At 39.8% G+C, this 72,089-nt stretch overlaps 2 protein-coding genes across 3 annotated transcripts; one reads left to right on the forward strand and one right to left on the reverse strand.

Annotated features, from left to right (window-relative positions):
• Positions 1–15,865: 15,865 nt before the first annotated feature.
• On the reverse strand, positions 15,866–45,978 carry SEL1L3 (SEL1L family member 3). The gene is made up of 23 exons (XM_062493433.1): positions 45,693–45,978; positions 44,024–44,150; positions 41,143–41,264; positions 39,653–39,768; positions 38,828–38,883; positions 37,707–37,839; positions 37,001–37,133; positions 36,187–36,333; positions 35,556–35,761; positions 33,847–34,026; positions 32,604–32,723; positions 31,672–31,812; positions 30,529–30,591; positions 28,900–29,076; positions 27,229–27,356; positions 26,520–26,603; positions 24,297–24,387; positions 24,101–24,185; positions 22,226–22,335; positions 20,806–20,933; positions 17,439–17,541; positions 17,281–17,344; positions 15,866–16,035 (listed from the first exon to the last, which is right to left on the reverse strand). Exons 1-23 carry the CDS (start codon positions 45,961–45,963, stop codon positions 15,866–15,868), a joined length of 2,955 nt encoding a protein of 984 aa, XP_062349417.1. The 5' UTR covers positions 45,964–45,978.
• Positions 45,979–51,062: 5,084 nt separating this feature from the next.
• SMIM20 (small integral membrane protein 20) lies at positions 51,063–56,679 on the forward strand. Of its 2 annotated transcripts, XM_062493434.1 has the most exons (3): positions 51,063–51,184; positions 54,878–54,934; positions 56,236–56,679. In XM_062493434.1, the coding sequence occupies exons 1-3, from the start codon at positions 51,076–51,078 to the stop codon at positions 56,271–56,273; spliced, it is 204 nt and encodes a 67-aa protein (XP_062349418.1). In that variant the 5' UTR covers positions 51,063–51,075; the 3' UTR covers positions 56,274–56,679. The 2 variants fall into 2 exon arrangements, with proteins under 2 accessions (XP_062349418.1, XP_062349419.1); XM_062493435.1 differs by lacking the exon at positions 54,878–54,934.
• Positions 56,680–72,089: the final 15,410 nt, after the last annotated feature.

Below are 72,089 nucleotides of genomic sequence, written 5' to 3' on the forward strand. Positions count from 1 at the left end.
TGTTAAAGAGTATTGAAAATATTAATAGTCTTCCTAATTATGAGCTCAACAGTAGCTGAGGAACCAGCCCCAAAAGCACCTCTCATACCCAATTACAGCATGTTTTGTTGAAATGAAGTTAGCAGAAGTATTTCTTATAACACCAATATTTATGAAATAAAGCAGTTTCTTCTGAAAATGCTGTAAGCACCCTAGGCCCATGATTTAGAACTTAGAGTTTCTTACATCCATGCATAAATACTATAATTCGTCATCTTCCATAATTGTTGGGAATCAAAGAACACTTAGGACACAGGCACACATTGTGCCACCCACCTTTCCATTTCCAAACTGCCTGGGACAAAGTTCAGCAATGCCTATCACTATTTAACCAATAGCAGCTAAGTCATGGAGCTCTGCACTCATCAGAATCTTTCAAAATGTGCAAACAATTCCTCAGCTCATTGCCTGTTTTCTGTCCTCTTCCCCTCTGCTTGCAACTTAACCATGTTGTCCACAGCTCCTTTTTGGTGCTCCTGTGCTTTTTTAGTCTCTGCTGAAGTGCCACATTTGCTTCCCCCAGTTTCAAACTCTTTGTAACACTGCATTGAAGCACACCAGGTGCAGCATTCTGGTTAGTCTGAAATGCAGCTTGAATGCTCCATCACCTTTTCCTTCACCATGCCATGTGGTGGTGGGCACCCAGCCAGGCCCTTTGGACAGCCACTCACCATGCCATTGAGAAAGGCTGATCCACAAAAAATTATCTGGGGGTGTAGGCTGGTGTGCTACCACTGGCAGCAGCTGAACCAACACAATCAACACCACAGGATCTCATCAGGTCTTTTAAAAATAAATAGTGAGCAGTGTGAAGCAAAAATCTGCTGTTTCAAGAACTCATGGGGAAGGATACCACACACATAGCAGGGAATGCCAGGCCATGTTCCTGTTGCATCATCTCAGTGGGCTATGCTTCTATGCAAGCACTTTATCTGCATTCGGATGTTTTTTCACTAATGGCCACTCCTGGTATTGCCACATGCCAGAGGCATGACACTGGATGTGTAAACCCACTCATGCTATTTTTACAGAATATTCTTTAGCTTGTATTCCCTTTATGACAATTCTACTACAAAGAAAACACCTGATCCATATGAGAGAACTGAGTGTTCACTCTGCATATTGGATAGTAATGACACTGATTTAATGGAGTTGTCCCTAAGCAGGTTTCCCCTAATGACTGAGATCTGAGTGTTTCAACAAGACAAGAGAAGCAGAGCAAAGGCTAGAATTAAACTGTCACAAGCATTGTGTGTTACTCAGTGCCTGATGAAATTCCCTAATTGCCATTTACACTTTTTGTGTATCAATCTTTTTACATGGCTCAACATCTAAGGACACATCACCATGACATAAACAATCAGGGTAATTACAGGAACAGATATTTTGCAACCAACACCACAGCTGATAGACTGGGGTTTTTTTTACACAATGCAAAATGCATAAATTATAGGACATGTAAAAAATTTATGGATCGCATGGTGCCCTTGGTGAGGCAATACATGGCCATAATTGACATTAGGAAAATTGGTGCTCAAGTGAGTGGGGAGAGCATTAAGCCCTATTTTAACTGAGTAATGCAATGGCCTAAGGCCCTGGATCTCAAATGGTTGCCAGCTTGAAGGCTGGCTCTGGTGTTGCTGCATAGTACAAACAAATTATGTAGTCTCTTGTTTCTTGCTTCCTGCTGTTATATCATCTGAAAAGATATTCTTAAAGATACTTATCAGTGCAATTTCCTTGTCTTCCTCAAAGACTATGCTAGAAGAGTTTTGAACACTCCCCAGCAGATTGGGATGCTTAGGTGCAGAGCATCCTTTGGGCTGTGCTTGAGGACAGGTGTGACACAAGGAGTGTTTCTGAAGAAAATGACAGCACAATGGCTCAAATTACAGGCTTGTATGCTAGAAATGGGAAGAAGCTGAGCCTGAGTATATCCTGGGGAAATCTACTTAGCCTGGTACTTAGCCTTTGGCCAGGCTGGACATGTCTTCACTGCCCTCAGAGCTGACACCTCTATCCATGGACAGGGGAAAGAAGAAATCCCAAGCAGCTCATTGTGTCTCAGGTGGGACCCCATCTCTGCCTTCAGTCCTTTCTGCTTGTGGCAGCTCTTCTTCCTTCCCTTCAAACATAACAATGATGCTAAACCAAGGAATCCCCAGGCTGATGTTCACCCAGCTTGGGAAAAGGAGGGGCAGGGAATGACATTTTGCTTTGTCCCCTCCTTCCATCACATTGCACGCTTGGGTTGCTGGGGATTGAAGAATCACAGACAGAGCAGGAATGGGGCTGGAGGAACAGAGCTCCAGAACAGGCCAGGATTTCCGGGGGTGGGATGAGGTGGAGTTGATACTGGGGCTGGATGGACCTGATGGTTAAATGACTGCATGTACATGGCAGCAGGCAGAGAGCACTTTGCATTCATCAGCAGCAATTTCAACACTACCTTGAAACACAGGGAAAGGAATAAGTTTTACTTCCCTTGGAGTAAAACAAAATGCCTGGTGAGCCAAGCAAGGATGCATGGAGCTGGAAGTCCTCTAAGAACCTCATGGTTATGGATGTGATGGAGCAGCTCCAGTCTACGCCTCCTAGTCAGATGACCACCAGCCATGCATTCACAATATCAAGTCCTAAATGAGATGGGCTCAAAGCATTCGATGAGATGCTGTGAGAAAGCAGCTCAGTGTTCAGGGGCACCTCAAACCAGGGCTTTATCTTGGGCACTGCCAGGGGAGGGATGGAGGAGACTTCTCTCCCTCTGCAGGAGAGCAGCCAGGCCACTGCACCTCAGGTGTGCACCCACCTGGAGCGTTGTGTGCAAGCACTTCAGGTGGGTACACTCAGGACAGATGTCTGCAGAAGGAAGAATGACCCATGAGAGAAAGTAAGCAGATACCAGTGGCTATAAAGCTGAGATATTACCGCTAGGAAAACAATACTGTTGAAACCAGTAACAGAGAAAGAGCCTGAGAGTGTAATTTGTGGATCATTCAAGGTCATTGTTAGTCCCTTGAGAGAATGACAGGTCTGGTTCTTGGTGATTTTGGAGATTCTGATTTAGTGGTTTTCTACTGTTGCAACGAACTGTCCTGTAATGGATATGAATGTTGCCTGAGAGCACTACAAAGAATCTTCCTCTATTGTAAAACTAACTTCTTACCAAATCATATTCAGCTGCCCCTCTTGGATGTGAGTCAGAGGTATAATACCTGAGAGACAACTTTTAAAACTCTTAAGATGTCTTGACCATGAGTAACAGATGATTTGAATAAATTACATTGAGTCACAGCTTAGTGTAAAGCTTTTGGGCTTTCTTACACCACGTGCAGCAGTGCCTGGCCAGGGAAAGCTTGTCACACCATACTGGCAGGAATGTTTGAAGCTACATTTACTCAGCCTTTGTCACTTTTAATTAAAACCCATTTCAGGACACCCTATTGGGTAACTTTTGAGCAAGAGTAATTAATGAGATTTTTGGTCAATGAAAATGTTTCCACAGAGACACTATAGATATCATCAATGGAAGGTGTTTTGGGGGTCAAAATCTCAAGATGGTAAGAGCTGGAAGGACCACTCAGCCAGAGCATCCACAAAGGCAAAACATAACCTCTGGGTGAATTAAGGTATTTGTAGGGCAGTGAAAACACGAGAGATGTGACAAGATACAGTAACCAGGTCTGCTTTTTTGGGGTTGTCCCCATACTCACATCATCACTGTGATGGAGCTGTAGGGTTTTGAGGCCACCCTGGCTCTTGGGATTTGGACATCAGGGCTTGGGGCTGGCTCAGACACAGGACAGAATGTAGAGAGAGAACAGCAGGGTCTCCTCCCTCTTTTGTTCAGTCATAGATCTAAGCCAAAATGTCAAATACATGAGTTTTACAAAATGCTCTGTTCCTCACTAGATGGTGAACACTTACTACTTTCACATCAAATTTTGCATTTAGAAGTCTTAGGAACTTCTTCAAATTGACAAGGGAGACTGAATGGCAGAATTCCTGTAGTGTACATAGAGTATGTTCAACAAAGCAGACTCTGGTTAATGGAAAATATCTCAGAGCTGGGAATGGATTTCACATCTGATGAGTAGAAAGGGCCATTCCAGCACCATCTGTTGACATATCCTGGCAATTCTCCTAGTTGCAAATCCCAGAGGAATTTAAAATTTCCTCGGCCAGGTGCCTTGCTCACCTCGGAAGGAGGCATTGACCTTAGCCTCTGTAAGGCACAATTTTCAAAGCCTGCCTATGCCTGAATGTGCATGCTGTATGATGGGAAGTTGTCAGTCTTAGGCCTGCAAATTATTAGTAGGATAATTGCTTCTGGGTAAGATACCACAAGCAGTCAAAATTTTTGTTGTTTATTTTTAAATAATCACATGTATTTCCATACATGGAAATAATTAAATAGATGTGAAAGATAATGAAGTAGCCCCCAAAATGTTACTTTATATTTATTGGATACAAACAAATGTCATTCAAGGTGGGTTGGGAAACTTTTTTCCTGCTAAAAGTTTCAAGCAGCTTTTCAGCTTAAAAAGGATGAGAAAAATTTCTCTAGAAAAAGAAAGTATCTGAAATATCGAAATCAAGCTTCCTGTGGCACAGCTGGGGAGGCTTAAAAGCAAAATAAAGGGATTGAAAACAGCTGAAAATGGACTGACAAAAACTTGTTAGGGGCAGTCAGCTTCAGGCTTGCTGATATGTGTTAGGAACAGTCCTGTATTTGTGTGTCTGGGGCTTTGCTAATGGTGGGCGTTGCTCCTAGAGACACATAGTCTAAAGATGTGGCTGTTTAATGACGAGATAAGTGTTCAATTATTTTATAATTTGGCACCTGTTACTTGGTCTGAATCTACAGTATTATAACAGGAAGGAGAAAGGTTTCTATTCAGAGTATTTTCTTGAGCAGAATGAAATGTGTGGAAATTTTTGGGCATGTCAGAAATGTTCTGAAGGGTGTACCCATTGAGGATATTTTTGTTGATTTTTATTGCAGAAGTAGTTTTCTATCCTTTCTCTTCCCCAGTCATGAACTAACTCATGTGGAGGTTTAGAGTCAAAACTTGCTCTGTTGGCTGTGTGGCAGGTGTGATGGGAAAATACTTGATTATTTATTATGTCTGTAGGAGAGAAAGAGGTCTAGTCCTTTTGCAAAAATATCCCATTTTTATTAGACACTGTCATGCTGGTTTTGTATATTTCATCTAAAGACAAATGATCAAAGGAACAATCTATTCTTCACTTTTTTTATTGGTGGCACACAAATCCTGAGGCTACTGTTACGTGTGCTTCCAGCAAACAGAGGTCTTCAAGGAGGATACTGAGAGAATGTTCTGAATCTAATGTAGGTAAAATAAATTTGTCTTGTGATCTAGATCATGCACCTCATGAATTTATGCCACCTGTGCTAATAAATGTATATTGGGGTGGACACACTTCACACACTTCAGTGGTTGAGATACATGCTGAGGCTAGTGGCACAGAAACTGTGGCAAAAATATGGAAAATTTACAGGGTACATGTCCAGCCATGTCCTGGACCAGCTGTGGATGTTCAAAGTCTGAGATGCTTTCTGTAGGATTGCCACTCAACATCAGCAATATAACATGGCTCATGAGATCAAGCTGGGTTCAAGAATTATACAATCTGGACTTCACCCATTATTGTTGGCTGAAAGGGGACCATTACCTCCTCACTAAAGAGCAGAGGTCAACTTTTTAATAGCATCTGGGATAGTCTGTGCAAGGATGAATCATTCTTGAGCTACTTTGTCTTCTGCTACACACAAACTTCCAGGAGAATATTCTAAACTCTTCTGTGCTGTTATAAACAAATCACTGTAATTTTCAGAGAAATGCAATCAAGACCAAGAGAACTGCTCTTCTATTTCTGCATGGAACAGTGATGGAGACTTTAAAAGGCTTCAGAATACTCTCAGGTCTCTGGTGACTGTGTGGTTTGGGTTTTTTTGTGTGTCCTTTTTGTTTTTTCATTGCTTCCATTTATTCACAGTCAAAGAAAAATGGCTTTCTTTTACAGCTACCCTAAATTTAAAGCGCAAAACTCTGGTTTTGTTTGTTGTGTTGGTTTTGGGTTGAGTTAATTTTCTTTATGGTAGCTAGTATAGGGTCATGTTTTGGATTTTTGCGGAGAACAGTATTGACAATATGAAAATGTTTGCATTATTGCCAAGCAGTGCCCACAAAGCCTTTTCTGCCCCTCAGCCCATCCTGCCAGGAGGAGGCTGGTGGTGCACAATGAGATGAGAGGTGACACACCTGGGACAGCTGGCCAGGTGTGACAGCAAGGGAGATTCCATCATACCGAGCACATACAGCTGGGAGAAGAAGGATAGGGAGACATTTGGAGTGATAATGTTTGTCTTTCTGAGTCACTGTTTTGTGGGATGGAGCTGGTGTCCTGGGGGTGTCTGAGCACCCCCCAGCCCATGGGACACATGAAAGAATGCCTTGGTTTGCTATGCTTATATGCTTGGCTTTTGCTTTACCTGTTAAACTGTCTTTATGTCAATACAAATATCCTAAATATCCTCTTTCATTCTTCCGATTTTCTCCTCCCATCCTGGAAGTCTGTGTGAATGAGTGGCTGTGTGGGGCTTGGTCACCTACTGGTCTTAAACTATGTCATGTGTCAAAGAGATCAAGGGTGAGATAAATATCTAAGATATTTTAGATCAATTATTCTTTAGTGAAGTAGCATTAATATTGTGTGTCTTCAAAAACTGCATCTTGAACTTCTTTGTCCTAGGCATGTATTTGTTAACACAAATAGTGTAACCATTTTAATGTTTCAAAGAAAACGCTTCAGTTGGATTATGTGAAAGAATCAATTGCAGGTATCTTGTCTATTTGCAGAAGGGGCCTTTATTGAACCTCTTCAAATAGTTCTGGAATGATATGAGGCAGGTACGCAAAACATAGAGTAGATAGCTAAACTTCTGCTTTCATTTGCAAGTGGTGATGGAGTAGGTAGATGCCTGGGGAATTCAAATGTTATGGTTTTTATAGGCAAACTTATGGCCACAAAAGTTATTTTATCTGAAGGAAGTTTTTTTTTTTAAAAATGCATGTTCTCCTAACAAGCATTTAATGTGTCACAAAAGAATCTAAATATTCCTGGCATAATGGTATTGGGGCACAAGGTAAAGAGGCAGGGGAGGAGGCAGGGATTTGCAAGCTAGTCTGGTACTTTCTTTCTTTCTTGTTCTCTTTCCTTCTGTTTCTTTCTTGATAACTGAATTATCACATGGGATGACACATTTTTTTCGGATGTGTGCATAGGTTCTTTATTAATTGAAATGTTGAACAAGGTGATTTTTATCTGTCATATCAGCAACAGAGGGTAGCCAACTCTGTCATGCACTATCTGTCTGTGGGGCTGATAGTATCCAAGTGCCAAGGATATCCTGTGCATTGGCACCAGGTATTTGAGATACGAAGTTTTTTATCTCCTTTTAACATTGTAAAGACATAGAGGGTATGTTTGCAGAGCACACTAATGTAGTGCCACACAGGATAGAAGAATTTGCCCTAGGAGAGCCCAAAAAGCAGGTTGGGCAGCAACACTGCTGCCTGACAGCCTCTGGTCCCTGCCACCAAAGGCTCAAACCTGCACTCGCCATGGTTGTCTCTGCATGGCTGCCACTCTTCTGGTGGGTACTGGCCTCTGTAAGGACATGCTTTGAATCAGTGTAGATAACCAACTTGAATTAAGAGGATTAGAAATTATTATCTGAAGAATGTGGCAATTACTCTAGGCTTTGGAATATTTGGATTCATGTCTCTAACCTATGGCAGATCTTCAGGTCAGAAATTTAACTCTTAAATATTGCTTTATTAGTGCTTCTGAAGGCTGCTGGTGATATTACAAAAAAATTATTGATTGGCGTTAGACAGGGCTGAAAAGTAAAGACTTAAAAAGATCTAGAGGAAAGAATTCTGATCACAGAATGGGTAAAGTTGGAGGAGACCAGAGTTGGTTGGTCAGTCATCTGGTCCAACCTCCTTGCTCAGGCAGGATCACCCTAGAGCACATGGCACAGGATTGCATTCAGACAGTTCTTGAATATCTCCAGTGACAGAGACTCCAAGATCTCTCTGGACAAACTGTTCCAATGCCCCATTACTCACACAGTAAAGGTTTTCCTCATGTTCAAGTGTAACTTCCTGGGCATCAGTTTCTGTCCATTGCCTCTTGGTCTGTTTGCTTGGCAGCGCTTAGCAGAGCCTGGCTCCATCCTCTGACACCTCCCTTCAGATACTGACAGACATTGATGAGCTCCCCTCTCAGTTGTCTCTTCTCCAGGCTGAACAGACCCAGCTCTCTCAGCCTGTCCTTGTAATAGAGATGTTCCTGTCCCTCCATCATCTTTGTCACCCTGCTCTGGACCTGCTCCAGGAGCTCCATGTCTCTCTTGTACTGAGGAGCCCAGAACTGGACACAGCACTCCAGATGAGCTTCACCAGGGCTGAGTAGAGGGGCACGATCAGCAGCCTTGATCTGCTGGCAATGCTCTCCCTAATGCACCCCAGGTACCATTGGCCCTCTTGGCCACAAGGGCACTGCTGGCTCGGGGACACTTGGTGTCCACCAGGAGCCCCAGGTCCTTCCCTGCAGAGCTGCTTCCCAGCACGTCAGTGCCCAGCCTGTGCTGGTGTGTGGGGTTACTCTTCCCCAAGTGCAGGACCCTGTGTTTGTTGAATTTTAGACGGCTCTTCTCTGCCCATCTCTCCAACCTGTTGAGGTGAGAGACAACATCAAAAGCCTTGCTGAAGTTCAGGTGGAAAACATCTACTGCTTTCCCCTCATCTGTCCAGGTAGTTGTTTCATCATAGGAGGCAAGCAGGTTGGCCAAGCGTGATTTATCTTTAGTGAGTCCATGCTGACTATTCCTGATCACCTTTGTGTTATCCATGTGGATAGAGATGGCCTCCAGAATGAGGTGCTCCATCACTTCTCCAGGGATTGAGCTGAGGCTGACTGACTGGTAGTTATCTGGGTCCTCCTCCTTGACATTTTTGAAGACTGGGGTGGCATGTGTTTTCTTGCAGCCCTCAGATACCTTTCCTGATCTCCATGACCATGGAAGGCCTTGCTATGGTGTCTGCCAGCTCTCCCAGCACTTGTGGATGCATTCTTCACTTCCCGTGGACTTGTGGATGTCAAGCTTACCTGGGTGTTCTCTAATCTAATTCTTCTTGATCACAGGAAAGTCATCATACCCTTACCTTGGTCTCCTGGGTCAGAGATTCCTGAGGGCTGGTCTTGTCAGTGAAGGCCAATGCGAAGAAGGTGTTTGGTAACTCTGCCTTCTCTGCATCCTCTGTTACCAGAGTCCCCCACCATTTAGTGACAGGCCCATATTATCCCTTGTTTTCCTTTCATTATTGATGTATTTGAAGAAGACTTTCTTGTCCTTGACATCTTAGGTCAGGTTTAATATCAGATGGTTCTTGACCTTCCTGGTTTCAGTCCTATGCACTCTGAAAATACCCCTACATTCATTCAGAGTGGTCCACCCTGCTTCCACCCTGAGTGAATTTCCTGCTTACACTTGAATAAGGACAGGAGTTCTTTAAACATCCACACAGGTCTCTTCACACCTCTGCCTGACCTCTTGCTCATTGGGAGGCACTGTTCTTGAGTCTGGAGGAAGTGATCTTTGGCTATCAACCAGCCCTCTTGAACCCCTTTTCCCTACAGTGCCTGTTCCCATGGATTCTTCCAAGAACGTCCCTGAAGAGGCTAAAGTTGGCTCTCCTGAAGTCCATAGTTGCAATCTTGCTTCCTGCCCTGTTTCCTCCTTGCCTGATACTGAACTCCAAATCTCATGGTCACTGCAGACAAGGCTGCCCCCAGCCTTCCTATCTCCAGCCTTGGAGGCCTTCCCTGTTTGTTAGCATGAGGTTGAGAAGCAAATTCTTTATTCCTTGTGGGAACTCCACTACCTGTGTCAGGAATTTGTCACCAGTGCTTTCCAGGAACCTCCTGAATGGATTGTTTGCGATTCACTCTTTCTTTTCCAGCTGATGTCAGTGTAGTTAAACTCGCTCACAGGAACTAGTACCTGTGATTTTTGAGGCTGCTAACAGCTGCCAGCAGAAGGCCTCACCCACTGATCAAGCTGCCTGATCCTCTTCAACTTCTATTTGTTTAATGAACTAGCCTGGAGCTTTCTGCATAAGAGTAGGGGTATCTGGGTTTCCCCTACTGCTATTGTAACCAATTGAACAACAAAGGTTAATTTGTTTTATGGGAGTAGCATGCTGTGTTTAACTAAAAAATTAAATTGGAAAGGCAGTCCATGTGCAACTGGAGCTGCAGAGCAGCAGAAGAGCAGAGCAGCACTGGTGAGAAGTAAGAGCCTCTAAACCTTGTCACCTGGGTAGAACAGAACACAGAGCTGATATGGGACAAGGAAGCAGAGACAGCATTATTATCACTGCTAACTCTGCAGAGCAGAAGGGGAAAACTACGATTTGGTCTTCATGAAACAAGATAAATCATGAGTGGAGACTTTAATTTCTCATTCCAGTTAGTCAGTACTGGTGTTTTTTCTGCTCTAAAAACAGGCTGAGCACACTTCTCTCAAGAAAGCAAGCCTTCAAAACAGCTCTGAACACACTGGGGATGCTGGAAGGCTCACACTGATAAACAGGCTGGTGAAATTGGAAGGACTAATCTCATTCATTGCTTGGGGGTGGAATGGAACCTCAGGGCCTGTAAAAGAGGCAAACAGTCTTGGTTCATCTGCACAACTAAACTGGACAAGGTTTGGAGAATATGCTTGGGCACTGGCTTGTGATTATCTCAGCTATTTGGGGGTGTGCTGCTTGACCTAACTCAAGATCATTTGAGAAGAATCCTCTTAGACAATGGCTGGGCACCATTTGGGGAATTTATGGACCAAGATTGGTGCCAAGAAGCAGCAGATGAGGTAAATGGGTTCACAGGAAAAGTTTAACTCATCACAATCAGACAATCAAGCCTGACCTTGGTTAGTTTATTAATACAAATCTATTCAGGGACATTTGCTTATAACTTACACAATTGCTTGCTGCATAAATCGATTTCTCAGGCCATGCTGTAATGAATAGATAGATAATGCCAAGCAGGTAACTCAGTTCCTGCCTTGGCAGACTATCAAGAAAGGGTGCTAGGCTTGCTAATGGACTTGTTCTTTTTCCTGCTCACCTGGCATAACCGATAAGAGCAAACAGCAATGCTGAACATTAGCAGCTATCTGTTCATAAGTGATAAAGGAGAGGTCAGTGTGGACAAACAAAAGAAACAACAGAAAGCAGAAAATGCAAACTGGGGAAGGAAGCAAGGTCAAGGAATATGTTAGCAGAAAGATCACCGAACACAGTTATAAACAAAGCTGTTGCAGCTAGTTTTCTTCTAAGGGGTTATTAAGATGCCCAAAGGTGGATGGGTATCTGATAGCACTTGTCAAATAACTCAAGTCCCTTAAGTCAACAGGCACTCAGCACTGTTGGTGCAATTTCAGCTTGGAACATCAGTGACTCAGAATATCTGATCTGCTGCAGGTGATCTGGCTTCTGCTTGGTTTTATTTTTTGTGTTTTCTTTCTTGCTTACTGAACTGTTACCTAAGTATATACTGCAATAATGCAAGTATCTTTTCCTTTCTGTTTTAGTTACTCATTTTTCCTGATCTGATCTGGTCTGATTTTGATGCTCACTGATCTGTATGTGGCTGCTTTATGCAGACAACTTCTACTTGGGTATAGACTCCCTGTTACTTTGCTTGTTGCAAATATAATTAAGTCTCCTGGCATAGGAATTAGTTATTTAGATAAATAATGATGCTATGATGTATTTCCAACATTTCCTGTATTCCAGATACTGCAGGTTGGTTTTTTTTTTACAATTTTCTATTGATTATTCAGTAATTGTTTCTGTCACCTACATCTCAGAAGACAGCATAAGAGATTGCTTCATGCTCAGATTCCTTTTGACATTCTTTAGTTTTCTTAACCTCAGGCTTTTTCTTAAAAAATATCCAGCCTTTTATTTTTGTTCTCTTCCTACATCCCCATCTTTTAATAGAGTTCACACATATATGGGAGGAGAGGTTGTATGGATGGAACTCCTTTGCCAAAGCTTATTCAACATGTCTCATGTCTTTGTGCTGCCTTTCATCCAGGATAAGGGTCAACAGCCTGTGTAAAATGTCATATCCCATTAGTCAATGGGATACATACGGACAAGAATCTGCTATAAATCAATACTCTTCACAGATAATCCATGTTTCACATATGGTTTTTAAAGATCTATGCTCTTCTAGTAGCTCAGATGGGAATATCAAAATACCAGCAAGGGGTATGTTTATAATATGCAATCAGTATACCAGGATTAATTCACAAGTGCCCCCTCTACCCTTAAGCAACATTGACACTGCAAGGTACTAATACAGAACCTTAAGTCCATTCTCATGCCTTTTTATTTGGCATGCAAAGCTCTTCACTGTATGGTCTGGGAAGCAACACCATATGGGTGCCCTCCACATTTGGCACTGTCCTGCTACTACCCTACTGTATGATTCAGAGCTGAACAAACTTATCAGCGTAGTTGCAAATCTTTCATAACTGGTTTGAATTGTTTTCTTCATAAAGCTGTAGTTAGTAACTACTCAGAACTGCTCAACATTGACTTTTTTTTAAGCTTGTCTTCACCTATCTGATACATTGCATGTAGCAACCTCTCTCCCTTGCCACTTTCTGTAACACACAAATCAATTTACTTGGTGTAAACTGCATTCGTTTTAGAGAATTTGGCACCTATTCTGTAAATAACCCTTCTGAAATTCTTTCTTATCCATAATTTATTTGCTAGAGATGATTCTGAGCAGAACCAAGGGAGAAAGAAAAATGGTCATCACTTATACAGCCTTATGCATGACCTTTGTTGTTAAGACACAGGCTGGACTTCTATCAAATGTGTATAAACAAACAATACAGAACAGTTTAGCTCTACAACTGTGATTTATTATTTCCTTATTCCCACCCTGAACATTCAACATGGGCTGCAGTAACTATAAACTTCAGTGATCACGTTTCAATTTATGAAAAGTAATTATTGATGCAGCAACTCCTTTTCCCTTCTCTCCCTGCTTTCCTTGTGAATGCAGAACTGTGTAGCTGCTTTGCGTAAATAATCATTCTCTTTCTCACTGGGATTTGGTTGATTCTCTTGGTTGCCAAAAGCCCCCGCGATCTTATAAGAAGTGAAGGATAATAATGTAACGAGTATTATTTTAGCCTTCAAGACTGCCAGTTTATTGTGAAGAGCTGCTTATCTCAACATATTTCGGTAGAACTTCTGATGTAATAGGTAACAATAAACAAAGATGGAATTATTAACTGCTGGCGTCATTAAATATATTGCAGATTCAGCAATTGCCTTCTGAAATATAGATGCTGAATTGTGTTTCTGGCAGAACTCTTCAAATTAGTTAATTACAAGTGTTCAGAACATAGGCTTTAGTGAGGAACAGAGTGAGCTGGAGTGCTAACACTTAACTCTGACCTGTATGTACACAACCCAAACCACTGCTGCTCGGAGAACTCCTGGATTGCAACACATGGGCTGCAATCACACCACCACCAACAAACTCCCATGGGATTAGTATTTCACCGGGGGCTTCAGTTTTGCTACATGTGACATTAGCAGCGAAATTCACCTTTAATGTATGGCTAACTATAAGCCAGATTTGTCTTATGCACGCCCAAATAGTTTTTTGTGAACATCTAACTGTGCATGTCATTTGGTACCTTACCTAACACTGTGCCTATGTTGTGGCATTTGTCTGTTTGTCTTCAAGGGCTACACTTGACTTTCTGCAATGCTTCTGGGTTTATCATCTAAACCTGCTCCAGTTTTAATACAGATGCACAGTCTTTTACTAGGCGACAAAAAAAAAGTTGAGAGGGCTGTTGAAATAGCTATCTCTTTTTGTTAAGGAATTTGATATAATCAAATGTAGCTGCACAAGTTTTTGCAACTCAAAGCAGACTGGAAAAATAATGGGGGCCATTTGCAATGGATATCAAATACTTGTAATCTAACCCTAGTGAGTGCAAGTTTAGTATGTAAAAGTCAAGCTTCTTTCTAGCACATTAAAACACCTACTTATACATAGAAAAAACAAAAGATATATCTACAACTGTACTAAGAACAAAAAGTGTTCTTTGCAAAGTTCTTGATCAAATAAATGAAAAACTCAGTAACGTGGCATGCAATTTACTTTCTCAGCAGGAGAGGGAGGAGCTTCAACATCTTCATTTTTATCCCACGACTTGTCAAGGGAACTGCTGCCTCAAAGCCTCAACTCTTTTCTCAACACTTTTGAATTTTCAGTTTTCTGCAAGTGAAAAGTGCCTCAATGATATGTGTGTATAGACATTTATATATAAATACGTCTCTTGAAGATCAGAGCTTTTTTTCCTTTTAAATCATTGCTTTCTTACTGAAACCTCCTATGTCTTGCTTGAAAAACAAAACAAAATATTCCAGGTTTGCTCTGTGAGAAGACTGTATTCCTCAAAGAAAATGACAACTGATGGTCTCATTTGAAGCTAAGAGAACAGACATATAAATAATGATCTTGAGAGATTACAACAGCAAGATAGTATTTCATCCAAGAGATGCCCTAAAATAAATTTCTCCACATACAGGCTGAATTAAAAAAATATTTTTATTTACAAGAGTAAATAATGTAGTGCAAGGCGAGTGGATTTAACCCTCAGTAATGCATAGTTTGATGCAATTTATAGTCTGTGATCTATATAATTTTGCAGAGGTGACTGCATACCTGCTGTAAAGGTTAGACCTTTCCTACAGCCACTTTCTATTAAATCAGATAGAAGGTATTTGCACTCCATACATGTTATCCATATGTCCCATCCAACATTTATCAAATAAACTGTCACTTAAATAGGTGTCTTTTAGAGTCACTATAGAACATGAAATAAATCTTTGCCAGTGTTACCTACAGAGGAATACAAAAATAATTTTTTGTTCACTATGTGTCACCTGATCACACTTAAATATTCTTTTAGTTATTCACTGGGAACCTCCTTTCTCTAATCAGTGGCTCTTGGCAGGAAGAGAGAGATTTTCTTGTGTCCACGAGGGAACGCGGATGCTTGTAAAACTTAATAACTAATACATTTTGACCATAATGCAAATATTCCTGATGTGTTTTCTTTCAAAACAAAACACTTTTCACAATGAAAAATCAGCATGGAATATAAAATGCCAAAAACTTCATTGTTACCATTGCATGTACTGTCCTGACTGATTTCCATGGTACTTGGAAAGTATTGGTGACTGGGTTTCACTTTTATGTTATTTCCATGATTCAAACTTGGAGAACTTTGCTAATTTCACCAATAAACAAGCTCAAATGCAGTAAAAGCAACTTAATAAGAGAGTAGACGTGTTAAGTAAAACTTCATTAAGACCTGTGGGATGTTTGCTCATTTTTCAATTCGGCAAAGATTTCACAGGTTTCCTTCCAGGTCCTTCCATGTCATACAGTATGATCATATATTGGGTATAGTGAGATAATCTGCATCATCTGTTTGGAGTTAAATAAATTACAAGGATGATTTTCCTCTTTAATGGAGAAGTCAGATCAGTAAATTTCCCTACAACTTCAGCTGTTGGACTGCATTCTTAATGCCATGTACAGCGTTGGTTGCTAGTTCTTAGATTTGTAGTTATCCATATCCTGTCTTCCCAATGGACGTCAACCTTAAGAAAACTACACTTCAGCTGGTAACAAGAGGATTCTGAGGGTTTGACTCCTGCTGTGATAAATCACTTGAAAGAATAGGTTCATCTTGCTGTACTGGTCTGGTTGCATCCTCGTTGTCATTCCCTAAGGAAGAAGGGACGTCATGCGACAATGGTCCAGATCTTCTTCCAGGATAATTATGAGCTTCAGAAGAATGTAAAAAAAAATAATTAAGAAAACCCCACTGTGTCTAGGAAGTCTATGAATCAATATTTAAATATTATGTGGATGTAAAATTACATATAAAGATAATATGCAAAGGTTTGGAAATACTGAAAGAAGAATATCTATAACTATATACTTGATAAATTTGTCACATGATTCCCAAGTTACATGAATTAATAGCTAGTAAGAAAAGAAAGCAGGATTTCAGAATTATTTCCATATTCAGCATATTATTCAGATTTACATGTCGTAATTAAAATAATTTTTTCGGATTTAATGGTGCTGGGTATTTTTAAATACTATTTCCTACAGATGTAGGTTGTCAATATGAAAGTAATTTTTTCAGTATTTTATTACGGAAATATATCAGAAAACATTATTTTATGACATATACTTAAGCTGCCTACCGGAGTTAAAACACAACATAAGAAAATGCATGTTGCAGAAGAAATTATTTTTATAACTGGCAATATTCACAATTTCCTAATCAAGTCTTGTGATCTGAATTGAAACATTTGACTGCAGTGGGAAATGCTTTTTAAATGACGACTCATTCTTTTTCATGTGATGGTATGGTTTTCTCCCCTTTATTCAGCAATGTCGTTTTGTCTCTGGTATCTCTTTCAAGTGCAGTAGAAAACGTGATGGCAGTTTTAACAGACTGAAGTCTGGCATTTCTGTTTGTTAATATTCTTTGTCCCAGCAAAAGAGACAACATAAAGCAACTATGCAACTTCTGCAACTCCTCACTGAATACATTTGCTGATTCTGTTACTGGTGTTAAGAGTCTGAACTGACTCTGACTAAGTTACTCCAATGTACCAGCTCTTGGAACCTCACTTTTTCTCCTACTTTGCATCTGAAGAGATCCAGTCCTATGAAACAGGAAACACACTTTGCATATTGCAGAGAATACACTGGGAATCAAAGTCATATAATTATTGTAACAATACTGGATGTTGAGAGATAGGGAATAATCACATGCAGTTTATGTTTCAATTAAGAATTTTCTTTAGCAAGAGAAGTTCTTCAGAAACCAACAGGTTTCAAGTTACACTTTGCTTCATCTACTCCTTTTTAATGATAAAAAAATGACATGTGTTAAAAAAGCTTCTGCTCAGAGGTACTTCTATCAAATCTAGAATTCTGTTATCATGTCTAAAAGTTTTACTGACATAAAAAGATCACTCCTCTTTCTTCAGTTTTACTATGCCACATACTTACCAGATAAAGACTGCACTGCAAATGCAACAAGAATCGATAAAAGAAAGGTTCCCATGAAGTAGATCTGTGACAATAATTTTAAAAATATAGTTAGAGCAGTGCAAAGCCAAGGTAGAGCTCCAAATGAACTGTGCATATAATAAAGGAGCAATACATACCAGAGTAGAGTGTAAAACATTGTTCCAGAGAACTCTCATGTAAAAATAAAGCAATGCTAATGAACATGGACTAATTGATTCTTGGTTACTATTATTCCAGCACCTACAAAAAGAAGATTAAAACAACTAATTAGTCCTCCTCCACAATTCTGTGGCAACAATCATCTGGGAATCCCAGATGGGTATGCAGAACCAGTAATCCAGAAAAACAAATATCATCATCACTATCTCACAGATGGTGAAGTAAAAATTCAGAAAAATACCAGCTTAAACTTATTAAGCACAGAATACCTTACCCTAGAAGTGCATTTTTTATTTTCTTAGTCAACAATGGGTCTAAGCATCCAGACTACACTTGCAAAGTAGTCACAGTTCAAGTTCTAACTAATCTGAGTCAACAGCAGAAGGACTTGGTTTAAAATCGGATGTACAAAATGTATTTGCCTACACAAGCACTGGTGCCAAAACTCCTTTAGACACAATGCTGTATAACAGAATGAAGTCAGAGTTTGAAGAGTGTTTTAGCTGACTAGCATAAGGTGCCTACCTCCTGTGGCATGAGCTGAGCATCTTCCTCAGTTCCATCAAATAGGACTTCTACTAGGGGAGTTTGGACAGCTAAATCATAGGCATCTATTTTAAGCTTCAATTGATTCTTTTCTACAAAGCTAAGGAGGAGTGGTAACATATATATATATATACACACACACACGTTTTCTACACAAATTTTGTTATAAATATACATATAATTAAGTTATGAAGTAATAGATGTGTATATGTGTATACACATGCACATATATATAAATATATAAAAGTATGTGCCCTTTAGGACAAAACTGTATGACAATGGGAAAACGCTGCAGCACTGCCAACTCTGGAATTACTCTCACAGCAAAGTAGGCAGATTCAGCCCAAATGAAGGCAGAATTCTGACTCATGCTTATAATCCCAGATGGTCCAGAACCCCAGTGTATCTGACTAGTAGTTTCATGTGCAGTGGAAGTAATTTAGGGTACAAGTTCAGTCTAACTGCAATGAAGAATAATTTCAGCAGATTGTTGGTGAACAGACAAATGAGGTTTTAATGTTGGTATCATCTCCACTCTTCTGGGTTCACTCAGCAGCAAAACAGATGATAAACCACTCACTCGTCATTCACAGCCTCATGTATTAATCATTAGCTCCTCCTTCTTCAAACATTTGAAAGGCAATTCCACAAATTCACCAAATATTGTGTAAGTTTCACATTCACACTGTTTTCCAACACCTGTTGCTTTACCTGAGCAAAGGAAGCCCAAGTTCTGTACTAGAACCAGAGCACACTAGGAAGTTCATTCATAAATAGTGCTGGCACAGGCCATTCAGGCAGGAAACCAGCAACATTCTCAGTGTGCTGGTTTTACCCTGGGGAGAGGGCACACTAGGAAGTTTTTCTCCATGAGAAATTCCTCTGTGGATTGATGGGACCAATTGGAGGCTGGTTTAGTTGTTGATAGCCTGAGAAACCAATTGGAAAAGTCGGTTCGTTTTGTGAATTACATTTAAAGCAAGTAAACCTTAGAAAAGCTCTCTTGCATTTCTGGCCTTTCACAAGGTAATGCTGACCTGGCCCAGGCCCGCTTCCAATGCAGCCCAGACGGGAGCGGCTCCAGCGGTTGCTGGGCCCCGTCTTTTACCAAGGGTCCCAGTGGCCAAGAGGAGGAGAGGCCCATTGCTGAGATCCTGGCCCTTTTCCCGGTGTGGCCGTGGCTCGGGGGGCCCTGCCCTGCCCCGGCTCGGAGCAGCCCTGGGGTGGCCGAGCCCGCCCGGCCGCCCTCACGGGCTGGGGGGAGGCAGCCGGGCCCGGTTCGGGAGAGCCCCCAGGGCTTTGTGTGCTGGGCAGGGCAGAGGGAGAACCCCCGGGCTGCGGCTGGAGCTGGGGGCGGGCAGCGCCGGGGGAAAGCCATGGACACACGGCCTTGGCACCCATTTCTCCTCTGCGTGCACTTTGCAGTTCTCGTCCTGCCCCTCCAGCGTGGCCTGGGCACCCTGAGATCCTGACACAGCTCCGGCATGGCCTGGCACAGCCCCTGCAACTTCTGGGGGAGATTTTAACTTTTTTCCCCCCAATGCTTAGATAAGACTGACAGACTTTCCATCCTTCCTTGGGTGAGAGGGAGAAGAACAGAAAGGATACACCAAAGTCAGTGAAGTAAGAGCTAAGTTTCTAAATGGAAGGAGAATGAGGAGATGCCATGAAGGTTGGCTGAAATATCTTTTTGTAAGTTATAGGGGTGGACTGTACTTCACGAAAAAATTCCTTTAAACCATGAAAAAAAGAAAGACATGGAGGGTGGAGCAAAGTGTAAAGTGTTTGAAAAATCCTTTGCCCCGAGGAAAAGAGGGAGATCTCTGTTCCTGGGAATGAAGAATGAACAGAGAGAAGTGAGCTGAAGAGAACTTTTGCCTTTGAGTAGCTCATCCTTAAAAGTAATACCCCATGACTTTTTAACATGGCCCACAACTCAGTTCTGAAAAGACTGTGAAGTGGGAGGAAATTCATGATAGCAGATCCAGGTGGCTGTTAATCATGAAAAAGTAGAGTCAAGAGAACTGGTGATTTCCTCTCTTAGCAAAACATCCTTATAGCTAAACAAGAAAAAAACTCCTCTCCCTAAAGTGAATTGAAAAAGATTATTTAAGTAAGGAATTGACTGAAGTGTTCCTGTATGTTGTTAAGCTGTAACAAAGGGGGGAAAAAAAAGACTGATCTAAAAATCTGTTCTGAATTTATTATTATTATTTGTATTTGTATTGTTAATCAAGTTTTTTGTTCTTTTCTTTATTCCCTTTTTAAGTTTTAGGCCTGCTTTACTTTTAGTCCTAATTCTACTTCACAACAAAAGGTAAATATATTACAATTGGCAAACCTTAAACTATTGCACTCAGGTAGCTAATATTCTTTACCACAGTATCTATGCCAGCCTAGACGTATTTGCAGAATCAATAGGAAGGATTGCTATTATCCCAGTTACATTTTAAAGTTCTATATTAAATTATGCTACATTTATAATTGAAATACTGGTTTGGACTGTACACAAATCATCAGTGCCTAACTTAGCAACTTAAATATATTGAACTGGAAAAGACCTCCTGGATTGTTGAATCCTGTCCTTGCTATTTCAGGTAACCACATATAACCAGGTCCCTTTAATAGGCATAAACTGAAATATATTTAGGGCATTTAAGAATTTCAAGTATGTTGACCTTAATCTGCCTTAAATCATACAGGTGAACAAAGTTAATCATTATAGGAGTTGCTGTCCTCCAGAGTAAATGTTACTCATGTGGAAAACCAGAAGATGCTGACTAAGGGTAAAAGACTCACCTGTAATATAGTTCCTGAAGAAGTGATGTATTACTAGAATGCAATGCTTGATCAATTTCCAAGTGATCCAGAATGTAGGAAGGTATGGAATTGCCCTCTTCTATGACAAGGGCCAAATTGAAGAAACCCTAACAGTAAAAAAATGCACACTTTTTAAACATTAAATATCTAACATTTTCATATCTATATTTAAGCACCAAGTATCTAAATAATTATAACTGTCTTCCCTACATTTGTTTAACATAATGTGATATTTGGTAAACAATTACTCAAAGAGAAAGAGCCCTTTCTCATAACCATATACTCAGGAAAATACTGAAAATACAAAAGAAGCATTCAGATGTTGTGACACTGTTTACTTAGCTCGTATCTTTTCCCACATGGTTTCTTTCTTATATTTACTTGCTCTTTAAGCACCATATCAAACTGTCATATTTTATCTCCTAGGGAAATACAGAGTGAAAGCAAAAATGGATTTCTATTCTGTTACTGTTTAATTCCCCTTCACATAGCTCTACAGGTAACAGAATCTGAATAGTGAAATAGAGAGCAGAAGTTTCCTCCAGACAATTTAAGTCTTTAATCTTACAGTTTTGCTTGTTTGGACAATTCTTAGGCAACCCATTGTCTCTTCAGAGTCATGAAGATGAACACACAAGATATTTTACAGGATTCCCCATCAGTTTGACTTTCATACTTCAACTATTTATGCATCTCTCCTTTGCCAGTTTATCAGTAATATTTTGTCCCAAAAACCTCAAAACAGAACCCACCCATGCTACTACCTCTGATAAGTTCATTCATACATGACACTGTCTGGGGATATTGCCATGAAGACAGGGAGAACAGAATATTGCATCCAGGACACTTCAGGAGGTTCAGGAAGGAAACTCAGTGGTGAAACACTGCATGTCTTTGGTAATGTGACATGGTGTATTTTTTAATTATAAAGGATTTTAAGATGAAACTTTTGTTAGTGAACAAAATTCACTCTGGGATTCATCTGGTATAATATACCAAGGGAAATGAGCCAGTCTTCTTTTTTAATCATAAAATGGCAGAGGATAGGACTTGACTATAACCCAGCAGTCCATTAGCTCTTCCTCGTGCAATAGCAAAAATACTGAAGTCACAACTAAGTCAGTTAGTAAGGTAATAAGTCAATTGCCAAGGTAAGGTAGCCCTAAATTAGGCTATTTACCTTTAGCTTACAAAGCACCTAATTCTAGGACCATTAATCTATGTTAAGTTTATCTTCTATTATGAAACAGCAACTACTGACTCACAAGGTATTTTGAAATAATTGTAACTTATTCTAGCAGGTTTCTTTGGTGCAGGTGAGGCTGAGCAGAAGAACCAGTCACAGCTAAATCCTCAGATTGTTTTACACTCTGATGTTTTGCCATGACTGCAGACCCACCTGTGAATCACCCTCCAAGGCAGCCTGGGCGTACATCCGCATGGAGAGCTCAAGGTCTTTAGACTGGTTCTGGTAACCATAGTAGTAGAAATCACCCATCTTCAAATAAGCTGTGGAAGAAATCAGCAGAAGATAATTCAGACTTTGTAGCAGTAGAATCAACCAACTATTCTCCAATGTGATGGAAAAGTTAACAGTAATTCTATTTAAAGGATGATATTAAAAACAAATGTATTCTTTCTCTCTGGTTGACTCTGTAGCTACTTCCTATCAGCCTCCCACTGAAAATAATTATCCTGGATGAAATCTCTCATTGTTTCTCTTCAATGAATTTAGTGAATGACATTGCTTTTACAAAAACTGAGGCTTGAGAGTCTTTATATTGCATTCCTTCTTCACTTGCTGAATCTGTCTTTGGACAACCCAAAGCCTTATTTAGTCAGATTAGCCCTACTAAATCGATGAGGATTAAAACCATGCCATCTATGTGTTTGCTCTGTACCTGACACTGTGGTGGCTGAATCTTTCCTAAAAGTTACAGAATGTTGCTGCTGATAATTTTATTAGTTTCAAATCCAACTCAACCAAGGACAACAGCAGGGATACAATTTTCCTAGTCTAGAAGGGAGCAATGCCCACCACATATTTTACAAACATCTTTCTGTGACATTGCACCGTAATGAAATTCATCAAAAGAGAGGGGAATCACCCAGACAGGAGCAAGCATGATTTTGCACTGATCTTGTACTAATTCTTGCACTAATTACACCAATCTGTGCTACTGAATTTAAAAACTCCTATGACTGTGTCTACACTTATCTGACCTAAGCTTTCCTCAAATGGTTTCAAACTCTTCTACACTTAGGCTTGTGCATCTACAACAGCTACCAAGAAATCCCACATGTTTTAACAGCAAAATGGGATGGAATGACAGTTCCATTCTATGAGTCTGACCTTCAGAAATTTTTCTGATGTAAGCTTGTACTGGGAGATCTACCAAAGATCAACCAAACCACACCTTGCTGTGGTGTCTACAAACTTCTCAGGAAAGCTAACAGTGTTTGTCAGCTCCTCTGGCTTCAGGCTATATCCACGTGGTATTCAAGTTTCCACACATTTAAATTTCCCACACTGTGTATTTAAATGAATAACATGAATTATTTTTACACTCCACTTTTCCACATGCTTGTTACAAACCGCGTAAATGCTCTTGTGAGGCAATCAGATCAGTTTTCAAATATCCAGTAACGTTTTCAGAGGCACCAAAATGACTTAGCTATTGAAGCCATAGATGTAGTAAAATTTATGGCCTGAGGAATGTACCTTATTTGCAAATACATCTTGGCGAATCCTTTAGTTCTCCAAGGTAAGCCCTATCAATGTTGATAAACTCTGTACCCTAAGAGAAAAACTAATAATAAATTAGATAAGGAGTCCCTTAGCCTTTATTACTTTCTCATGACTCAATTATGATATGGAAGTATATTTGCTTTTGGATTTTCCCTATGATAAACCAAACAGCATGAGCTCCTAAAGCCAACTGCTTTTTTTTCTTAAACTTTGAGTCAACTGCTTAGACTCCTAAATATCTAGCCCTTCCTCAGGGCTTAGCTTTTTTATTTTATTAAAATTTTATCCATTTAATTCAATAAAAAGGAAATATTCAGAAAACTTGTGCTGAAATACAACACTTTAATTATCTTTTCTTTCTTGATATTCCTATTAAAACACAAAAAAGCAAATGTATGATTTAGGAATCATGTAGGAATTAATGCTCCCTCAACCTGCTTACTCACATAGAAGTTGCAACAACACAGTTTTTAAAATTTAAAAAAAAAGTAAAATTAAAAATTAGAAAGAGTTCCTTACACATACCAAATGATGGAGCATTGACTTGAGAAACAGAGAAATTGTAGTATCTCCATACACAATCAGTTGCTAGGTATTTTCTTGCTAGGTCCTATAAAGGAAATAATTGATTCATTCATATCCCAGCTAAGAGACTAATGACACACATTATCCTTAACAAGGTCTCCTTTCAGAATAATGAGCTGTGAATTCATTTACTCACTGGTCTTTCTTCACAGATGTGTGCTAAATTTGACTGTGACACTTCAATCCCAGTTTCAGCTGCTAAAATGTAATGCAGCAGAGCTTCATGCCTAATGTTAGATAAAATAAATTAATGAAAAACCTTTAAAAAACCCCATGCATTTTAATTACAGTGAAAAAACAACCAACCCAAAACCACTAAATAAATGCATAAAATTGCCTACGAGCAACATTTTGGTACAAAGTTGAAGAGCAAAAGGCTGGGAAACTCATGCAACAGCGCCATATATAGGCAATGCTTGGTGTAACCAGCCACGCTGGATTTCAAGAATTTCCAGTCCTTCCCAAACTTTTACATTGAAGCTATTGGCTCCAGTGTGCTTTTACTCTTGAGTACCAGACTGACAGGAAAGAAGAACTGATACTAAGCCAAATTCTCTATTTAAATGTTTCAGATAAAACATTCTTAAAAGACTTTACTTAAAAAAAATAAATCTAGAATTAACTTGGCTGTGTATATTATCTATCTAACATTCATCTGGCTATTTTTTTGGTATGCTTTACCTTTCGTTTATGTGACTTGTTTTTTCTTTTGAAAAAGGATTTGCCTCTCCTTATATTTGAATGTATTAATAGAAAAGCAGCCTTTGTCCCTCTAAGGACTTTATGCATCTTACTGACTGTAAAGCAAGTAGTAAAATTTAATATTGCATTTGCATTATAGCAATTTAGTATTCTGATACTAGTATGAGAGTACTTCTTATATTCTCTACTCCATATTATGAAGACTACGTATTTAAAATTAAAAGGAAACCATATGGGTAGTTTTAAAATCCCAATAAAAGACCATAAAAACCCCACTTCTTTCCTTCTGAAGTTTCCTGAAGTGTTGCCTATTATTTTCTCCACAACACAAAGGTAAAACCATGTTTCAAATGGCTTGTTTAACTGAAAACAGATATGGTCAAATACACATTTGAATTCAAGAGTAGCTGCTTAAGCAAAGCAACTTTAAATCAGATTGTGAAAGCAGTTGTCCTTACAGAACTACCAGGTGTAACCTCCTGTTATCCAGCTACTTCTGCATGATTACAAATTATTCCCTGTACTTGCCCTGTAAAAACATCTAGTACAAGAGAGACCTGAGACTACAGAAGAAATTCAGGGGAAAGCTGGGAAATCGGTTGATACTTCAGTCTCAAAGGGCAACTAAGAAAAGAAATTACATTTATGGCCTTTAAATCAGTCTTTGAAGATCAAAATACCATGACAGACAGATGCATAAAACATGTGTCTGCAAACAGTGGCAGAAAAACACATTACTCGGATAGACTGGCAGTGGAACAATTTACACCTATGAAATTTACACCCTGGCATCTCAAGTAGGACTCCAAATTTTCCCTCCCAGCTGTTGAGCCCAGACTTTCTGGAATCTTAATGCTCTACCTGTCATCTATCTGTGGACTCCAAAGTGAGCTGGGCAGAGTTACAGGCTTGCACAAAGAACAGGCAACAAAAATATCAGCAGAGTTTTTCAGTGTTCAAAAGTGGGCTCAAGTCTAAGAAATGTCTGTGATTGACTGAGTAAAAATACAGTTCTAGGAATGGGTTACTCCAGAACATCCACTGACAGTTTCTTGCAGATCTCCTTAGCCTGAAGAACAAAGAGCCTTTGTTTTAATCATATATGGCAGTCTGATGTTTGCACACACAATATCTGATGCTCATGCCTCAGAGGCTGCTAAGATGGAGCATTAACCTGGACACTATTTTGAAACCTCCTGAGTGGCTCACTGGATATTACAGCCCCCTATTATACTTACACAAAAGACAAATTAACAATATACACAAACCCCAACAAATCTAATCCAGCAGCTGGACTTTTCATGACACAGAAACATACAGAAGAGAAAAGGTAAAATACGAGATTTGTAACAGAATAGTAAAAGTGAAAGGTGTTCCTCTGGTTAATCCAGAGCACATAACACAAATATTATGGGATGAGAACTACAGTTGATACAACTATTTCACACTACAAACTCCTTGTTTTACACTTGATTCTGTTGAAATTGTTGAGTTATACTTATTTCCTCCTTCCGTTTATGTCAATGGATGTTTTGCAATTTATTTTTGTAGTGCTATTACGTTTTTTTTTCTTTAAGGTGATGGCCCATTATTAATTATTTTATCTTGCTATAAAGTAAGTAAAAAATAGAAAATAAAGAGAACAGAAGAAACATACCATGAAAGTTCTAGATAAGCATTGAGAGCTTTTCTGATTACATGACCTAAGTAGCCATTCTTCTCTGCAATGTGTTTTGCCCAGCTGTGGAATAGAACAAACAAAAAAATGAATGGTCATGCTCCAGTAATGCTATCCCAAATCAAGTAGGCTCAAGGAATACAAAAGGACAGGGGATCACCATCTGACTTCTTCTGTAAGACAAACTATGGGATTTAACAGTAGTCAACTGCATCAATCCTGTAACAATTGTCTGAGAACATGAAATCTGTTCATCTCTACCAATGTATTAGAGACATCCTATGTTTTTGTCTCAGCAATTTTTTTTAAGAAAACAAACATAAGTTAATAGGTGCTATTTTTTGATACAAAATGCCAATTCTACCACATCACGAGACCTATATTCCTTGAAAATAAAAAATAGTGAGGCTTTGTTAGGTACAAACTTTCAGAGTAGTTTGATACAATCTTTCCAAGTTGGTCTGGAAAAAAAATGTAGTAGAAGTACTCAATATATCTTAAAATCTACTGGTCATCTAAATAATACACATACTCATGCAGATCAAATATTACTGCAGAAGAACTTTTTGCCACTGAGGTAAGCACTGTGAAGTACAAGGTATTTAGGCAATGGACTTAAAAATCACCAATAATCAAAATAATCACATTGGAAATATAATCTCCTTTAATAAATGGTCTCCTTATTTACATTACAGCTTTTTCTGGATGTCTGGGGAATTCTTCCATATTTCCTGTCATATAATACAGAGAGCATCGCAAAGTCCCTTCTATATGTCCTCCTTGGGCAGCTTTATAGAAATAGCGTGCAGCAACTGTCTGTGAAGAAACAAGACACAATTAGCAACTCTGCATTATTAATATTTATTGAGATTTCTTCCTCAGGACTCATTTCATCAAAGGAATAAAAAGAGGTAGCTGGCTCATGAGGGCTAAGATAGTTTAACTACTTTCAATGTACTTAGATGAAATGAATTCTTTCTTCTAAATTTTTAATAGCTTAGGCTAGAAAAATTTTGAAAAACATATATTTGGGTCATATATGGAACATTAAACAGTAAAGTGTCTAAATGTTTAACTAACACTTGCTAACACAAAAGTCTTGCATGCACTGACAAAAGTAAAAGGAGTTATTCACTAGTAGGAAGATTATTAAGGCATCATGGAGAACAGAATTTTTGCACTTGTGATGCCAAATGAAGGCTGTGGAGCAGCAGCCATTCTCTGTATGTTCAGCAGATCACAACCACAGTGCTCAAATCTTTGAAACTGGTTTATAAAAGATAACATAGATGGAGTAAGCAGGGCCAGAGCTACAGAAGTAGGAAGGCTGTGTGACTCCACATTTTACCCTCAGGAACAGTAATCTGTAAAGTAAACCGAACCAGCAATACAACCCCAAAATAATATATTTCAGGAAAATTTTAACCATCAATATATGCTTTCTGTTAGTGAGCATGGACTACACAGTCCTTCTTGCCATTGGCTTTGATGAATAAAGAAACCGGGGCACTTTTATGTGTACTCTTCTAATCAGTCCACTCTGAAATGTGTATTTTGGTCCCTAGGGAAGGAAAATGTGTTTGCCAGATGCATATGTTGGTGAGCACTGCTGCTGTTGGCAGCAGAAATGCTCACTGTCTGGAGTATATCCAGATCTCAGAACTCAAAGGCCACACTAGGAACAGTTTTTAGGTCTAAGTCTGACAACATTTATTACAGTCTACCTCTCTATACTTTTGTTGCTGTTCATATACTACCAAGTTAATTAAAAGAAAGATAAATAAAGCAGACCATTCCTATAAGGGGAAACTTTATTTTGTACATATGTTAATGAGTTCTGTCACAGAACAACAAAATAAAATACTGCCATCTACTAGGACTGTATCAAATAGTTACATTTTGAAGTCTGGACTGGAGGCCTCTCCCTGCAGTTCTGAGGCTCACAGAAGCTATGTGAATGTAGCATAGCTGTTCATGAGTTCAGGGACAAGGTCGTGCTGCTTTCAGTTATTGTGGAATCCCTTCCCTATAAACTTTCCAATCCAGAACTGAGAACCCAAAAGGTCATATAATGTGAGAGCACACACTATCCTTCCTGGCTGCTGTCACTGGAGGGAGTAAAACCTGCACCTGTTTTGTTTCTAAATTAAAAGAACACAAACACATGCATATAATTTTGACTGAGATATTTGAGCAACATCTCTCTCCCTAAGCAATCTGACTGAATCACCCAGTAAAAGCCTTCTTTATGATAAAAGGTATCAAATTCCAACTTAGGATGAACAGAACAATCTCAAGAATGAGGCCCTAATAAACTGGGCCTTAATATATTAAATAGTACCATTAAATATTTACTCACTTGATTTCTACCAGGTACTCCAGGGTAAATCCCATCTAAATACAGGACACCAAGGTTGTATGATGCATCTGGATTTCCCAATTCTTCAGCAATTAACCAATGTTTGGCTGCTTTTCTGTAGTCTCTTTTAAAATTGTGGTAATACCATCCTAATCCATTCACTGCCTGGGGCAAGCCCTTAGAGAAGGAGAACAGTCTCAGGTCACACATTTGATTCTGCTTTTTGTCACTTCTGGGACAAGACTTACGAAGTTTCCCCCCTCCACTACTTTTCCCTGTGGCCTTGTGCATAGAGTAAGGAGTAAGACTCCAGTGTCATCTTATTCTACAGAGTCTCAGCTGTGTGCTGATTTTCACTTGTTGATAAGAACAAATTGTGATTGTTTTCCCCATCTCCTGTTCAAAGCCAAACAAGACACTTATTCTTTTGAACTCCCAGAAACCCCAGTTGTTCTAAACTAGAACATTTATTTAAGAATAAATAGAAAGCAATGAACACAGAAGTTTGTAATGCTGCTTTCAAAATGCATTTCACCGACATCATACAGATCTGCTTAGGATACTGCTACTTGCTATTACCAAGCTGCATCTTTGCATCTTGGCTCAAGAGAAGAAAATACTGAGACAGCTTTTATTTTTGTTGCAAGGAGTCACCACTTCCCTGCATAAACTGGTGGATCATATGGGGCTGTAAGTATGACAGCAGTGTTACTAACTTGCACATAAAAATGCAAAAGCCATTAAACTTTTCAATAATTATGATGCTGGTTTTGTATATGCATTGGAGCATAAGAACCCAAGTGTCTGAGCTCAAGGAGAGTAAGGAAATTGATGTCTCTAGGAGTCTTCCAGGAAGCTGTTCCTCAAATCCTGAACCAAGGGAATTTTGATCACATCATAAAAGCCTCTCCATTTATTTAAGCCTTTCCCAAACAGGCAGTAGAACAGAAAGTCTCTCCATGTTTCAAAGGAATCACAGAACTGGCACAAATCTTTTTTGATGGTGGTCAGCAATGAAGTCTTACTGTCAAAATCAGTAATTTAACTAATTCTGGTTCTAAGAGCTAGGAATGCATTCAAAGTCTAGGTACTCTTTCATTTTTATTTTAAGGACCAGATCATGGCCTGGGTAACCTGGCTGTCCTAGGTCATTAAACAGAGTGAGGCTCCTCTGCTCTATGGTGCCTGTCAATGTTTCTCCCTATTATGGAAAACAAACAAGAGACTTTGGGACATCCAGGTCTTCTCCCTTAATGCTTAGGAATACTAGGCAAAAATATACTCCTGGATCAAATATTCACCCTGTGAATATACTTGTTATTACATATACTATATATATTATATATACACATGTATTATATTCAACCTGTGAATATACTTAATTAACATCAAGCTCCAAAAGATGTAGGTAGAGAGAATTTCTTTTCTTTCTCAGAAATTTTGGCTGATTTTGAGTGGTCTGGTCTCCCCACTTGGAAAAATAAGGCTTTCACCATTCATGGTGATGACACTGGAAGAAGCAAGCAGTACTGACACAGAATTATGGTAACAGGCATTTTACATAAATCAGAGTTCATTGCTATTAACACCTGGTACAGAACTACAATAAAATATTTATTCTATTTTTACCTTGGCTGCTGCTTTCTTCATCAATTCCAATGCAAGTTTTATATTCTTTTTCACACCTTGACCCTAGGAAATGGATATGTGAAACAATCAGTGTTTACAAATGCAGGCTGATAAAAATTCACTTATGCACATCCAAAATGCCTTTTAATACTGATATTAATACTGATACTTACTAAGTGTCATTCAGCTTTAAACAGTTACAACAAAACAAGCAGCTTTATGTTCATCCTTCCTTCACAGCTTTACAAAATCTCAGTGATTCAGTCTAGAAACAACTATTTCACCAGTATATTAAAGTGATTTTTGTGGGTAAATAATATCACAAATCTTTAGCTTTGAGCAACTGAGGAAGCATGAATAGCATTCAGAGAGGTACAGGTTGTGCACAGTTTGGCAGTAAGAGCTCTCAGCTCTCCTGAAAATGGATGTTGGAGTGACTCTAGAGGAAACACACAGATGTCATCCTTATGATGCCCACATAAAATAATTCCAGACACAGGTAGAACAGATTACGTGTGCTCAAAATTAACACAAGCAAAACCTAAGCAAGCATTTCCTATAGAAAAACCCTCTACTGTCAAAGGAATGAGATGAAGACCTAACAGTTCCTCACCAATATTTCTAAGCTTTAGTGCTTGAATGTCTTACAGGTGACATACAGCTGATAACACCTTATTTGACTCAGGTTGAGGTCATGCTACAGTTTAGCATTTTCTGTCTACTGCTTCTAGCAGGGAAAAACTACATGCAGCGATAATTTAATTCCAACTAAAAAAACCATCCTAATAAAGGGCATTCTAAGAAAGGATCAAACTTCTACCTACATCTCTACACCACAGCCTATGCCTACTAGCTGGTTGAATTCTTGAGGTGAGAAGACATTAGGAAAAACTAGGATCCACAATTTAGGTAGTATTTTGATCCTGAATATGGCTAGGAATAAAGTAACTAGACTGTTTTTAACTTGCTCTTTTTAAAATTTTTATGCCTTTTTGGTAAAAATCAACATTAGCTTCATACCTATTGACTGATTTTCAGATCAGTCACTTGTATACACTCTTACTGTGTGTCACTGCACATAACTTAGAAACATCATGTTATAAGAACAATTATTTTGAAGTGAAAACATGAAATACGACTTACCTTAAACAACACAATGGCGTAATCATATATTAACACAGGATCTTCTGTTTCTATAGCACCCTTTGCATACCATTCTATTGCAGCTTCAGGATTTTTTGCCACTCCTTGTTGGCCCCAAAACAGCATCTGAGCCAAACGTTGCTAAAAGAAAACAACTTAAGCAATAATGCTATAAATGCTAGTATTGAAACTGGAATTGCAGGAGCAGACTTTTGCAGGCTTAGATGCATTTCAAATGTGAGAAGAAACTAGTATACACCCTCCACAGTTTGAAAACAACAACAACAGGAATATTCAGAGAGATTTTCAGTGGTGGAATGTACTGATACTAACTCTACAGCAGGCTTATTTTTACAGCTGTCAATATCATAGAAGTCTGGATTGATTTAAGTGCAGAGGTAAGTGATAGACAGATTTGATACATGTAAACAGCTTGGTATTACAATATATTACAGAATCAATAGGTTGGAAGAGACCTTCAAGATCACTGAGTCCAACCTATGCCCTAACATCTCAACTAGATCACGGCACTGAGTGCCACATCCAATCTTTTTCTAAACACACATCCAGGGATGGTGACTCCACCACCTCCCCATGCAGACCACCTCCCCAGTGCTGCCACTGGTCTCAGATCGACAGCAGTAATTGCACTGTATCAAATACAAAGCCAGGGAAAAGGATCAGAGAAGGAGGTTGCCAAGACTTGAAGACTCTTTCCTTCTGCCTTTCATCACTGTTATGGCTTTTGCATGGTTACTGGATATTATTGAACAGGAGCATAAGAAATAGTCCAGGCTCAGAAAAAAGAAGCAATTCTGGGTGGAATGAGAAAATGTCTGTCTGTTTTCCTCTGCAACTTTCCTACATGGCCTACAGATGTACATTCCTGAGTGTGTCAAAAACCAAGAATGGAGAAATTTATTACATTATACCTGTGCAGCTGCATTTCCTCTTGTTGCTTCATGTTTTAACCACATAAAGACATCACCATTTTCTTTTGTTTGAGCTTTTAGCAGTTCATCATCCATCAGTCTTATAGTTTCAACAAATGCCTGAAGAGCAGGTGAACAGAAAAAAAAATTAACTTCCACATGAATTTCACAATGAATTTAATGAATTTCCACATCTGCTACCAAAATGAAAATGCTGTCCATTTCCTGCTTATCTCTAGAAATTCACAATTGTTTCTGGATTTTAAAATTCTCATCACTCCTCTGCTGGCCAGTGCATTAAGAACTATTCTTATACCCACTGTAAAAAACATTTACTGCCTTATTCTAAAACTGCAATTCTATTCTACACTGGAAATATATGCCATGACACCAACAACTGAAAAAAACCCAAAACAAACTTTTGGTTTTAAATGCACTCAAAATGACAAAGAATTGTTTTTAAGTCTTTTAAGGCTTTACAATTTCTATGAAAATTGCTTTCCAAAGATTAAAACAAACTCTGTCAGAAAGCTTGATGAAGACCTGACCCACAGCATTCTTATCTAGGTAAATCTGCCAGCTTTTAGCACTTCAGTAATTAAAATCTCTTGATTTTTGTACAATAATCATGCTTTCTGACAAGCCAGGATTCTAGCACTAACTTCCTTGACTTCTTTACAAATAAAGTTGTGTTACCTCCTGTTTAGCAGCCTATTCTAAAATCCTTTTATTGTAACTTGATCAGATAACTATTTAACAACCAAGTCATTACATTTGATTATAGAAAAGGTTTAAGTATTGAGAGGACAAATCATCTTTTGGAGGAACTTCATGATGCCTGTCTATTGAAACAACAGATCAGTTGCTTAGTAAACACTAAGCAGCAAGAATTAGACAGTGAGGATTTACTGGCCAAAAATTAAGTTTGGACTTTAATAAAAGACGGGCTTGTGGACAATTCTGAGGGTCTGATTTTGATTTTGATTCCCCCTTCCTAAGAAACACAGTAATGATATCTACATAGAATTTGGGGGATTTTGTAACAGTCACTAGATCATAGAAGGATTTCGGCTGGAAGGAACTTTTAAAAACCATTTAGTCCAATGCCCCTGCCATAGGCAGGGACATGAATCAGATGAGCTAATATTTGTAAATCAAGACAAAAATCTTCTGGCAATATAACATGAATATGAAAAATAACTTGCACAGAAAACAAATTCAGATACACTTATAACTCTTTTACCTGTTCCCCTTTTATATTGTGTTGATCCAGGGATGTCTTTATTGCAATATTGCTGTAATAAGCATATGACAGCTCCAAATCAAGTGGATAGTTATTAATGCCTTGGTAATGTTTATAGCCAAGATTCATCACAGAAAGTCTCTCCTTCCCCTGAGCGCCAACCAAACTATACAGCAGTCCCTGGCAAAAATCAACAGACATAAACAAGAGTGATTTCACTGCACATCTCACAAGTTCAGCACTTTGCAGGAGATTTACAGGGAAAAGAATGTTCATACTGGTAGCTGATATACTAGCTATAGCATGTAAACACAGTTACAGAAGCAAGCACAACCATAAAGTACTCAAAATATCTTATGTTTGTACAGAAATACTTGAAAGAAAAATGAGGCTCTAAATCCTTTTCAAGTGTTGCATTTATTGTGTCATCATTAAGTGTGCAGCAATTTTTTAAATGTCTTTTTACTACAGTGCTGTTTACACTCTGACACTTTTTATACTCAGCAGTGACTTAACTAGTCCCACAGATGCCAGCTGGAGTTTTCACACTGAATTCTGTGGAAACATATGGAAGCTAACAAACAGCATTTGAGAATCTTACCCAAGGAATCTGACAGGACTAGGTGGATGGAATCTGTAGCTGATAAGGTTTCAGCACAAATCTCCCTTGAGGTACATGCTAATTGGTCTATGCACCACACAGTTGCCAAAAAAAACCCATTTTCAGCACTACTATTATTTTTCAGCTGCACAGTAAGAAAACCAGTGGTGTACCATCTGTGCTGTATATTAAATTGTTTCCTACACTACCTGAAGCAGATCCAATGATGAAATGACTTAGCCTCCTATATAGTTACTATATACACTTTAATTAGGGTATAAAAAAGGGTCCTGTTTAAAGTTTCTTGCTTTTGAAGAATTGCAGGTGAGCTTTGTCTCTGATTGGCCTGTCAGGGGTTCTTCTGATTTAGTGTCCTGTAACCACAACAGATAAATCTGATATTCTTTATGAGTGTTTTATACTATACTATTATATTACAATATCTGCTGGCAATTTTAGTGCTGCCTTCTTCCCCGACATATAAACACCATCCCTTTATTTTAACCTAGAATACATTGAAACATTTCAGTTATTTGCAAACTGCCTAAGAGGTCAGGAGTTCTCAAACTGCAGTTGCTCAGTTGAAGCATGGTCACTTTTCTACAAAAGAAAACTGTTCTACTTTGGTTACCCATGCTCATTTGACCATCATACACTCAGCGTCGCATTTTTGCACACTCTAAAATCAGACTTTACTGACTGTACTGCGCAACCTTTTCACTTGAGATTTGCCTGATCCAAGACTTTTCTTTTACCTGCCTTCAAATGACTGTGGGTGACTCAAGGGCTCTTACTCATCCTGGCTTCACAGTGACTAGGAAATGCAGTATTTTCTATGCTGCTCACTTTACTACCATTTTTAGGTCTTTACTATATCACTGATTTCCTTGTTCTGCTTGAGCAGGATAAAGATTCCCACCATCAGGCCTTCATAAAGATATCGCTGCCATCAAGGTATTTATTAGCAGCTTTATTGGAGGATCCCTTCAACCACCACCTGGACCTGAGGGCCATTTCACTTTTTTAATTCAGTGGATCATCCCTTTTCTTAACTGTCTTTAAAGGCAATTAATTTCACAGACATAACAGAACATTTTAAATATAATACCTTTATACGATCCACAGACAGACCAAGCCCTGTTTCAAATATAACGGCAAGGAAATAGGAAGCCTTATGGTATCCACAACAACTGGAATCCACTAGGAGAGGAACAGAGGAGCCCAAATTGCTGAGGCCATTGGCACTGGACAGGCCTTTCACAACCTTCTCAAATATCCTCCGGCCAACTTCTACAACTGTATCGCTTCCATCTTCTAACACTAAAAATAAAATATAGGACACACAGTTATTGCAAGAGTTAAAATTGGGAACCAATTTCCCTAGAAACTGAGTAATAGATAGAATAATAGATTGTTATTTCTCAAGCTGAATGGTATTCTCAATGCAGACAAAATTCCTAGAGATACAAGGTATTATTGAATATGAAGAGTGAATAAAACCCCAAAAGACCATCTCAAAGTAACTAACTACTAAAAACATAAAGATATTTCTAATTCCTTCTACCTAATAAGCTATCCTTCCATCTGCAGCATATTGCAACATATAAGCCACATAACACTTTTATTAAGTTAGCTAATATGAAACCAAATGTATAACACATTAAGTCAAATGATACTAAACTACACAACAAATATTGTTGAGTTATTTAAGAACAATTTTTAAAAAGAAACATGATTACCATCTGATCTACTGAAATCCATCTCTTGTAACAGTTTGAACAATGTGTGGTACTTTTCCCTGAGCTCTTTTCCCCACATGAAAGCATCACATTTGGATTTTTCTCCATATTTGTGAATCAGCTCCAAATAATAGCTTTCATAGTAACCTAGAGAAAACAACATATTTATGAAAGCTGACTTTTTGGTCTTGAAAACAAGTTTCTGACAGGAAAAAAAAAATTTCAGGTAAACTAAAAATTCATGGACAAGATTGAACACACCCTTAACACAAAGCTAAAAACTCACCCAGCTAGCACAGGCCACTTAAAAATACATTTAGATTTCTTCTTCCATACTCCGGTCACAACACATTCAATCAAATTCAAAAAATAGTCTTTAGCACACATTTAAGCTATGTCATTCTCCTTTCACCAAAGTGGACACTTTGGTAGAAACCTGTTAATTACTCAATGTTAGGCAGAAACATTCTAGCAAAATCCATCCATTTTCCTTTAGAGTAATTTTGAAAATGAAATGGAAGAAAGGCAATTGAAAGCTTGAGAGTATTTCTTTGTCCCTTTATGCATCTGTCTTATTAGAGAAGACATATGTCAAGATGATTTAAGTTCTTATTCCATGACACAAAAGTATTTGCAGGGACAAAATCCCAGTTCTAGCTACCAATAATGAGACTAAACTCTTCAAATTGCACTTTTTTCTTGTTATGGCTGAATTTAATTTTACTTTCGATGATCAATATCCAGACTTTTAAAGGAAAGAAAACAGGTCTCCAAAGACGACAGTTTAAAATTCATGTCACAGATCAACACTTACAACTTCTGTGGGTTTTTTCGCCTTGCCTTACAATTGATCTGTAATCATAAACTATTTCTTGAATGTCCATGCATCTCTCGTAGTAAAGTTCAAGTTGTTCCACTGTGTCTTTGTCATGAAGAGGATTAGAAATCTGTAAAAAGGCAAATGATGGATAAATGGCATCTGTTGTGTATGCTCAGCTAGAAAGATTCATTGTACACAAACAAAAGGAAACGGATTGCTTAATACAATCAGCTTATCTGGCACATCATATTAACATGTCAGACACTTGATGTTGGCCACAGTAGACCACTGTCTACTTAAATGGTCAGCATAATCCAAAAGTCACAGATGAATTTCCAAAACTGACCAAACCCACGTGACTTTTACCATCAGTTTTATCAAAACCATAGCTTAATCACATGTATCCAACACTGTATCATCAGAAACTCTGGGAACAAAGCAATACTGAAAATATGTCCTTATTAAATATAGATTTACAAACACTGCTTTACACACTTCCTGAAGTATTCTCTTAGCATTTGAAATGGTAACTAATATTGCTAGATTTCAACAGAATACTATCATATATGATATATGTTCTCAGATACTACTGTGCTTCATAGCTAGTTTATCACTTGATGAGCACTCCATCTGAAATAATAAAATATAGTCATAGCTGGCTGCTAATATTTCAACATTTCCAAGTAGTGCTTCTGCTTACCTGTTCTGTTTCCAACACATTGAGGCGATAGTATTTCACAGGTCCAAAGAATGCTTCAATACCATTTACGTACCCACTGCCTCCAAGAACAAAGTATCCAGCAGTGTCATCATAATAGAAATCTTCCCTAAAACTTGAGAACACGAAAGAGAAGTAAGCTGACTATCTAGAGGTACTGTGAAAGAAGAAAGAGTAATTTCTCAGAATTTCTGCAACTGAGTCTTAAGTTCACTGCAAGTATCTTTTTTGCTTATCATTTGTTTATTCGCAAAATCAATTCTGCAATTCCGTGCGATAAATTACGGAATAAATTTAACAAATTCCTTGTCTACAAACATATTAAACTAGTAGGGTGTTTTATTTTTCTGACCTGTAAGTATCTTTTGATATTTTATGCATCTTTAATCAATCTCAATTTTTTTCAGTTCCACCTTTCCCTTTCACTTTTCTAAAATCAACATATGAAAATTTAAGTTACCTGTCTCTCAGAGTTATTATCTGAAATTTACCAATCTCTGGATTTAAAACATTGCAAAGAAGGAACAAAGCCTGACATGCAGTTCACTGTTAGGTAGTTCCCTTATTAACAGTGGCATTTTTAAATTATTTGCACAAGAAAGAGTCCATCTTAAATAATCATGTAAGAGAACAACTAAAAATCAATTAAAAAAAAATATTCAATTACTTAGAATAAAGGATAGTGCATGAATATTTTTGGTAGCAATTTTGTTCTCTAAATAAGCGAAGCAAGTAACAATTTTCCCTGATGAAATACTACCTCTCACAGCAATAGTAAAACTAGACTTCATTAAGGCCAAAAGTTCATTTGAAGACTGATCTTAATGCCACTGACCTGCCAATCAGTTTCTAGTGAAGGTCACCAGACCCTAGTATTAGATCATGCATCGGGTTAACTCATGGCATTAACAAAAATATTCAGCTCGTGCTTAATATAAGCACAGTAAAGCAAACTGGCTTTGAGAGCATAGTGTAGAAAAAGTCCACAGACATTCTCAAAATCAGTTAGAATCTCAGTTACAAACTTGTGCTATCCTTCTCCCATTCTCTGTATCTGAACATATACACACATATTACCCCACAAAGGGGAAAATGCTGCTTACGTAAAAGATTGATGATGATGTCTTTTCAAATTCTTCCCAACACTGCTTACTTCAATCTAAAAGAACACAAGATATTAATTAGCATAAAAGAAATGTTATAGGGTACATTTATTACAGTGCCAAGTTGCTCCAGGGAAGGTTTAAATTCGATGTTAGGAAATATTGCTTCACTGAAAGGGCTGTCAAGCACTGGAACAGGCTGCTCATGTTAATTGTGGAGTCACCATCCCAGGAAGTGTTTGGGAAACAAGTGGATGTGGCACTCAGTGCTGTGGTTTTAATTCATATGGTGGTGTTGGGTCAAAGGTTGGATGCATTAATCTTTGAGGTCTTTTCCACCCTTAATGATTCAATGATTCTTGTTGATCCGCAGCCCAAAGTCCTTCTTCCCAGGGCTGTTGTCAATCTACTCTCTGCCTAGCCCATGTTTGTGCTTGGGATTCCCCTGACCCAGGTGCAACACCTCACACTTGGACTTGTTGAACACCACAAGGTTCGCATGGGCCTGCCTCTCAAGCCTGTCCAGGCATACCTGGATGGCATCCATTCCCTCCAGCATCTTGACTACACCACACAGCTTGGTGTCATTAGAAAACCTGCTGAGGGTGCTCAATTCCAACTCAATCAATCAAACTTGATTTCCCAAAGCTGGATGGTCCGAACACCCCTTCACAACTTCTCATTTTAGATTTTTCATTCTTTTGCTATGCGAACACATACAAATTAAAGTATTTATCTCAGCCTCAGCTATTAAGGAGTTTGTCAGAGGCATAATCAAATTATACAGATGTCAGCCTTGATCCTGTAATTCAATAGCAAGCATACCTGTCCACCCTTAAAGGAGAGATCCAGTCGAAACCACTGCTTCAGAGGAAGGCTGAAGCTAGTTTTCACTGCAAGATCATCCCCTCTCATCAGATGCATCTGAATATGCACATAACCTGAGAGCAAAATAAGGAAGAAAAAGGAAATAAACACCACAGAAACATTAACAGCAAGAATGGGTTTACTAATGTATTGTTCACAGTGATTCTGTCCTCTTCATCAGCAAGGACAGAAATCTGGGCACTCACTGAGCCATACATCAGCTCTCAGAGGGTCCCACAGACAGTGCCCTGCATTTCAGTTATACTTCCCAGATGCTGATGCTCAGGCTCCCACATGAACCCACAGACTGAAAACCAGGGTTAAACAGACTGAACGGACTAAACCTAAGGCAAACAGGGAGGCTGTCACAGTTCATCTCAAACATCAGAAAGCAGTTGTGACTTGAAGGAAACAGCAGAAGCAACCAGTAAACAGTGGCATCTGCTCAGCACTCAACTGGTGGCACATAACTGCAATGATCAAGTACAAGATGATTCCACCCTCCACTTCCTGGACCTGCAGAAGCTACATGCACAATCTGAACTTTTAAGATCAGAACAGGCTATTATGATAAACTAATCTAACAATGAGAATAAAACTGGCCCTAAAACCTCATCAAGCAAATCTCATATTAAGCTGAAAAGTTCCATTTTTTTAGTTCTTCAAAGAAAAGCATCCAGTGTATAATGGATAAATTAATTACTGAAATTGGCTACATGACAGAGAAAATGAAAATGACAAAAATAACAGAGAGGAAGAGGTCAGTTGTCAAACTTGCAAAGAAGAAAAAAATGTATTATGAGAATGCCAGGTGTGCACTTTTAAAACACTACTAAGCTTATTTCCTCTGTGTGGCTGCCAGCCAGCTCCCAGCCCTCTTCTGAAAAGAACAGACTGAAAGTGCTACTGAAAGTGCTGCAAGACTAAGACAGTGCTACCTCTTAACTTTCTTCTGGATCAGGGAAACAGAGTGATTCTTGAACATTGCAATGTAGGCAAGACCTTGAATGACTCTGACTTTTTCTGAGGCTACTTCAAATTATCAAAAAACTTATAAAAAATGTTCATGTTGTATATATATATAGATATTAAGATCAATTTAAAAGAACACTTCAGTAATAATAAGAAAGCTTGTTCATTGAGGTAAAACTGTTTAACCTCAGTGTATGTCCCTGGCTGTAAGATTCAGGCTATTCTCCTGACAAAGCAGACAATTCCTGAAGTTAGCATAGACTAGATGCTATGCAACTACTCAGTTTTCTCCTGTTGATTTAGTAGTTAATTTTACTACTTTCCTACTGATACACTACAGTCAAAAAGAAGCATTTTACAAGGGGTCAATTTCACAAAATAGGTCTGGTAATATATTTTTATAAATGTTTTCCTAGGCACAGATGGATAAAGACTGTATTAGACCTCTTCTGAAAGCCATTAATAATATCCCTTACCTTCTTCATTTAGAAATACAGCAGGAGTTCCATACATTTCTTTTGAATCAATAAAATAGAGTACACCACACAGATCCTTTTCACAGTGATGGAGCAGATATAGCCAGATTGAAACGGTGAACCTGTATGAGCAAAAACAAACAAAAAATCCACTTCTGATGAGAAAGCTCCCCATGTTTGAAAAACACACATTTCATTTTAATTTAGCAAACCTGTGTCACACATGTAATCTTCAGAATAGAACACATTCTCTGCAGTAAAAATCTTCAGAAAAACCACACTTAAGACTCTTGGATCTTTGATCTCTAATCACAGACTTTTGTGGTAGCAACAGGAGAAGAGAAAAAGGAAGCATTATCTGAATGAATTCCAGAATGCCAGGTCAGAGTTACTTCCAGATCCTACATCACCAAGGAACTGAAAACACAACTGAGACAAATTGGAGCCAACCTCCCACACACAGACTACAGTACCAAATCCCCAGATGCATGGTCTTGCCATCTTGATTGTCAAAGCTAGTTAAAACTATGAGCTCTGTCTTCTATACTAAAAGTGAACTGTGAAAACATGCTTGGGAGAAGCAGTTAAAAATGAGTCCATCATCTGGACAGTACAGATAGGTATGAATAGCTGTCACAGAAGTATCATAGGATAAATAAAGGAGGAGACTCTGCAAACTATGGAACAGTGCAAAATAAAAAACCAAACACCAATAGCAAAAATTTCTGTTCAAACATGGCTGAGGCACTAAAAGCAGTATTTATACCACAATATCTAATTTTAAGGAGTTCCTCTGTGCCAGACTTAATCTGCTTCCATGCTCTTAACAGAAATTTGATCATTTATTTCTGTACCATTGCCACAGCAGTTAGGTCAGTGCTGAATGACTTTGAAAATCGTACCTCCGATGCACAATTCAGCAAAGCATTATAATTATTATAATATCTGGTGAAATAGTTCACTTTTCTTAGTGACTTTTAGAAAGATAGTCAATTTTTGCATTTCTATACTTAATAAAAATAGTCAATATTTGCTTATAATACTTTAGGATTGGGTCAGCTTGCCTTGCTTCTCTCTCAAAAAATTGCTTAACATGAGTACCTTGTATCTTTTCCTAAACTCAAACCACTTAGGTCTGAAAGCCTAACACCTACTCTCCTGCTTTAAAAAAAATGCAATGGTGGTTAAGTTTTCCCTAATGGAAACTATGCCTTAAACAGCTAGTAACACCATTTTCTCCAGAGATGGTACATGGGTGAGGTAGAAAGATTTGTAAATGACAATCACTTGCATATTGATTGTTAGGACCTACAGGCAAACGCTGTGCTTCTAGAAATACTGCTCGTGTGTTCATGTACTGCTCTTTTCAACTTTCATCTCTGCCAATACAGCAATCTCAAATGCCTCAGTCTCCACTTAATCCTTGATTACCAGTCTGAGACCATGTTTGTTCTGGACACATTCCTTGGGACAGAGTTTGGGACAATGCTGACTCATTTCATAACCCCATTGCTGCAGAATGCCAAACAGTGTGAGCAGTCCCTTACACTCCCAGCCAGTCCTTGCTGCAGGCTCTCCAGAATTACAGTTATGTATCTTGGGCTCTCTTTCTTTACAAATCCCTGACTGTAGCCAGGCAAGTAATTTCAGTTAGATGTATCTACTTCTGTTGACCTTTCATACAGTGGGGAACCACTGTTACACACACAGAACTGAATAAGAACTGAAGAGAAGAGCTCCCTTCCTCTTCCCAACAGAACTACCCCAGGCTGTCACACAACCACAACACACACTGAAGACATCACCTGAAGGCAAGAACTATGTGGAGCAGATAAAAAGATGCATAAAGTCATGCCATAAACTCTAAAAGAGAGCTTGAGTGCCGCAGTGCCAGAAGCAGAGTGCAACTGTGTTGGTGAACAAAGAGAAGCAGGCTATCATCCACCCAGAAGAGGCCAGGAGCTAAAAATTGCTCTGTATTTATGGCTTCAGTTGTGGTTTGAGAGCTACTAATTTGCATGCAACTTGTGCTCTCTGGCAAGTCTTCTTGGGACTCTTCTTGGGGCCACAGGCCAAATGCAAACCTGCAGGCAAATTCCAGTTTCTGCAATCATTTCCTACTTTTGTAATAATGTTGCCAAGGTGACAGCATCTGGTGGAAGGGAAGTATATCTCTTTTCCCCTGAAGTTGCAAAATATGACTGAGGAGTTGTGACAGTTTTGGGAAGGGGGACCAAAGCAGAGCAAGATGACCTTACAAGAGCTATTCCTCTGTAACTGAATAGTGTGCAGGGGCTAAGGAGCTGTACTTCTGTCTAAATAGAAGAGTTTACACAGAAATGGTAGAAGGAAATGGAGTGAGCTTGAGCTGGAAGACTTATCTAGGCAGGGGACTCTATCAATAAGGGCTTGTCAGGTGCAAAATAAACTAGAGTGCAAAATTATAGGGATAAAGCTGCTTCATCCTGCTTGCTGTTGCAAGAGATCCTACTCTGTTCTTGGTCTGCAAACGTTAAAAATGCAGATCTGCTTGTAATGCAGAAAAACCCAGGCTAGTTAGTCATGAGACAGCAGTCTTATCACGACAGCAGATAACGTTAACTCACCCTCCTAACTGTACCTAACCCTTTCAGCTACACCTTCTACTGGCATCTCTTACACAGCACTGCACTAACACACCCTTTAAGTATATTCCTGAGGTTCAGCTTAACCTTGTCCAAAACTGGAATCAGAAGGAACTGCTAATTATGCTCCTTTTGCATCTTTTCCCAAATTAGTAGACAGTGTTCCTTTAATTTGTGATATAGCCCAAGAGTTTAAGTACATTCTATAGCCTTCAAAAACCAAATATAGCCCCGTTCAGTTACTTGCCTATACTTACATGGGATAATCAATCTGATGTTGTCTGACTGTCTCAAGTTCTCTGTTTTCAAACTGTTCAAATTTCTTCACAATTCCTGTTTTTTCCCCACTGGAAGCATATATAAAGTCGAGAACCTGGACACCATCTGCAAAATACAACCTTTCTTAATCTGACAGACAGAAAGCATAGAAACTAATTAATTAGATCACATTCCTACAGTCAAACATTCAAACCACACAACAGATCAAAAGTTAACACAAACTCTCAATAAGTCCTTATACACAAGTTCCAAATAACCCACAAAAAGTGAAATTGTTTCCAGATGGAATTAGAAGCAGGGAAAGAACAGACTTATTTAAATCTAAGATACTTTAAGAACCAGTTAGCAAACAAGAAGTCTTAATTTATGTTATTCACTTGAATCTCATCCTAGCTTTGGTTTTGCTTAAATGACATTTCTCTGCCTCACTGGGACTTGCTTGCCATTTGCACCTCTCTATATTATACCTATGCATAGATACCAATTCTGGTCTTAACTGATATGGATAATCCTGGAATAAAACTGATAAAGCTGCCCCTCCTAAGAAGCAGAAGAAAAATCTTCAAGGCTATGATATACCATCAGCTTGCCTAGAGAAAACCAAAAACCAAACAAAAAACACACTAAGCAAACAACGAAATAAACCAAACCCTGAGCAGTTTGTTACAATATTATTTTAAGAAACACAATTTGAATATTATTTCCTCCGACTGTCTATTAAACTGATTTAATCTGTAATAGAAATAGATAATACAGCCAGTAAGATGTTCCATAGTGTTGCCAGATACTACATGTTGTCTCCAACAAGTATTTTAGAAACCCTATAAAGGGAGTAAGATGTTCCCTCTTCTTCTTCAGAGCATTTGCATGCCAATGTAGTGAAAATAAATGACACATATACCATAATGGGATCTTCTCAGAGGGAACCATTTAGAAACAAATGTTCTTTTTCCATCTAGGGTTCTGCTTTGAGAATGCATTGAGAACAAAAGAATTGCCAGCAAGCATAAAGCTAGAGATAGGCAGGTAGGAAAAAAAGAATTTTTTTTTTTTTCAAAAAATCTAGGAAGCAAAGTTGTTTCAGTAATCTCTACAGTTGGCAAGACATGGCTTTTTACTTAAAACTACTACTTTTTTTCCTAAAATGCTTGTTTATAATGGCTCTAGGGGGGAAAAAAGGAGGTGCTGTAAAGTTTAGCTCACTACAAAGACTTGAAAATATGTTTCAGAGTGTGAGGCCATCATCTTAAGCAGAAAGAGAATACTCTGTGAGAGAATTATGCGTGCATGAACTGCAGAACTGATTCTGAAATAATGCAGTAAGGGACTGAACAACTCTCTCTGAAGATAAAGGAATGATGTCCACTGGCTTTGGTGAGTTTTGACTAAAATTGTTTGAATACGCTTAAAAAGTAAGGGGCCAGGCTGCTACATCCTCCAGGCTGGCTGTAATGAAACAATCTGAAGAGCAGGATGGCTTCAGTAACTTGCAACTCTAACCTCACAGTTATGGAGATTACATGTTCAAATGCTTCCCAAATAAACTACTGTATGTGACATTTACTGTTTACTACCACTAAGCACTTTTTAACAGCTTACCAGAGATGTTATTTGCTTTCTTGGGGAAAAAAATGGCATTGCACCTACCACTTTCATGAGGGCACTGAGGTATTCTATTGGCCTGGAGCATCCACAAATAGTCAGCACCCCACTGAAGACAAACTTTGTGGTCCTTATATGGCCGTTCAAAAGGTGGAACTGCTTCTAAAATTGTGTAATTCTTGGCAACTGCAGCCTGGTAGTCTTCATTCTGCTCATCACCATCGTTGCTAGCCGTTTTGTGACTAATCCATGCATACAGTATCACACTGTGCACTATTATTGAGTTTCTGAGGATATAATCATCTCTGTAAACCATGATGCTTGGAAATTTCAAGTGTACTCGTCGAGTTCTGCTAACATAAAGGTTCTTTTCATCCTTCCATCTCCTTCTATACACTGGTACACCAGTTCTGAACTCAGAGGAAGCTACTGCTTCCAAACTGACAATACATGGCTTAGAACATAAATACTGAACCAAAACCTCAGAATTGTTAAGAACTTTCTTTTCTAAAATGTTTAAATAGATAAAGTCTACAGAATCCATATTCTTCTGAAACTGTGGAATAACTGCCGTTGTCTGTAATGTCTCCTTTTCAAAGGACAGCACAAAGTTCTGGAAGAAAACCCAAAACACAAACACGTTAATCAGAGAATCTAAGTCTATGTGATTGCTCATATACTCATGGTAATAACAGAACACTGCACCAGCACATTTATATACCATACTTTAACTTCAAAATATGAGGTTTCTTTTACCCAGCAAGCAGACATGGATTACTGGAGAGTCACCATCAGGATTTTAATGGTAACAACTTCCCTACATCAAGTTCTCAGAGTTACACATGCTTCTACAAACAAACTGTATTTACAGGGTGTATCCTCCAGCCCTTATGCAATCCAGTCTAAGATAGCTACTTACACGTCACACTATTTAAACACGCTCCTAAGGATCAGGCCTAAGGAGGGTACATGAAAATGTACTGGCATATATTTGTTGTGTATCACTGTTTGCTAGGATTGCCACAGCCTTATATTTCTGCATCTTCTTTAAAAGCTGGCTAATTTTGTTACCTGATATGCAGGTCCCTGAAGGACAAAATAACAAAGGTTTCCTGAGGATGAATTAATATTTGTGAAGTTTCATTTTTGACATGTTGCTATCCTGAAGATGGACTTGAAAATCTGAGCAGCAAGACCAGCAGGCTGAATTTGCTCAGCTTTTGCTCTCCACAGCTATGTACATGATATATAGTTTGAGAGTGAGTGCCTGGACACACAACAGGATTATCCTCTATGCTGAAGTTCTTGTCTCTAAGGCTTCAAACAGCTTCTTTTCTTTCTGCCCTGCAATCAGCATCCAGCTTGATGCACTGCCAAGGATACTGGGGATTACTCAGCTCTGAGGGCAAGCCACCAGCACAGAAGTTCCACTCGGTCCCCTGGTCTGTCTAAAATATTCAGAATTGTCACTTAGGATTACCAGGGAAGATGGTCATTAAGATTGCTCAAAATGAGATCTGTTGATCTGTCTTGGGTAACTTTTAACTTTGCTAAGATTAAACAAATTAAAATAAATTTTATCTTGGATACCTATCTTGGATTGATGACTTTTTCACTGTGTCTTTTAAAATATTTAAAAGGTTTGGCCTAGGCATTAGTACATTTCTAATCATAGAAATTATGTGCTGTGCACCTGGAGGACTAGACCTTGCCTGCAATCCAATATGGGGATCAGTATAAGTCCCTAATGATAAACTATTTTGCTTTTTATTTTTTAAGAATGTGTTGACATTCTTTGAGGACTACACTGAAAAAAACATCAAGTAAGACCTGTGGAGGGGTAAATATTAGGAAAAGTCAGAACTAAGTCCTATAGTACTTTCTTGTTCCTACATATGAGGATTTTTGGATTTTTTGATCATCTGTGTGACCAAATGCTATTTTTCCCCCAGTTCCCTGCCTCCTAAGAGGTGCAAAAGAGCTCAAGGGTTGTTAGTGGAACACAACTATGCATAGAGCTGCTGTTCACTTCAAGACCTTGACTTTATAAAGGCAGACACTGGAAGACATAACTGAATGAGGGAACTTTTGGATGAAAAAGATATCATTGCAAACAGATGGGTAACTCTAGATCACTAGATTTATTTAGTGTTCCTAAGGAACTTGTCACTTAAACCACTTTCCATAACTGCCACCAGATGCTCTTTATCTTCTTGTATCCAACAAGAGACACTTCAAGCAAGATGTGCAGCGATGCTGAACACTGATAAACACATGTAAGCACCAAGATATACAACTTGAAAAAATAAAATGCTAAAAAAGCCATAAAACACTATGCAACTCAGTATTTTGGCTTTCTACTATAGGCAGTCTCAGAGTGACAGCATTCCTCTCTGCCTTATTTCCCACTCTATAAAAAGTGTATTGGTTTGAGCATGGTGCTAATAATGCCAAGGTTGTGGGTTTGATCCCTTTGTGGGCTGTTCACTTAAAAGAGCTGGACTCAGCAATCCTCTTGGGTCCCTTCCAACCCAGAATATTCTGTGATTTTGTGATATTGTTAAATTTGCAAACAGTAGGGGCTAAATAAAGAATAGCAATAGGAGATGGTGGCCATTGAAACACACGGTATGGTGTCTACCATATGCTGGAATAACACACATACACAAATACTGAGATAAAAGTTGATGAGATAGCCTTGATTTTAACACTACTTTGAGTACCTTTCAGAGTCTGACTTGACAAGCTTCTTATACATTTCCAACACAATTCTTCTTTGGTTTAAATACTTCCAAAAACATTAAAAGCCCATAGCAGTAGCAACAAATTAACCTAAACCTCTTGTACTTGATGGTTAGAATTCATATTTCTTGATCTTGTAATAAAGAGTACTTGTAAGTAGCTTAATCTTTGTGATATGGGGGCTGTGTCATGAGGAAGATGGTAATATAGTATGAACACAGTGCTATGTGGTTTTCACAAGATGCAAAAGTCTACCAGGTAGACACTGCAAAGCATAGGGGTAGTAATGTGTGCTTACCACACACATGCACTTACTGTCAAAACACACAGCCAGCACTCAATTTTCTCAGTGGTTATCCAATACAGAGAGATAGGACTCTCTGTAGAGACTCCAGTAAAGACAACTTGGTCTGACACAGCTCATTAATAAAGATGCAGCAGTGTATGAATATGTTAACCTGATTTCCAGTGAATGGCAGAAATTTTGTGGTGGGGATCCCAACGAAGTGAGCTCTGAAACCCAAAGCCAGTTCTTTGTAGAACAATTTCCATGATGTCCCTAGAGTACTTAAGCACAATGCAATGCAATTGCAGATGCCTAAGTTTAGCTTCAGCTCTGCTGAGCTAGTGCCTTTCCCGTAGGGACTGATCTGCTAAATGGCTCCCCATTTTACTTTGTATTCTTTGGTTCCTGGGTATTACTTGAGGCCTCTGCTGCCAAAACACATGAAGTGCATTTGAGTCTGCCGTTACATCCCACCTAACAAATCCTTCTGGAGGTTCATCCAGTAGACATGGTGGAGCAAAGAACCCTGACCAGCCCCACAGTGATGGAGGCCTGGCAGAGACTGCCCACCATAAACTTCCAGACCACAGCTGAGTCCCTGTTACTACTTGGTTGCCACTACATAATGCATAGAAGAGTGTATCATCTAAATGTTCCTACTTGGTGAGGAAGCATCTGCCCTTCCTGTAATATCAGATAAGACAGATTTAAATGTGCATCACCTCTGACATAGAACAAGGATGAAAAGATTACACATTGAGTGTGATTATAAGACTTAAATATAAAAGTTTCCCAGCACACTAAAGAGGCCAGGTACTGATTCAAAACATTATCATGAACTAGGCAAAGTTCAACAAGATAGACATAAAGGCTTTGTTGTGTGGGCCAACTTAGCCATTAAAGCTGTACATATTTTTGGTTGTTGTTTTTATTTATTTTTCCTTAAATCCTGCTGAATTTGAATGAATTAGCCCAAGTCATCCCATCAGATCTTGGGATAAAAATCAATGTGGGAGGCAAACACTGCAACCATTAGGAAACTGAACATTCAGTAGTGTAATAACACAGAAATGATTAAGCAAGTATTCTTTCATTCACTGGAGATCTCAACAGGACCCTCCACGAGTTCAGCCCTGCAGAAATTCCACACAGCCCTGTGAAAGCTGCACCCGTTTGCACAAAACCTGAAGATAATTGCAGCCCTTCACCTGCAAACGCTCAACACGTCATGCTACATTTTAAGATGTGTGAAAAGAAGACACGACAAAAAGCGGAGTTGATCTGCTGCTCTCCATCAGCACCAACATAGTACAGGCACACACAGACTTTGATAAGAGCGTATGCTCAGCAGCAAAAAAGACAAAAAAAGGAGTTTAGTAAATGGCCCTAAACCACGGCTGTTTCCATAAGCCAGTGCAATACTATGCTCAGTCGTACATCTGTAAGTAGATGTCAAAGGCCTCCCCGTTCTTTGCACTCTAGAAGTTTATCGATAGTCACTCGGAGGTGACGACTCGGCGTCCCCCAGCTCAGTAAGACAGCATGACCCTGGGGGCTGGGAGGGGGCACGGAGCCAGGCCGGACAGCCGGGGGCTGGCTCCCAGAGGCGGCCCCGGCCCCGAGCCCCGGCCCCAGACTCCGGCTCGCCCTGCGGGTACGACCCGCGGCCCCGCACGGGCCGGCCCCTGCCGCGGTGTCCGGGCTGGGTCGGGACGCGAGGGCAGGTGCGGGGCCGGCGGCACTCACCGTGAGGAGGACGAAGAGCAGCGGAGGGGAGCGGCGGGGCTGGGCCGGGGGCCGCATGCTGCTGCTGGTGGTGCTGCGGCGGTGCCCAGCGCGGCAGGGACTGCGCGGCCGGCCCGGCGACAAGGATGCGGCAGATCCGGCTTCCTGGAGGAGGGGCCGCCGCCCGGGCAGGGTAGGGCCGGGCAGGGCAGGGCCCCGCTCCGCCGCCGCAGGTGCGGAGGGGCTGGGTCAGAAGACGCCGAGCCCCGGCCGTGCTGCGCAGCTCCTTGGGGGCTCCTACAGCTCTGTACAGCGGCGTCCCGGGAGCGGCGCTCCCGGCAGGGAATCCCGCGCAGGGCCGCGCCCGCCCGCTCCCTTGGCGGCGGAGCGGCAGCCCCCGCTCTCCCACCTCGGCGCTGTGCTACCGGCGCAGCCCCGGGCAGGGACAGCTCCCGCTCTCGGGCGAAGCGCTTTAGGGCGGGGCGGCGGGACTGGGGCGCATCATCTCGGGCTGCCCGGGCCGGGCTGGCAGCGCGGCCGCCCCGGCCCCGTGCCCGCACTGCGCCCCGCCGGCCGCGCGGGGGCGCCCTCCCGGCGGGCCGGGCGGTGGCCGCGCCGCTCCCCCGTGTCCCGGAAGGCCCCGCGCAGGTCGGGACCGGGACCGGGACCGGGACCATGGCCGGGCTGTCCCGCACACTCGCCATCTTCGGCGCCTTCGTGGCCGTGGTGGGAGCCGCCTTTTACCCCATTTATTTCCGGCCGCTGCTGCTACCCGAGGAGTACAGTGAGTTCCTGAGCGGGGGGAGCTGTCTGGGCCCGGCCGTGGCGCGGTCTGTGCCCGGGCTTGGGGGAATGCTGGGGCTGCTGCTCGGCGAGTGGCTCCCGAGGGGCTTTCTGCTCGTCTAGGAGATACCTGAAAACGGAAATAATACAGCTCGCCGTACTCTTATTTCAAGTTATTGGCCAGCACGTGGTTAAGAACACTCTTCAGCTGCTCCTTAGAAGATTGAGATGCAGTTGAAGAAATTGAGATCAGAGAGATGGAGCACCTCTCCTGTGCAGAAAGGCTGAGAGAGTTGGGGTTCTTCACCCTGGAGTAGAGAAGGCTTCGGGAAAACCTTGTAGAACACTTGAAGAGAGCATGTAAGAAAGCTGAGGCAGACTTTTTAGTAGGGCCTGTTGGAATAGGACTAGAGGTAATGGTTTTAAAATAAACAGAGTAAATTCAGAGTAGATGGAAGGAATGCATTATTTATAATGCTGGTGAACCACTAGAACAGATTATCCCCAGAGGAGTAGTGGGTGTCCTATCCCTGGAAAAATTCAAGATCAGGTTGGACTGGTCTCTGAGTATCTAGCTGAAGATGTCCCTGCTCAGTGCAGGAGAGGTGGACTTGATGATCTGCAAAGGTCCCTTCCAATCCAGACTATCCAATGAACTGTTCGAGTTCTGTTTCCAGCTGCAGTTGAAAATCTAACTTAAAACTTGGCAAAGTTGTGATGATTTTCTAGAGCTGCTTTTAGTCTGCAGAGTCTCTGAAACTGACTCCTGAGGAAAACTCCACTTTCCTGCCAGAAACACCTGCCAAGAAAACCTGCAAAAGTCCACAACTGACTCTATCCAGGAAGCCCTCAGAGGCACCTGCTGCTGCAGTGTGAAGCCTCAGTGGCTCCAGGCGGGTGCTCTGCAGGGGAAGCACCCATTATTCCTGAACTTCTGTGAAATACTGCCAGAGGAAATGGGGGGGAAGTTCTGGTGCAACCAGCCTTGCCCCCTCGCTTTAATTTTTATGAAACTAAGCAAGCTAATGACATGAAGATATATGTGGTTAATCCGCCAAGACAACTGAAGAGTTCTAGAAAGGAAAAAGAAAAAAGGATAACAAACTTAGTGATCTTATTGGAGGGACTTTGGCCTTATATCAAAGCTCAAGTAAAATTTAACATAAAGCAAGTTTTTATTCAAGTATGCTATGTTTGTGAAACTTCCTGCAATTATGTTTCCTACTCTGTGTTCCCTTTGAAACCTTTTTTAGTAGATCTTTTTTGCTTATGCTATACTTCCCAAAAATACTGTATTAGTAATGTGGCTTGGCAGTAAGGAAAGGACAGAACTAGTGGAGCATGTGTCCTCCTTTGTTCTTGTGAATTATGTGAGTAGATGTTTCCTGTCAGTTGGGGATTTTTAATCTCTGCTTGGGACATAGATGATTGATGCAGTTATCAAGTGCACAAACTTGTGATTTGATACCTGATTCTGAATTTACTTGTTGCTGCTGAATCCTCATCTGATATCACCTTTATTCATTTCCAGTGAGTTTTTTTTGATGCTCATCTCTGCAGTATGAGAGGCATAAGCATTTGTTATCATAATACTTGAGGCAAGACTGTGGACTTTCACAGTTGTGGTGTTTGAACCAAAGTATTTAACCTTTGGGCTACAAGGGATTTTCTGAGCACAGTCTAGTAAGCTGTATGACAACTTGGGCAGAAGCTCCCACCCTCTACTGGCTTGAGCTGTGGGTGAATACCCAGTATTTCTGTGTTTAGGGATGCTATGTCCCAAAAGGTGGGCATTTTGGTTAGCATCACATAATAATCATGTGAAAGGCAAGAATGAGTTTTCATTACCTGGAGTGACATGTAAACATGAAATGCTGTTTCTTCTTTCTTTGTCCTTGTTCTTCTTGTGTATCTCCTGAATTTTACACAAGTACATTAACTTTCAGGAAGAAGACTTTACTGCATGATTCTCAAACATCTTCAGAGAAGTTTCTAGCAATTAAATAATAAGATGAAAGCTACTTGGAAAAGCTGTATCTAATCACTTTGTTGATATGAACCATAAATTGTGGACAAAGGAGTTTGACTTAATTTCATACAGAAATGTTATAATTTTGTAGGTTTTTAGTACCTCAGTCAGTGGCTTTGCTGTATCCAATATTTCCTTGTATCTAGCTTTAAAAAATATTTGTTTTCTCATATGAAACACACAGTTTAGTGGCAATGATGAAACACTGAGGCCTTCAGCACAGACCTTTCCCACGTGGATAAACTGAAACAGTGGCTTGACAGCTGCTCTTTGTCACATTTTCAGAGATTCCTGAATTGTGAGACTCTGTTCCTTCCCCATCCTGTGAGGTGGCTCGTCCTGTCATCAAGACCGAATCTTCCTTGTTCTTTTCTTGGCTTGCCTGTCTTCCAAGTTGTTTGAGGGCCCCACAGCAGTCTCCCTGTTGACTGTTCCGTGTCTTCTCTGTGTGTTTATTGTCTCTTATATTTTTGCACTGGTTTCTTTGCCTGACCAGTTAACACCTCCTGCTACTCAACCCAAGTGTGTCCCTAGAACTCTCAGATTGGTTCCTGGTTTTGCCCCTGCCTTTCTTCTACTCTCAAGTTTCCACTCAAGACTGAATACCCTTCTCCTTCATGTTCTCCACGAGGTCTCATTCCTTGCCCTAATCTATTCTTTTCTCTCGTTCTGGGTTTTGTGCCTTTTCCTTTGAGATTTTGTCTGCTAAAGAGGATAAAATGGAGTTACCATGCTCAGTGAACAGAACTGGAGAACCTGGATGTGCCTCTAGTGCCTGTCCCCTTGCAAGGAGAATCAATTACTGTGATATTCCGGCTAGTCTCTAGTAGCATTAGGCTTATGCCTAGATAGCCTGATAAGGTGTAGTGCCAGTGCAGTCCCAGTGGGATATGATAATGAAAAATATCAGTTTTAAGATGATCTTAGTTCTGAGCTTCCTTTGCGAATGCACACCCTGCAGGTTTTTAAAGGCCTCAGAAGTTGAATGGTGTGGACAAAAGGTTAATCCACCTGAGCTTTGAGTTCCAGCTTCAGAGTACTGCTGTGGTGGTGAAGTGTGTAACTGGAAGTGAAAGAAAAGGAGAGGCATTTAGTAAGGGAAAATAGCATCATTTTCTCCATTACTCTGTGGAAGTGGTTGAATCTTCCAAAGAAAAAAAAGAAAAGCCTGAGACAGGCCCAATGTATGGGAAAATATCCCTCAGATGCTTAATTTCTCAAAGTTTACAAGCAGTAACTTTGTAGGTGCTGTCATGAAATCTATTTGCAAGATCTTTCAGGACCTGAAAATGGGAATCACCCAAAAGAAAAAAGTCTTTTGACTGGTTTTATGTTGAGCATATATATGGATGACAGCTTCTAAAAGTACTAGTCATTCCTTAAGTGTTGGGACCATGGCAGGTGTTTTGACATCGTTACTAAAAACAGTAGGCATGGTTTTAAGATGATTATCTTATTGTTTGTAGTCTCTCAAAACAGACTAGCTATTAGTTTCTCAGTGAAGTAGAAATACTGCATTTGCATTCTGTAGGTAGATACTCAACAGAATTTTACTGCATAGCATCTAGAATTAATAAAATTTTCAAGAATATTTTAGTAGGTGCAATCAAGATATCTCTGATATTCTCTTTTTTTCAGCAGTGTCCTTTCTGTTCTGTTTTCCAGAGAAGGAACAGTCAATGAATCGAGCTGGTATTGTTCAAGAGGATATTCAGCCTGCAGGTACGCTTGATTTATGTGTTTGTATCGATTGTTTAAAGACCTTGAAATAAGGCCTGGATATTTATATGGATTTTAATAATACAGTGACGAATACATTCAGTGAAAACATATTTAATAAACTTGATGTTACATTATTTTTTCAGGCTAATTCCTCACTGAAAAATTATGGTTTTAATGAAACTCATCTTAAAATGACTTAACTAGCCAAGTAAGTTGCAGAGTTTCTGTTGCCTTCACATTTCCTTAAATTGAGGCCACTTGCCACTTCTGAACCAGCTCAGAGCAAACAAGAACCATGGATAGGCTGAGCTGTAGCTATAGAGAGCAATGTTGCACCCTAGTTTTGTGGAATACTGAACTCTGCTGAAACACAGTTCATCAGTGCTTTGGCAGTGCCTTCTAGCCTCATGGATGGATGGGCCATGCGGAAATCCACTACACGTGGAGGAAAATTTGAAATGCAGTGCTAATAGCTTTTGGATCCTTGCTGTTGACAGTGGAGGGCTTAGAAAAGCATATGAGGGAAGTAAAATTCAAGGATAGCAGACTATTCTTGATAGTTGATTTTTTCATAATGGTAAATGGAGTGGCTGTTCATTATGTGAGGCTGGCATTTCTTGATTAAAGATGTGAGCGTGCCTGCCTTGATGAAACATGTAATATCTGAATATATTAAAGGATAATGTATTTTTGTTTTTGAAAAAGCCTAACATCAGCAGCAGGTGAAAATCAAATGGGATTAAAAACATGATGTTATTACGCACATTGGTTAGATCATTAGTGCAGGACTTGCTTTCCAGGGAAGTGGGTGAGATACTGAAGAGAAGTAGGAAGGGTATTGTGGACTGCAGGTCTCATAAACCTGCTTTTTTAACTAAACATTCAAGAGGACTGGACTGGCTTATTTATCCAAGATGCAGGTACTTAACAACTAGTTATTCTTAGTGTAAGTTCTCATTTTCATCTGAATTTAGCTGCTGATCAGTTACACGATCCATTAGCTGAAAAGGAAACCTGGACAAATTTAAGTGTGAGATGCAATTCTAAATGATTGATCCAGCAATATTAGAGCACCTTACCTATGAATGTGATAAATTTTTCCATTATCTGAAGTTTAAGATCAAGATGAGGTTGTCTTTCTGTATATTTTTGTAAGTTTAAGCAGAGTTGCAAATTCAGTGCAGAAATTGTTGGCTTCTTTCGTTGCTTAGTACACCAAGCTGGACTAGCAGACCTGTTATGTTTTTTTTCTCCAACAGTCTAAATTATCAACTGCTGGTATTCTGATATTTGATTTGTAGGGTTAAAAGTGTGGTCGGATCCATTTGGAAGAAAGTAATTGGTGGCTGGGTGTATTGCAAAACTGAAGATGGATGTCTTCAACTGCTTCTTCTTTCACTGAAGTGTGTCTTTGGGTGTCACTGGAGAAGAATTCTGAATATGCTGTGTGGGCACATGAGGAGCAACAAAGACTACTGGTTGGAATCCCAAGAAATAAAAACATGCTAGTTTTGAGAGAGAATGCTGGTGCATAGCACACAGACTGTTAGAAAGCTGAATGATTGAGTATAGAGGTGAAATATTTATTTCCTTGAGAAAAGGAAAAGGGATTTTCTTCAAATGTGTAGACACAGAGTAAATTATGGATAGAATAAATCATGCAGACTACTGCAATTTCCTCTCTAGTTTGAAAGTTACAACATGGTGAGTGTAAATTTGTTCATTAAAATTTTTAAACTACTGTGTACGCTGTTTCATTGTTTTGCAAGTGTGTGTGGAAGGTACCTTGGCCACCTGCCAGATGTCCCTGGCCATTCTTACTCCTGCTCCTCCACCGAACAAGGGGAGTAAATAAAATGACAGAGCTCTTGGGTCTGGATAAACACAAGATTTCTTACTAGTTACTTTTGCAGGCAAAACAGATTCAACTTGGAGAAAATTAATGTAGTTAGGTAAGTAGAATTATGGCACGCAACATTTTGAAGATCATTGCAGGATCCTGTACTTCTTGAAAAATGCATGTGCAGAGTGTTATTCCTAACATTAGCAGATATTCGTCGTCTTTTTGGACAACACAAACTTTTATTGGGACAACAGATTAAGGACTCCATGTTTACAGTGTTATTTTCCAAACTGCCATTCTGCTACTTGCTGTTCTATTTCTGACCTTTGTCATTACTCTCCCACTCAGACACACTTCTGCTGCTCAGTTAGTTTTTATTTAGTCTTCTATTATCACTCTAAGCACTTCAGTATTTTCTGTTTGCTCACTGGGAAAATGTGTCTGTGTTTGATTCCTTTGAGTTCTCAGGTCATTTTGCATGATGGTTGGAGCCAGGGTAAGTATACTCATTCAGTGTAGGGATCATAGACTGGTTTGGGTTGGAAGGCACCTTAAAGTTCCTCAGATTCCAGCCCTGCTAACATGAGTTGGGACACCTTCCACTAGACCAGGCTGCTCAGGGCCCCATCCAGCTTGGCTTAGAACACTTCCAGGCATCCACAGTTTCTCAGAGCTACCTGTTCCAGTGCCTCATCACCCTCACAGCGAGGAGCTTCTTCCTCATATCTCATCTAAACCCACCCTCTTTCAGTCTGAAGTTTCACTACACAGAACAGAGCAACATTGTCACACAGGTAATTCAGTGTTTGATGCCAACAAGAAGAATAGAGCTGAAAAAGAGGTTTTTATCCTTTAAACCTTTTTTCAGTTCAGAAATGAGAGAGCCTTGGGTTTTTTTTTTTGTTTTCTTAAACAAAATTCATGCATCAGACCATTTCAGCAAAGTTTTTTCATCTAAAATACCTTCTCAGTGAAAAAAAAAAACATTGCTGAAATGCAGATACTCCATCTATAACTGACAAGGTGCAAACCAAATATTTTTCAGTGAATGTGGGAATTTTTCCATTATGCAGCTTCTGTCACTTGGTAACATATATGCTTAAAAATCATGTATCATGGTAGTGTTGAACCATCAGTATAAATGATGTGACAGAGAATGTGAAATTACTTCGTTTGGGGTTAAGAGATAAAACAATTTCTGCTACTTGTTTACTTTGTGAAGTTGAGCAATTTGCTGAGTCTGGATCTTGCCTAGAAAAATATTAGATGGCTTCTGAACAGTAGCTGCTGGTGGCAGATGCCAAACCTTTTGCCTTCATATTACTTAAATGTTGCAAAACATTTGAGTACCTGAACTCAGTTATTTAGTATTTATAGAACTATACATGTCTGTTGGTCATGATCTTGAATTCCTTCTGGTGCAGAAAAGCTCAGTAAGTTTTGTAATTGCAAATTTATACAGAATTTACAGCAGTTGAGTACTACTGAAGTGAATCTAAATTCTAAAAACAGTGTACATTGGTATTAATGAGCATTGTTTCCCCCTCATGTTCCACCTAATAAAGTGGGCTCATGGACCATGGCTTTAAAGCATTAGGATAGTGAATGTCTTTTTTCAAATTTTGCTATTGTGTATGGATAAAACTGTAAAGTCAACAAGGTATGTACTGCAGTAATTATCCAGCATTTACACTGACATTTTCTGATTGCTCTGGCATGTGCCAGTTGCCTGGGGACTTACCCAATTCTCATGCATTGGGTTCCAGTCCTACAGCTGGCTTTGAGACAATGCTTTGTTCTGTTCATGGATGCTTGACATAAGCCTCTTCTTCCAGGTACCCATTGGCAGGTGAAGTTCAATGTCATGAACTGTGCTCTCCAGGACTCTTATCTTGCTCTGCAAGTAAAGAGTTTTTCACTGCTTTCGTAACCTCCAACTGCTACTTGGTGATGGGAGGGACTAGGCCCTGCATTCTGCGGAGAAACTAAATTTGCTGGTTTTGGTCAAGTTCGGATTGATAAAAGTGCCTTAGAATATTTTTAAAACTGTTACCACTATCCTGTTACATGAATGCATTTTGCTTATTTATTATAGCTGCATTGTGAACAGCAAATATACCTTCAGCCCTTGAAGGACTGAAGAAAAGTTTTTAACAGTGGTTTGACATCCCAACAGAAACTGGTCGTACCAGGTTTTGGCCTGTTGTATGCTGATGTTTTGAAATTATTGAAACTTGCCATAAAGAGGAAATCTATAGCATTTTGGTGTAAACACAACTTAGTTTTGAAGCACTGCAGATTGTTGATGATGCAATGAAATCCTCAAGTACAAACACTTTAGAAGAAGTAAATACGGCAAAAGATATGGGCAAATTGCCAGATTACACATGAGCAGGAAGGAACAATCTCAATAAATGAGTATAATATTCAGCAAAAAAAATCCCACAGGATTTTGAAAAAATCAAGTGGGATTTTTCTTGCTGAATATTGTAATTGTTTAACTGAGATTATTCCAAGTGATGAGAGGGGATTTTTTATCTGTGATACTCATAGCACATCAAATAGCCTCTACTTCTTGTGAATTTTATTCTATGTATGCCCTCCTATGAGAAAACATCCCAGAAGGTGGAGTTCTCATGATTTGCTCTTTTCTAAACCAAATTAAAGCACGTGTTTTCCCTTCTTGCAGTCTAGCAATAATTAACTACTCATTTTCTCTGTATTGTGTACACTCCTACTGACCTTCATGTTAACATGCAGATGCAGCAGTAAATGAAAAGCTGTATTGGCTTTTTCTGTTGTGCCACAACCCAAAAAGTATGTTTGCTAGTGGAAGGAAATTATTCTCCAGCTTCTGAGAAAGTGCTGTGGAGTATACACTGTTTCTATGTGGACAATGTACAACAGATGAGAGCAAAACACAAAGTTCAGGTCAAAGCTTAGGTTGGACCTCTGATCTGAGGTCTCTTTCTCCATAGTGCAGACTGTGGGCCTTGCAAGAAAAATGGTGCAGTGTTTAAGTCACTGTCTTGGAAAATAGGACTGTTGTAGTCAGTTCCATATTCCACCACGCTTTTGTCTGGCAGCAGGTAAGTAATTTAGCCTTTGAGCTTCAATTCCATCTGTAAAATAGCCATAAGTAGTGCTCCCCTTCTTTAGAATTGAAGGTAAATACAGGACTGTCGGTTTTTTTGATGCTCTAGAAAACATTTTTGTTCTTGTCTGAGAATTTTTCTTCAAGGTTAGGAAAGATTGGTTTGAATTTGTGTGAGAATCAGATACTTTGGTTCCAGGAATTTAAAATGCTTTGAAGAATCTTTTCCAAAAGAAAATAACAATGACATTTCCCAGATCTTTATACTGCTGAAATACTACATTCTGAGAATGAAAATTTTATGTTTTGGAGGCAAACAGAACACTCATCTGTTTTTCACCATATTAATGCTTTCTGGAAGAGCTGCAAATATGAGTAAATTGAAATTCAACCCACTGTGAATGTTTTGTAGAGCTGTACAAAAAAAGCAGAAAATTGGTTAGCTTTTTTGGTGGCCAAGGTGCTTCAGCAATTTTTTGAGACTCAGCAATTTTCAGTATTTTGAGTTGCTATTTCCCTTATTTTCTGTAACAATGTGTCCTCCCTTCTGACCTTGGCATGCCAAAAAAGCAACTGAAAGCCTTCTAAAAGTTATAGGTACTGAGCAGAGGAAGTGGGGGCACAGTGAAAGGAGGTGAGAAAGAACTTGAGATACTGCTGGGAAGAATGTTCATCCTGTAGCCCTAGAGGAATGCTTGGAAGTGGAGTGGTGGATGTGAAGCAGGAGACAGAATTCAGTTTAATGGGATCATGAGGAACAGAGGACATAAATCTGTTGGCATACAGCCTTTGCAGGCTCTGCAGCTCATAGAGCAAAATGGGATACCTCTTGACCTCTTTTCTGTTTCCTCCCCATCAGATTGGAAGTAAACCTTTCTAAAGAAAGTTTCTAGGCAAGACAAAGTTCATCCTACTTTAAGAGGCCAAACACCACAGAAACATTTGTTCTGGACAAGACCTCATGCTGAAAAGTGTCTTTCAGGCCCCAGGTCACTGGGAAAGGTGCCTCCTATCAGCTTCTTTCCATGATTCAGAAGGATGAGAATCAGCAATGCCAGTCAAGGTAGGGTAGGAAGGTGTTCCCTTTGCCTGAGCCATCCACTTGTGGGTTGCTGACAACTCCTCCTACAGGAATTTCTGAAGCACAGTTTAGGAATGTATTCTTCCACTCTGAATGAAGAGAAGCAACTATGGATGTTAGCCAAAAGTGTTTCCTCCATTATCTCTTCTATATGAATTTTTGGGTGCCAGTCATTGTGGTAGGCCAGCTCTAGATCCATAACTCCTTACTACTGCAGATATGAGGAAGGTTCATGCAAGAACTGTAACTTGTTCCATTTCTGACTGAACAGTACCATTAGGAGTCATCTGAAGCCTAGAAAGCAGTTAATCTTATAATCTTCACTGTCAGTGCTTCTGTCTTCTTCTGGTTCTTACAGTTATCCTATGAGTGGCTGACATGGGCTTGCTGGATGTTCCATATAACAAAGAATTTCTTATAGTTCAATTCAAAATCCCATGTCCCACCTAAGAACCTTTGGGACTTTTCTACTCCTTGCATTTTCTGTATGTTTTTAACATGGGTTGTGTGATTTTGTGGCTTCTGCTGCCTGCCTGCCTACCTTTCTGTGCTTCTGGATCAAAGCAACAATGCCAGCAGCACCACTGAATGAAGGAGCCTGTAAGGAACTGTGAGGATCTGAAGGACACATTCCTATACATGAAGTCTGGCAATCTTAGCAATATGTCTCAGAGTTTATCCTGGTTGCTTTCAGTTGACAAGCTTTTTGGTTCATTGCAAAAACTTGTTATTCTTTATTGCACTTAGCAGTTAAATTTTGTCCCATAGATACTGTTCCAGATATTCTTTTGCTCTGACATTGCCTCTCAAGTTGTTTAATCAGAAAATTTCATTAGTATACTTTGATTTTTGTGCCAAACAATTATGTTAAATTTGTCCTGGGACAGTCTTTTGAGGAATGCCACCAGCAAAATCCATCCAGGCCATTGACTTCCCATTTGTAATTTCTGCTTTTAGCTACTTTCATGCTTGGCTTACAGTTCTTGCAGCTGCTAATTGTTTACCATGTGACATCATTCCAAATGCTTTGCTAAAGTCCAGAGGGAATATATGTCCTGAATTTTTGTCAGGTTGACAAGCAGGTTACCCGATTAGGTAATACAATTAATGCTCTGACATATTCTACCTTGGAATTTTTCACTGTCCCCACTTTTCTTTATGTCACAGTTTGCTAGGATTCTTATGTGCTTTTACGGAAAGAAGAGCAGGTAGACAAATGATTTCCAAAGAAGTACCTGGACATTCTCATACTCCATCTGTCTGGATGTATTGTGATACACATAAAATTAACCATTCTGTTAGAAGTACCGAAACATCGGAGAGTGACCTGCTTCCCCAGTCCAGGTAAGGAGAGATGTTTGCTTCTATCAATTCATTTCAGAGATTCAGAAGTTAATAATCATCCTGTCTTTTGTCACTTGATTATTGACTCATAGAACCTAATAGAAAATTGCCATAAATAGTACAAGAACACAAGGATGGATTTATTTAGTCAGAAAAACCATCACTCATCAGACTTGGAGAAAAGGCAGTGAGCAAGTCCAATTGACAAAATGTGATAAAGTGAATTGTCACATCTGCTTTCATTAGCAAAATTATTTAGTGGGGTGCAAAAGCGTTCATACCCAGTTCTGGTTTCCACAGGTCATTGGGTGCCTATTGTTTAGAAAGGCTCCTGACAAGGCAGGCATGACAGCCACATAATGACTACTTTGAAGAACATAAGTTTCCCTTTGCTTCAATCCTTTGGAATCACAGAAGAGATACAGATGAAGGTAAACATATAATTTTTCAATTGTGCCACCAGTTATAGTTGAATGACACTGATGGCACTTTGTGATTAATTCATGAAATGTCACATCCTTTGGGAACTACTTGGATTATGATCTGTATGCCCTGTTGGGTTGTAGAAACTCTAACAGTATCTTTATCCTATTTCATGCCTTATTTGCCATCAGTCACTCTGCCCATCCTTTTTCAGGAATCTTCCTGTGATGGCATGGTCTAGCTAAAGTTCTGATCATCTCTAGGTCTCAGAAGTGCAAAAGATGTTTTGTTCCTGTTATTTCTGGCTTCCAAGATAAAATAAGTTGGCATGCAACTCTCTGTTGAAACTACCATGAATCTTCACAACCAGGTTCTGATTCTATCCCTAAATATATTGAAAGTTTCTCATCTCCTAGATGATTTTTTCTACCTATGTTTGCATGCAGATAGTTCCAGTACCAGAAGTTAAGTACCACGTTAAGTGTTCTGCTGGTAGTACAGAAATGCATAACCACAAAACCAGTTTCATTCCAAAGAGACATTTAGCACTGCCTTGCTTAGGAACATAGCTATTAGAGCAAATACCTACAACAGATAGGAGGCTTCAACCACTTAATTATTTCAAGATTCAGGAATTTTGTCTCCTCTGCAGTTTTTGAGATAAATCAAGGGAAAAAACTGTAGTTCCTACTTACAGTATAGCAATCTTTTTCACTCTGTCCTGAAATAGATCCCGAGCAGGGTTATCAGATCCTAACTATCTGAAAATAATTTCTGACATTTTCAAGACTGTGTTCTGGGTAAATAGCTTCCTTTGTGTATGAAAACCTTATGAAATCATAGCTCTACTACATACAAGAGGCATGAGAATATTTATGTCTGCTTTGCTAATTTTATCTGGATGGACATAGGAGTCATACTCTCTGTTCTCTATTGTTAGTAAATGTGTTGACTATCCTGTTACCATTAAAGTTCTTTTCCTAAAACACATCAGGGAACAGCCCTTAAAATTATCTGCATATTCCAAGTGTGTATTCTTTATGGACAGCTTTTTATGAATATTTCTGTGTTGAATGCTAGCTGTTATGTTGAAAGTCTTCCTCATCATTCTAATGGCTTTACCATCTTGTACCATTGTAGAAAACATCACAGTGATACTTCATACACAAGTAAGGAATATATACACTTACATTTGCAGATTCTGGATGTCTGAGGAAATATTTTGTTTAGTACAATGTTGCTGTATATTTGCTGTTGTAGAAAGTGACAGGGAGTTTCTGGAGAATAATTATGCATAGGAAAGGATATCTTTCCTCAAAAGAAATGAAAACATATACCCACAAATCTTCTCTGAATGTTAGGCATCTGTTCAGTGTTTTTGCACTATGTTTGCATTTCATTGATCACAAGGGTCATCAAGAATCTTTGCCAATTCTAATTGAACCCCCAATCCCAAACCTGAGGTCTTTCCATTGTTTCTTCACAGATGTGCTCTCAAAAGCAGTCGTATCACAAAATCACAGACTATACACTGGAAATGACACTTATCCGTCATCTAATCCAATTCTCTGCTCAAAGCAGGGCTAATTCCAGAGTCAGATCAGGGTGCTAAGGATCATTTGCTATGACAGTGTCTCAGGATTATGTGCTGTCTTGTAGCTAGTTCCTCAAGCTTAGGTAAGTCAGTACACAAGATCATTATCTCTGGGAGCACTGCAGATTCAGTACCTACTTGTCTGAAGTGTAGGTGGAAATATCATTGTGTGTGTTGGTGAAAAGCTTGTTAGAATATACCAGGGACTATGGTCTTGGTATTTCTGGATTTAACATGCCTGCCCTGGAGAAAAAAATCCTTACCGTGATTCAAGGATTCACCTTTGTCCCTTTTCTGTGCATGACTTAAATGACATTTAGAGTGCTAGAGTAAGTCTCTATTCTCTCTTGAGGGGACCAACACTGGGATCTGCATGCCAGTGACTGGATTTATCTGTCTGGTCAGGAGGCTCTATTCAGCATGCAGTGTTTTTAAGGAAGTGGAAGGTCATGGTGAAGTCTCAGTCTTTAACTGCGCAGGACCTATTCTATGAATTCTCCAATTCAAAGCAAAGAAAATCTAGAGAGCTCTATTTGCTTTAACCACTGCAGGTGGAAGAACGGGCTACTAGTGAAAGTATGGATGGAACAGGCTTTCAAAGAGGTGTCTGAAGAGGGGAGGTGGGGAGCTATTTCTGGGTGCACTGGTCAGCCATACTCCCTTTTGAAGCCTCACTGACAGAAGGGCTTTGGCAGAGGGTAGGCAACCATGCAGGGGGCATGAGTGGTAGTCACATCTCTCTCCACCCAGCAAAGCAAGAGCCATAGTAATGTCTGTGCAAACTCACCAGCAAAGGAATGGGGGCTGCCAGACCAGTCCACAACAAGAGAATCACCCCTCCAGCACACCTCAAACAGTCCACACTATCTCTTGCTCTTCAGCCTAGTCAGTATTTCTAGTTCTCTAAAGGAGGGCTACTCATATTTGGAAAATCTCTACAAACAAGGTCTTTCCAAATACTCTTATTTCCCTTGGGCTGGAAATCATTTTACATGTGCCAGCTGGGACTCAGCCCCTGGGCTGATTCCAGCACCTGTGCCTAGTTTTATGTCAAAGTGAGCTGGCTGAGCCTGTGGGATGTGTACGCCTGATGCAGGTGGTGCTTGGAAAGGTGCTGCTGGACTTCTGAAGGAGGTGGAAAGCAGCAGTGTCAGAGCTGACTGGTGGTGAAGCAGTGATTTCCAGTTCCTTCTGATGTTTATTTCCTGGTGAGTGAGTGACATGTTTAAGAATATTTTTAAGGCAAGAAGTGATACACTAGTTGCTTTGCATGCTTCTTTTGTCTTGAATTTTTGTATGTCTACTGCTAAAGATATAGTTACCCCTGCACTCCAGAAGACCCCACAAAACAGGGACTAGTCAGCCGGATAGTTGCCTACTCCTAGGTGTCTAGATGTAGAGTGAAACTTTTCATTTAGCATTTTCTGGACTGTTTATTTTCCAGTGAAAAAAAAATTATTTTGGTATAAAACTATGTGGCTCAGTCTCTAGAGAACCCTGTCATTGTGTTCTTCTTGTGCATGATTCTTATTACTAAACAAACAAACAAATAAAAAAACAAAACAAAACAACAACAACAAAAACCAGTAACCTAAGTTCACAGCTGAAGTATGTATACTTTCTTCCCAGGAAAAAGTTAAAAGGGAAGAAGATAAATTGTATTTAGTACTGTTATGTAACCAAGAAAACTCTTTCAGAAAACAGAGCTATGTTTTCCTCTCTCAAAGGTACTGTATGTAACTAACATAATTAATCATATAGTTATTAAAAAATTTATTTTCATTCATCTTGTTTTACAAAAAGGAAAAAAAAAGGGTCCTCAATCTGTCAAGTGCAATGCAAATAAGAATTCTGGATTGTTTCTGAACACTGAAAATGGGGCAGAGATGGGAAGTTGTGGGATAAAGATTGTCTCATATACATTGATGGCAAGAGTAAAAGAAAGAATAAAAGGTTTATTTGCATTCTTCATTGTAGCTTTCAGTTAGAGCCTGGTTTATATTCAAAGCTCTTGCCAAACATTTGCTTTTTCCAGTTTCAAGATTATTTATCAGCTTGGATTGACAAAATAAGCTTTGGGCCCATGATGTAAGTCAGAAGTCTAAATTTGGTTTTGTATAGGGAGCAGAGTGGGTTATCCCAGCCTAATAAGCCAGAATTTAGTCTGTCAAAGGTGTCTGCCATGAGGGATTAGAGAATTAATGAAGTCTGACTTGTCTGTGGAGGCTGTTTTTGAGAGCAGTACTACTCTTGGCCATAGAAAATAGGCCAGCATTTTTTCTGTGTCTTTCTTCAGCAGGGTTGCCTCTTTCACAGCTGTCTGCTATGGCTCCTTTTCTAGAAGCTTCTGCATGACCAGCTGCTCTCTGGGGATCCTCCCAGCACAACAGGGTTGAAGCTCAGGGAGCTAAATGTTGTGCATCCTCTCAGGAGAGAGGAATCCTCAGTTATTGAGAGTTATATTTCTCTGGGTGAATCTTCATGCCTGTCTCTTCATGGAGAGTTGTACATGAATTCACAGGCCCAGGCAGAGTTGGCACCTGTTTTCTCAGATGTAAATGCTGGCCTTTCTTCTACTACTCAGTGTTTTATAGGCTGAAGAATTGAAGTACTCTTAAGTGGTGCTACTTGTCCCATGCAGATGAGGAATTACTGTGGAAGTCAGGTGAGCTTAGATCCAGGACTCACAAAACACCTGCTCTTTAGGAAACCAGCTTGCACTGCAAGCAGTTCTGGGCACTGCCTGTAATTCTCATCTCTGTGCACTGTCCCAAGTGACACCTTAGCTGTCAGCTGTTTGCTTCCCCTGATGTCTAGTGTAAGTATGCCAAGTGGCTGTGTGCCTGCGAGGAACCTCTCAGCAGGCTTGTGGTGCTCGGTGAACTCGGAGATGTAGCCCTCAGGACCTGTCCTCAGTGCGCTTTCCTTGCACATACTTCTGAACACTGATAGTATTTCTTTTACCTCAGTGTCTAGATAACTGAGGTGTTAGATGTTACATGCTTCAGCTGAAAAATCTCTTGGCCCTTTTTGTGGCCTCTAGGGGATATCATCTGGAAACACTGGATCCCAGCTTACACTGTAATTGTGAGGCTGTGCAAGCATTTGCACCAAGGCACTGTTGTCCATATTTTTTTGCATTTTAGAGTTTGGACTTGAATGCTTTCTGAAGCATTTGACTATCCCCTTAAGGCAAAACTCATCCTGAAATATACTTCTGGGAGGAGGCTAAGCAAACCTTTTGTGATGATCCTCAGACTAGTGCCTGTACTTTATGAAATTTCATGTACAATGCATGACTTAGTTTACCAGCAGGTCTAGATCTACTGCCAATAATTTCTTTTCCTGTCTGCTATAGAAATGATAAATATAGTTATAGTAGTTTCTCAGATTTTTCCCAAGTTGAATGAGCCTCAGTAGGGATGGGATGCTGTTCCTCTCCTCCTTTACAGTCTACAGCCCTGCTGTGGCCAGTTTATTCTTACAGAGTTTCCTGAGTAACTGGGGTCATAGCTCCTCAAAGCAATGGGTTGCACCTGTACTTCCTGAAGACAATGTTGAGCTCTGCTTGCTGAAGGAAATGGTTCATCATTCTCTGTTGTGGTGTGACAATAACTCCTCTCTGAACTTTCATGTCAGTGCCTAGATAGACATGCTGATAGCCCTTTTTCTGCTTAGAATCTACAAGACTCAGAAGTCCATTGAGCAGGAGGCTTGTGTGCCTTGCAGGAAATACAGTTGCATACCGAGTATCTGCCTAAGCAGACTGTCAGAGGCTTGCTGGGGTCACATGGAGAGAGGATGGCTGTGTGTAAGATCTCATGGTAAGTCAGCTTACAGGTATTTTGGGTTACCTGGTGGGAAGCTTGCTACCAGGGTATTTGATAGTCTTTTCCTTGGCTGCAACTTTTCTCTAGGCACATCTGATTGAACCTGTAACCCACATGGGTGGTCATGGGACAGAGGGATGCTACAGTACTAGCACAGGCACTGACTGCCCTTGAAGACTATAATGAGAGTGAGGCATGTGCTAAAAGGGAAAAATCCAGCAAGTCTTCTTCCTAGGGTAGTGTAAACTGTCTCATCAAGTAAACCCAAAATTTATGTTTTTCCCTTTAGACATCTGCCTGTTCCTCAAAGAAACAGACCCACTTCAGAAAGATGAATTCACTGCATGCAGAGAATTGAAATATAAGATCAACAGGCCTTTAGGGAACCTAACTTGCTATCTAACTATTTATTAAACAAATACTTATTTTAAAAATCCTTAAGATGGCATGGTAACCTTGTGCTGACCTTACTGAGCTGCAGCATATATGGCTACTTTGTGACAGCAGTTCTGCAGGCTGCTGCTGCTGTCTTATAGCATTGATTTACCTTGGCCCATTTCAGAACAAAAGAAGACATATTTGTTTAATTTTTCAAGGATAACAAACTAGTGTTACTAAATAGACTGCCTTAGCATTTACTTTGGAAATAATACATTTTTTCTGTTTTATTTCATGCTAAATAATTGGCCTTAGGCTTCAGTTCGGTAGAGCACTTATGTGCTTAGTACCCTCAGTAGCACTTCTGCATGTGTTTAAATTTAGAATTGTTAAATTGAGAATTGGCTACATTTTAGCCTCGGTGGTAATGCTTTTAATTGCAGTGTAAATCCAGTCCTCCCAATGGCCAGTAGATGGGGCAAGTAGGCCTCCTTATAGTTACAGTAGGATTTTTTTTTTTTTTTTTTTTTTTTGCTTTTGTTTTTTTCTTAATGCAGGGTTAAAATGTAGCTGTTGTTGGCTCTTAGTTCAACAGATCAGTTTGAAGGCTCTTTACCTTTGTACTGTAAGGGTAAATTACGAACTTTGACGTAACTGCACTATTTTCTTTACAAACATGTGTCGTAAACAATCATTCTGTTCCTTGAAATTCTGAGATTTAAAATTATGTTCTTTTCTTTACACAGGGATGAAAACAAATCTTTGGAAAGCTTTGTTGTGCAAAGATATGGAAATGTGTGTTCCCTCCCCAAAACTAGCCAATAGTTAAGTGTTTACAACACTCATGGGGATAAAAAGGATCCAAGTTTTAGTCCCTGGTAGTCTTCCATGTGCCTGCAGAGTGTACCAATGACAATATCACCTTACTTGCCTTTGGGTAATCAATTCTCTCCTGTAAAAGCTGTTGTCACTTTTACACATTTATTGGTGCACCAGACTTGTACAGACTACATGAGTGGCCATCGTTGCCAGACACATTTGCTTTCTGCCCACACTTCTTGCTTCTTGTTAATACTTCATGTTATGTATTTATCTAAAGCAAGGGTGATTCTCAAGTCAGTCACCGAATACTGCCTGTTAACTGGAATAAGAGTTTTTCTTGAGCGCATAGATACACATAGGGTTAGAGTCCTCAGTTTCCCTTTAGCCACAATCCTACCTCTATTTGTTGTTTATCACATCAGTTCCTTAAGTGGTGCTCTGCTTTTCCCCACTTCTTGGAGCTCAGCTTGGTAGTATGAGTCCTGGAGCAGGCTGTATTCTTACAGGCAGTGTGGTGCAGGTGCAAGAACTGTTTTCTGCATTACACTGAGGCAAACAACCCCTCCAGTGTAGAGCCCAGAGATGATGGGGAGATTCTGCTTGTCACAAACACCAGATATAGTTTGCCTAGTTGAGTGTATCTCACCCTTGTGGAAGCAGCTCCTACTGTTCAGCCTTGAATAAAAGGTAGTGATATTTCTCCTATGTTTTTTTTTTTAGACTGGGGCAACCTTTCTGACATAGTTTGGTGTGGGGTGAAGAAACCTGTATCTGTACTAAACTGGCCAGGCAAATACGTCATGTTAAAAGAAAACAGTTTGGCTAAAGATTAAAAACGCAAACAATCATCAACCCCCAGGTCTTTCTCCTCAAAATTTTAAAAGTTGAAATGGAGGAATAGATGTGAGGCTGCCTTCTCAGATATATAGGGAGACCCTCAGCTGCTGGGCTTTAGTTTAGCACAGGAGTCTGTGTGTGCCACCATCTGTCATTATCTGTTTGTGATATCCAAAACTTCTCTGAGTGGGATGGAGCACAGAGGAATTCCTGGCTGGATTGGCATGACTTTCTGCTCTTTTTTGAAGCTGTTACATAGTTAAATCTAAGATGGGTAATACTGAGTGCAGAGGGCAGTACGAGGCTTAAGCTGGTGTAAACTGAGAGCAGCTCTTTTGCAGACAATGAAAGTAACCAAACCGTACAGACGTCTAAACCAGTAAGAGTCTGGCTCACCTTCTCCAAAAGTACATTATACAGAATCTCGGCATTACTTTAACCTGTTCCATATTTTGGAGAAGCAATGTTGTCTATTTCAAAGGTTGCTCCAGCTTCTCTCTCTTTTGCAGCTTCACAATGCTCTCAAACCTCATTTCTAACACTGTCCGCTATGTGGTGAGCAGCATGATTCAGACAGGACTTCTTGCAGCCAAATTCCTACAGCCTGTGGCTGTCCTGCATTGTTTACTTTCCATTCAGTCCTCTGTCAGTCCTACAGCAAAAATTACTTTGGCTTCTGCCATATCTACCTTTTGCTTTGAATATTTTTATTGGCTTACTGTGTTTTGAATGAAGTATAAATTCCTCAGTGCTTTTCCAGCCAGTGTTTGCATTTTGTTCATTGTGTATGTCTTGACTGTCCAGCACCCTTTGACTTCCTTGTGTTCTTCCTCTTTTTATAATTTTCTTCATATCCTTCCCTGTTCTCAAAGAGATGTTCTCCTCATAAGATGAGCAGTGTTACGAACTCTCAGAGCCTCTGCTTTCACTCTACTTTGGGCCTTCCCTGAAGAGCTGGTCATTTCTCTCTCAGTTTTCTGGTTTGTGATATAGAAAGTTTAGCTTGTGCTTTAAGATAAACATATTGCTCCTGGGGCAGGTATAAAACATGGATCAGACTACGCAGGCTCCTCAGGAATGTGGGTTTTGACACAAATACCTCATGAAGCAGCTGGAAACACCTACAGCATGCAGTGTTTTAGAGTAAACCAACTGTTCAGCGACATGCTGGTCTCTGAGGAAAGCTATGCATGCTGTTAGCCAGAGATCTCAGGAGGACTGAGAGTCTGTCTGCTATTTGGCTCCTTGCAAAGAGCATCTGTTCCACAAGAAGGTGAAACATGCAATAAATGACTGCATTTACTTGAAGAAAATCGGAGCTCAAGGAAAGGCAGTGGTCCAGCCAAATATGTTTACTGCTTATTGAATGCTTTTGTGCTGATGCAGCATCTTTCACCCAGAATCTCTGAACATTTTGAAAACATTAAGTAAGACTAATACCTGTGTTTGCAGATGTATTTGAGCCAGGTTTTGGATGCTGCTGGTCACACAACCTACACTGAGTTTGGTACTGCTGTGGCTGCTTGGCCAATCATTTCCTTAACTGCGTAGATGGTTTCTGCAGCTGGTGCCAAGCTCATGCTGATGCAGTTACATTGGTAACAGGACCTGAGCAGGCCACTGCATGGCTAGCTCAGGTAGGTACACGTGAGCTGTGGTTACTCGAGTGTAAAAATACATTTGTCTTATTTTTAGGAGGCAAGAAGATCTGTGACCTGGACTGAAGACAAAAGATCAGTCCCAAAGATACATTTCTCTTTTCTACTTCTGCTTTTGAGGGGAGAGAAATGGGAAAGGTGAAATATTGTGTAGTTTGTCACTAGCGAGAATAGGTTCAGGCTAGGTTGTGCCATGTCCAGCTTCTGAGTGAATGTTCAGATAATATCTAATACAGGAAAATGTCCAGTGA

The sequence above is a fragment of the Cinclus cinclus genome, chromosome 5 (assembly GCF_963662255.1).
Source record: "Cinclus cinclus chromosome 5, bCinCin1.1, whole genome shotgun sequence".
Lineage (NCBI taxonomy): Eukaryota > Metazoa > Chordata > Aves > Passeriformes > Cinclidae > Cinclus > Cinclus cinclus.

Excerpts from the sequence above, each read along its gene's own strand:
- SMIM20 (XM_062493434.1), top strand. The coding sequence starts at position 51,076 with ATGGCCGGGCTGTCCCGCACACTCGCCATCTTCGGCGCCTTCGTGGCC. Across the intron at positions 51,185-54,877 it reads GCTGCTACCCGAGGAGTACA|AGAAGGAACAGTCAATGAAT; the intron begins GTGAGTTCCTGA and ends TCTGTTTTCCAG. Across the intron at positions 54,935-56,235 it reads AGAGGATATTCAGCCTGCAG|GGTTAAAAGTGTGGTCGGAT; the intron begins GTACGCTTGATT and ends TTTGATTTGTAG.
- SEL1L3 (XM_062493433.1), bottom strand. The coding sequence starts at position 45,963 with ATGGTTTACAGAGATGATTATATCCTCAGAAACTCAATAATAGTGCAC. Across the intron at positions 44,151-45,692 it reads TCAGTGCCCTCATGAAAGTG|ATGGTGTCCAGGTTCTCGAC; the intron begins GTAGGTGCAATG and ends TGTATTTTGCAG. Across the intron at positions 31,813-32,603 it reads GAGGAAATGCAGCTGCACAG|CAACGTTTGGCTCAGATGCT; the intron begins GTATAATGTAAT and ends GTTTTCTTTTAG.